Here is a 72,089-nt window from a genome sequence, read left to right on the forward strand (position 1 = left end):
CTTTCAAAATATCACACTAACAAGTACAACACGTTTATTTAAAAAAAATGAATGTTCATCCAAACATTATTGGCACAATAATAATCATAAATGAAATAATGAAATTACTATTTTCTATACATGTTCTTAAGAACCTTAAAAATTGCATTCCACATTGTATTTAAATAAAGTAAAAAAGAGAAAAAGATTAAAAAACTTGAAAATTTACAGTAAAATTGTTACACAAAAGAAAGAAACTTACACTTTACAGAAATGTTATTGATGGCACAGTTTCACCAAAGCTCTATACATTTACTGATTAATTTACATATTGTCTTGGTGGAAAAGTATTCTATACACTTTCCTTATGCTAATATAGATACAATTCTAGAGGTGTTTATTTAGGTGTTATAAAATTGAAGGCAGGCACAGGACCAGATCAAATAGAGTCAAAGATGTTTCCATGACTTCAAGAAATGATTTGAAAACAAACAGCAAAACACGTATTGGGTCATATGATGGCCCATGGAAACTGTGTCTTATCTCTGAGCACCAAAGAAAGGTCTATGGAAGTGTATTCAACTTACATTGTAACATTCAAAATGGATTGGATGACACTCTCCTCTCCTGCCCTGTATCCCCAACTTCTCTTAATCATCCAAATAAATGTCAGATATATATTGACTCAAGTCTTCATGGAACTTTTTTGTATTTTGATACTGGTTCATGTGATCATGAGCTTAAGTCTACTAACTCTGTGTAGAGGGGTGTTTTCTTTGTTTGACCTTCTTTCTTTTTCTTTGAAACTACCTTCTTCAAAAAATTGAGAAGCATGAAGCAGTACATCTCATAGATGAAGAACTTTCCTTAGAACATGAAGGAATGATAAAACTGGGTTATAAAATATGATGATCCTTTAAATATTTACATTAAATTATAATTAATGCAAAATATACAATACAATTTAATTCTATAATTTTCCAAAGATTTATTAAAAATGCAAGTAGATTCATACCATTGACTTATTTCACTTAGCATGTTATTCTCCAATTCCATCCATTTATCTGCAAATGCCATAATATATTCTTCTTTATGGCTGAATAATATTCCAGTGTGTATATATACCACAGTTTCTTTGTCCATTCATCTGTTGAAGGGCACCTAAGTTGGTTCCACAATCTAACTATTGTGAATTGAGCTGCTATAAACATTGATGTGGCTGATGAATCTACATCGTGCACAACCATAGAAATGAAATGATGTACCCCATTTGTGTATAATAAATCAAAATGCAGTCTGTAGAAATAAAAATAAATTAAAAAATTTTAAAAATGCATCTACATGTACTGCAGTAATATGGTATCTTCTCTCCAGTGCCTCTGTGATTACAGCTCCACTTCATTAAAAGTGACTTCAAAAGCCAACCCTTGCTGGGTTCAGTGGCATATGCCTGTAATCCCATCGCCTCAGGAGGATAAAGCAGGAGGATCCCAAGTTCAAGTCCACCTCAGCAACTTAGGGAAGCCCTAGGCAAGTCAGCAAGAACTTGTCTCTAAATAAAATATTTTTAAAAAATATTTTTAGTTGCAGATGGACACAATATCTTTATTTTGTTTGTTTAGTTTTATGTGGTGTTGGGAATCAAACCCAGTGCCTCACACATGCTAGGCAAATGCTCTACCACTGAGCCACGACCCCAGCCCCTAAATAAGATATTTTTTAAAAAAGCAGGGAGGGAAGCTGGAGATGTGGCTCAGTTGTTAAGCACCCCTGAGTTCAATACAGGGTACCAAAAAACAACAAAAAAAGTCAGCCCTTGAGGCTTTTCACAAATGTGAGGTTCAAGTCAGTGGGACCCACTGGCTTCCTTGATTAAATCCTCACATTCCATTTCTAACAATCTAAGATTTGGTGACAAAGACTGGATTCTTGATGTTTACCCTTCAAGTCTATATCAGATTTTCCATGAATGGTAAAAATTAAATGAACCAGTTGAAGCTGAGTCTAAGATGGGGAGAGTGAGGAAAGACAGACCTGAGGAAAGACAGACCTGAGGAAAGACAGACCTTTGTTTTTTAATGGATTAGCTCTTTCCTTGGAGATAAAACTGGTTGGGCAAACTCCAGGACATTAAGCAAGGTTAAAAATTTTAAAACAACAACACTAAAGCAGAAAAACAGTGGCCTAGTGTAGGGCAGTGGAGAAGGCAGCATCGAGCCTAAAATATGACAGTTGCGTCCTTAAGCATATGTGTCTGATCTCCACTTATTCCCACTATTCAGATTTTTGCTTTTAAACAAACTAGTAAACTGGTCATCCCCCATCCAGCGTCATACATCTGTCAACTGAAGATGATAGCTGAGAGCAGCAGCTACGTTGGTGGCTTTTTTTTTCCTGCTTCTCTATTTGATGTGGTTTTGTTTGTTTGTGTGTTTTATTTGTTGTGTTTTAGATATACATGACAGAAGGGTATATTTTGACATATTATACACACATGGAGAGTAACCCATTCCAATTAGGATCCCATTCTTGTGGTTGAACATGATGTGGAGTTACACTATTTGTGTATTCATATATGAGCATAAGAAAGTTATGTCTGATTCATTCTATTGTCTTTCCTATTCCCACCCTCCCTCCCTTCCCTTCATTCCCCTTTGTTTGATATTTTGAGACTCCCCACTAGTTAGACAAAATGTCCAGAACTGTGCCTTGAGCTTTGCAGCTTTTTTTTTCTCACTTCATGCAGAGGAAGCCTGAGTCTGCTGTTCCCTTTCTGCTGACCATTTAAATATTAACTAGTAGCCAAGTTCTCAAAGTGGGAACATTCTTCTCCAGCCATTTAATATTTTTGGTTATGGTTTCCAGGACAATTTGAAAAATATCCAGATGTGATCCTTGGACCATAAGAGATTCAAAGAATAGTTTCACCTGAAAAAATGTGCAAGAAAAAAATTACGGGCATGGTTCATAAAAATACTATTTCTTCAAAGGATTTCAAAACAGCTGGCAAATTATATGCACACAGGTGCAAGCATTTCTCTACTAAACTGTAAAAGATTTTTTTTTTTTTGGCATAAATGTTATTTTTCTTCATCTTCAAACAATAAAGGCAAGCAGAAATTATAGATGCTTATCTCACAAGGGAGCACACTGTGGGTAATGAAGTTAAGTGATTTATTCACAGAAGTCACAGAATAAATGGTGAGCTGGAATTTTAGTTCAGGAATTCTGAATTTGCTTAAAAGACACATTTAGTATTTCTTATGAAAAGAAGATATAAAACACTCAAGTGCTTTTGAAAAGGACAAAAGTAATAGTTTTGTTGAAAACATAAATAGGTACATTTCCACATTGCAATATGCACTCCTCATCATCATACAACACTGATGAAATAATACAAAGAACTCATCTGTCAAATGAATTTTCATTTCAAATGCTATGAACACATATTTCTTAAAATATGTCAGGTTTGCATTGCATCCCTCCCATTTGCTTGTGATGTAGCATTGGAAAAACAACTTTTTTAAATAAAATGAGAACTTTAATCATATTGCACTTAAATTTATTTTCAATCCTACAATCTGCACATTTGTTGTTAGTAGTAGAAAGTCACAAACCTCACCTCTTGAAATTCATCCTTGGAAGAAAAGAGAGATGCTGTACTAGAAATGATGGTTCTCATGGCAAATGAACCCAACTCAAATCTGAAAAAGAAAGGAACCTCACATGTATAAGTAATGGATACACTGAACTTATGTTTATTATATCATATGTTATATATAAATTATGAAATATTAACAACTGTGTAAGTTTGTGTATTACAGTAAATACTATTAATTACTATAAAAATAACTCATATTCATTTGGTACAAGCCTGAAACTAAGAAATTGACAAAATTCAACATAAAATGAAAATGTTGATCTGGCATCTTTGCCAAATATGGTTAGATTTTTCAGAAATGCTTATGTTTAAATTTATGTTTATATTTAAAGCAATCTTCTCTTTATTTTTGGTTTAAGTACCCCACCAGTAAAAATTTTTGAACAAGAACTTACATATACGTATACAGATATGTATATATAAATGTATTTATATATATTTATATATATATTTTTTTCAGTGCTGAGGATCAATCCTAGGGCTTGCACATTTAGGCAAGTGCTCTACCACTGAGCTATACTCCCAGCCCCCAACATACATATTTTTATTTATGAATTATATGTTTATATTATGGTATGGTTAAAATATTTAAAATCATGTTATAAGAAACAATATAAAATATCTTTATGTAATTTATATTATATATAACTTAATATATAATTTATAAATTTAATTTATATTATATAGTTTAACAGGTTATAATAAATGACAAACTATTTAAAATATGAGATAAGAAACAATATATGTAGTGATATTTTCTTTTTGCAGTATATTCTTTTGCATACTTCCCCATTCCATTTTGGATACCATTGTATTTAAATATTATATTTATTTGGGCAAATGTTTTTTGTTTGAATTCTCATTTACAGTCACAGACTGCATTCTTCATCTCAGTTTTGTTTAGAGACTTGTACAGGTTAAAGTGATTCATGCTGAGAAAGCCCAGCACAGACAATGGCTCCAAGCCTAGGCTCTACATGTGGTCGAACAGGAGCACAATCTCCAGTTACAAAGGAAATCCACGGCATTGCAGAAAATGTCTGATCATTTTAGAGGAAGATTGACAATCAGAGAAACCCAATGGTTCATGCAGAGTCTTTAAGGAAATCTTTTTTTTTTTTTTTTTTTTTTAAAAATAGTTTCTGTTTGGAATCATGAGGACCAGTGTCTACACTCTGAAGGTCCAGGGGAGGAGTGCAAATGGGGTTTGGGTTACACAAAGCTGTCTTTGAGGACTCTGAATCTTTCATCTCTAAAAAGTAAGAGAGAAGAGGACACTGGAAAAGCTACATTAGAGATACTGATACTAAAATAAACAAAGCAAGTGACACAGCTCTCTGATTCAGGATATTTTCTATATAGCTCACAAGTGGCATTTTGGATTAGGATGGGAGGGCTGAATGCTCTAGAAGAAGGTGTGTGTGTGTGTGTGTGTGAGATGGGGAGAGAGAGAGAGAGAGAGAGAAGGAGAGAGGGGCCATCCTGTACATTATAATGAAATCTAAATTGTTCTTTCTGAGAGATAATATTTAAGCCCAGGAACAAAGTCATAAGCTCTAGTGTTCCCAAAAGTTGTGAAACTTCATAAAAAACTCAGAACCAGCATTGGAGAGGACTCCAGTTTTGGAGGGGGCCAGGGTAGATGGGTAGATGACTAGATTTAACTCAACTTATACTTGCTCCCAGCAACTCTTTGCCTGGGATGAATGAGTGAAGTGTGTTTCTTGTTCTCTTACTCTCATTTCTCTCCTTTACACCTGTACAGGATAATTGGAGTGAGTGAATTTTAAAGCCAGTAGATTTCATTGAAAAATTTGAGTGGAGATGATATGTTTTATATACTTTTATATACACTTGATTACACATGGTTTTAAGTAACAGAGACATCTTCATGAAAGAACATACATTGGACTTATACAAATACTAACTTTTTAAGGAGATCAGTCCAATTTGCTCTTACAAAATTCCAGGCTAACTGCTGACCCATTGGATTTCTGGCAATTGCATGAAGGAGAGCTGCCAAGTCCTGTGTCTTAATAACCTTTCCTTCCATTCCAAGTTCAATTAACCTAAAGAAATAAAAATCATTTGTTTTTTTCATAGTAGATAATATGTACATAGACGTTAACTTAGGCTACCAATACAATTAAAACAATAGAACAGAAAGAGGCATGATAAAACTACAATTTCCCAAAAATGATAATGAATTTTCTCCTGAATAATCATTTTAAAATTCCAATTAAACATTTACTTTTTAACAGCAGTAACTTTATTTGGTAATTATTTCAAAGATTTTTATTAGTATCTTGTATACATCTTATATGTAAGAATGTATTTTTACAATATTTTTCCTCCAAAGTGCTAAAAGTAAAGCATGCAATTTATCTAGTATCATGATTAGTAACAGAAGAATGTCTGTTTACTATTCACATTTTATCAATATATATTTTTGAAAAGTAAAGTTAGAACCATTCAAATTTGAATTCAATGATTTCTATACCTTTAAAATTGGTGGCTGCAATTTTAGTGACTTCACTGAATTTGTGTCAGCTTACTTTTAATGGTTTAGTTGATGAACTTACTTCACCAGTTTTTCCTGATGCCTGCTCGTTGATAACGCATACAGAATTTTGTTTTTCTCAGCACTTGACACTGACAGTTCATATTGCTCCAAAAGATAATTCCATCCTGCTGTCTTCTGAGCACCCACAGAATATACTATCTTTAAAACATCTGTTGGAATACTGTAATATTAAGCAAAAAAGTAAAAAAGAGTTTTATGAAATAAAAAACTTAATTTTACAATTTTAAGTTACCATAACAGATTCACTCCTGAATTATTTCCAGTACTTGGAGTATTAAAACATTTTTCTGCCAAGTTCTATGAAAACATTTTATGTAATTTTACTTTGCATATTATTATGTTTTATCTCCTACCATCAACAAAATGTTCTCAAGCAGAATAAGCATAAATTTTAACCTACTCTGAGATAAAGTAGAAGATATAAATTTGGTGTAAAATAATATAAACAAAAAGGAATAAAAAAATGAAAAAAATTAAAAAAGAAAGTCGTGAAATCAATAAATAAAAAATTTCTGATATATGAAAACACTGATTTATGCAAATTAAATCAAATCATATTAACCTTTATTGGTGCTATATGACTTTTTAAAAAATGACTACTTTATACTTTAATTTTACATTAAAAGTACTTTTTGATATCTGAGGGTTGTTTGTCAGCTCTAGGTTTAGAGAATTGTAATTTAGCATAATTGATTAGGGCCTCGTCATTTTGCAGTCTAAAATTTATAAGATGAAATGATTATTTTCTGTCCTCCTAAAGAAGACACATAATTTGGTTTTTTATTGCTTTGAAGGGTATTAACCTGTTTTAATCTAAATCGTTATATAATTTTCCACCCCAAATATAAATAGATCAACAGTAACTGGTAAATAGATGGTTCAGAAAAACTACAATACAGAGCAGTGGGGAGGGGCAGGAAATTTGTATTTGTCATGAATCAACCTTTTGGTAGGGATAGCACTATTTTCCTTATAACTTATTTAACTGTCAAAACTACCCAGTGAGAGAGGTCTTACCCTGAAATTTTAAAAGTGGAAATAATTCTTGGAAAGTTTAGAAAAATGTACACAAGGTGACATAACTATTTTGGAGACTGGATTGAAATATTACTTATACCAGTTTCTACTGTACCATGTGTACTTAAATATCCCAAGTGCCATTTGAATCATCAAATACAGATTTAAATTATAATCCACATTGCTTTGATTTTAGTGTATTTTAACTGCATACATTTTTGAAAATTAGTAGAAAACACATTATAAGTTCCTTGAAAATAGGGTAACTGGTTTTGTCACAACTTGTAATCCTTAGCTCCTACAGCAGTGCCTAGCTGGCACATAGGAGATATGCAAATAATTATACTTTGAATTCACAGACAAACAATCAATTAATCTTTGTAACAAAATTCTTCACTAAGATTTATACTAGCAGTCAAGAAGTTTAGGAAAAAACCTACAATATTTAATTATGTATTTTTTTATTATAAGCATAATAAACTTTACTCAGAATATTTTCACAGTTATGGTCAACATGTGGACAACTCATATCTACTGTGGTTGAGTTAGTTAGGATCATGGCTCTCATAACCAGCAGAAAGATGGAATAATAATATTCAATTGGTGACATTTACATTTTTCTCTCATTCATAGAACACATTCAAACAAGAACAAAAAGAAGAAAATTACAAATCAAAAAGATATTTTTAGATTTTAGACTTGAATCCAAATAAGCATAAAAGTCCAAAATGAAGAAAACATCAATTACTTTTCCTGAAAGAATTCAAGAAAGGATTTCAAGAAGCTGGCTGAGATTTAGTTTTGGGGAAAGAAATTATAATAGCATATCACAGCAATTTGGTACAGAAATTAAAAAAAAATAATATAGATTGTGTTGGACAGAATTCAAAACTCACATCAAAAAAGTATGTGGGGTCTGATAGTACCTATGAGAGTGAACACATTCTTATAAAAAAAGCACCTCCCTCTGTTTTTGAGGTTCATCAAATGATTCCTGGTTTTAATTACATGTATATCTCTCATTGTTCCTTCTAACATCTTCTCATCTTTAAACACATCACTTTTTGAGCAGGGCTCTCTCTATTTCTATTCCCTGGTTACCTTTTAGTCACCATGCCAATGTATGTTACTTCTCCCCCACAAGGAGAGAAACTTCCTTCTCACAATATCTATTGAGCACTATACTATGTGGGAGCAGGAAACAGGGTGTGTAATTCCCAGCATGTTTTTATTTTCTTTCTGTCCTAAGAGATTTTATATCTAATGTCTTCCTTGATCAAAGACTTTTACATCAAAGTGAGAAGAACAAAGAGTAGGAATGGGAAGTCTGGATCTACTTTAACTTTCCACTGGATTCCATCCACTGAGAGAAGAGCTCAGTGGCCTTCTGGATGCAGGGAGCATGGCCCAGGTCACAGGCCAGCTTCAGGAGCAGTGAACGAAGCATTCTGTCCCAGGCTGAGCCCTCGTCGCTCCAGCTTTGTGTGTCAATCATTCGCTTAAAATACCAGAGAAGGTAACGCTGCAGAAAACACGAAATGGTTTACAGAGAGGCTAAATTTAGTTGTTACCACAGCTCTTTCTCACCCACCTAAAATGTTCAACTCTGAATTTTCTGAAAAACACAGAGCTACTTATCTTCATATTTTGCTTATCTTTTTCTTACTCCCGCCTACTACACCAAAGAAACTAATTTTGGGCATTAGAAATATGGCATTTCCTATCTGAGAGGGGACCATCAATTGATCTAAAAGGGGACCATAAATTAATATAAAATCACCTTTAGTAGCAATACTTTGCCCATAGAATTGGCTCTAAGAAAGAAAAGAGGGACATCATTGGGTGCTGGGATTTGACTGCACTAGCAGCCAGTGTCCTCAGTTTCACCCTAACTTAACTCCAAGGAGGTCACACAAAATACACTGAGCCTTTTTGATCCTCCATATACCATGTATTTACTTAATACATTTTTGGAAAATAACACAAACCTTGAGGTTTTCAGAGACATCTGAAATATTCCTTCTGTCCATCATATGGTATAATGATTCTAAATAACTCAGACCTTTATGAAGTATAGGGCTGCTTGTTTCATGTTGAAGATAGCGAGTCAGGTCAAGGGCTTTGTCCAGGGTCAACCTTCCTGCACTGAGGTATAAAGCAAATGTGGGTGATTTGTCCAGATCTCAGAGTTCTTAATATTTTTAATTATTGCAGCAATGTGAAAAAGAAAGCAATTATCAGAAGTCATTTACCATAACCAGACCATTAAATTTAAATTCTAGCTCTGATATTAACTAGCTATGTGATATTGGACAAATTACCTAACTCTCTGATCTAAGCTTCCTCCCTTGTATGAAGAGAAATAATAACAGTATCTTCCTCATACATTTATTTTGAGGATTGAATTCATATTTGGAAAAAAATACTTACAATGGTGCCTAGTCCATAGCAAGAAGATAACAAATAAAATACATATATGTTAACATTAATATTTAGTACCAAATAATGACATTTTTACATATTTGTCATTTTGTAATTGTTTCATTTGTGTTTCACTTGTTCCTTTAAGCAAATTGGGAGCTTTCAGGATGTCTTTTTCTTTTTTTAATATTTGTTTTTAAGAAAATGAGAGAAAACCTGAATATATTCTCTAGCTTCACTTATCTTTAGTTACTTATTTTTAGTTGACTTTAAAAATCACTAATTTCTGAGGTCAGGCAGCTGAATAATAAATAATTACTCTCCCACTAGCTTTGCAGTAGATAACATCTCAGATATAAGGGTTTTGATGATAATGGATGCCCTGGTTACTTTTCAGGACTTGAAAACCTTTTTGTTAAAATGTCTCACTTGGGCCTGCAGCAGATGTTCTGTGGGTGACCTTTTGATGTCAAGAGGTTGAAAATTCAGCCCTCAGATCATGCTAACACTGCCATTTTCTGTACATTTGTCCCATGAAGAACGATGAAGACTGACAACACACATGGATACCACGAATTGCTCTACCTCCAAGCACCTCTCCCTACACTGAAGTACATGCTGCACTTTTATCCCATCAATATCTATAAAGGTTATCCTTGGAGAAAGGGATTTGAGACTTGGGTCTCTCACATCCACAGTTGGCCACCTTGCAAACGAACTTTCTTTGCAAAAACTCGTTTCAGTGATTTGCAGTGGGCAAAATGGTATGGGCTTGATAACAAGTCTACCAGAAAAGTAGTGATCATTGTGAACAGGACAAATAAGTGTTTTTGTCTTACTTAGTTTCTAAAGTTACGTGTCTTTTTACATTTTCTTGCAATAGAAGAACAAGCAACTGAGATGTGTTCTGCAAAGGAAATAAACCATTACATCCTCTGTCTTGGAAAGTGATTCTCACGTGTGTTTCTGTGACGCTGTGATTTACACAGGGTCCTTAAGCCGTTCTTGAGAACATTGAACTCCCAGACTAAGCACCATCATATGATGTGGAACATTCCAGAACAAAGGATGTCTCTGTTGCATATTTTATTAACATAATGCCCTACATCCTTTGACTTTGGAAATTTAAACCCATTTAAAAAGAGAGAACAGAAACTAGAAAGAAGTAAAAATAAAAAGAGCCAAGTTCTGTTGTGGCCTTATTCTTCTTAATCATAATGACATACACCTTTAAAACACATTTATGGAATTTCTTCCAAAAATTTCATCTGAAGACAGAATGCTGAACCATATGCTCTATGATTTTGAGATCTGCTGTATTTTATAAGAAACACAACCACAAAATTTCACTACTCCTTGCCACATATGTGGGTATCATCAGATATGGAGCAGCTGATACCTTAGCACCAGCAATAGAAGGAAATGGCATTCTAGGGTTGCAATTTAATGTTTGACACATTAAAAACTAGTTTGTATGTTGCTTTATTTGTTGTTGTTTTGTTTTTTTCTTTTAAGTCTACCTAATTGATTTCTTACTGAAATTAACGCCATTACTAGAACTCTTCACTTTTTTATTTGCCTACTTTTATTTATTTTAATGTTAAAATATATTTATAATAGATCACTTTATATAGTTACTGAACAAAAATCCAGGTCTTTACCTGCCCCATCCTTCAATCAATTCACAGAATGTTATCTAAATGCTAGTTTAGCTTAAGGAATATACAGTTATCTAAGCACACATTTCAATCCAACAGGAAATATCTGCATTTATTTATTTGTATTCAATTGCAGTTAGATGTGAAATGGTACCATATAGCTGAAGAGTCAATTCAGGATTTCTTTTTAAGATGGAGGATTAAAGGAAACAAATACAACTTTTTTTGTAAGAAAATAAAGTTGCGGTTTAAACAATTCCACTCTATTCGGACAAGGTACATTTCAGCAGAGCAAAAATCTAATTCAGAAAAATATCCATTTCTGGGCTAAATTCTCAAAAGTAAACATGGTCGCTGTTTATTTCTTTTACCTCTAAAATTGAAGCTTCATGAAGCAGGGAGGGCAGAAGTATATATTACAGAGAGGGAATAGCAAGTAAAAATATTTAAGATCCATTATGAGAGTTTTTAATTCTTTCCTTATAGAGTTGGCTCTCCATATCTCTGGATTTCACATCCATGTATTCAACTGTGTATTTAGAATATTTGGGGAAAACTGCTGACCATAGACTTTTTGTTACTATTCCTAAACAATACAGTGTAGCAAATTTTTACACTGATTAGATATTATAAGTAATAGGTAATTTAAAGTGTACAGGAGGATAGGCATAGGTTATATGCAGTATTTGCAAATAAAAAGGGCCTTGAGCAATTGCAAATTTTGGTATCCAGGGGGGATCCAGAAACCAGTTTTCCACAATACAGAAGGTTGACTGTACTGTCATTGTAAAAGTAATATAACAAATATAAACATATCACAAAGCAATTGGAAATTAGAAATGGGGGTAGGGGGAGACCCATAATTTCATTACCCTGTACATTCACTAATAGCATTTTATAATAATTTCTTCGGTTTTATTTTCTCCATTGACTTTTTTCTATGTATTTGCAAATAATAATACACAAATTTACATTCTGCTTTTTTCCAACTCATATTTATGTTGTCAATTTCTCTCCTATTCAACACATGATGTTTTAAACAATTCCTATTCGACAACCTCAATAATGTTAACAGCTGACATTTACTGAGCATGTACTTAATGTTTTATCTGTACTTAATGTTTTATCTAATGCAATGTACTTAATGTTTTATCTAATGCAATCCTCAAAACCATCATGTATGTTAGGCATTATTATTACTGGAGTTTTAAAATCTACAAAATTTAGGCTAAAAAGGGTAAATAATTTGCTCAAGCTGAGTTAACTAATAAGTGAAAATGTAGTAGTTATTTAACTCTTCTGTTTTATTCCAAAACTTGGACTCTTGATTTCACTAATTTGTCTACCTAATGAAGAAAACATTATTGTTTTTCCACCAATGTGTCAATAACTGTAGATCTCTCCCTGCTAAGTTTAGACTACCAATAAGTTTTTAGGTTAGAAACAGCAAAAGGAAGTTTCTCACTACTTGAAAGATGGGATTTCATTTGTAGAGTTGTCAATATTCTTCTTTTTTCCTAGTTTTAAATTTTTAATCTATCTTTTCTGCAATCTGCTCAGAGCTTCTCTAAGCAGACAAAACTCCTTCAACTAGCAATAATCTACTTCTTAGCTAGCCTATCTGCACCTGCTCTTACACATCATGGTATTTTTCCTCATCTTGGTCTCCAATGTGCGGTGCCATTATGATGTTCCTGGGACCCTTAGGGCTCAGAATTAAACCTCACATAACTGGGGAAATCTGTTATACTGAGAAGCTTCACAGAAGAGATTCCTGCTAGTTACTTTCACTAAATTTGATGTAAATAAGCATATAAGGAAATAATAAATCACACTGAATAAAATGAGGATACTACAGTAATTCTTAGAACAGGAATACTCCACCTGATCCTCATTTTTTTTCCCCCAACTAGAGATCTTGTAACCTGACTTATTCCAAATACGATTTTGTTGATGATAAATTGAAAAGGACAGAAAAAAATTTGCCTTTCCAGGATAATCTAAAGAGGAATAAATGTAAACAGCCAATTCATCTTTCATTTCCTTATCAATCTCATATTGATTTCCAGACTGTAAGTAGAAAACTGAATGAATTGTGCCCTATGCTAACTATTCATTTACAATTATAAAGGTTAATACCATATTTATACATTTTCATTTTAAAAGATTATATGGGTATTTTGTGTAACAGCTATTACCATAAACAAATTTGAGGTCAAACGTTCAAGAGATTTGAAGGTCTATCATATCTGAGGGAAAATAGCCCACCATGTGCTATTTGACACTTTGGTGCATGTGATACCACAGGTATGGCCTAAAGGTAGATCATCCATTGCAGGCTCCTTTATGATTGTTCTGTGGGAATGAAGGTCCACAGTTGCCAACTCTCATATTTAAAAGAGATTCTAGAAGTCATAATTTTTTATATAAAATTCTCCACATTTAAATATGTTGGATTAAATTTATAAGCACTTGTTGGCTAAAATCCATTTTCAGTGGGTGGACCTTGGCTAGTGGCCAGTGTTTCACCTCCATTGAATTCCATATCATATGAATGATCAATATTGAACATTTCATTCTGAAATCTAGCATATCTGATTATAGGACAATTATTTCCTGTGAAATCAGATGAAATTTGGCATTACCTAACCAGCTGAAAGGCATCATGAATCAGACCTATTCTGTCCTTAGGTCTGAGAAGCGTGTGGTTCTTATTCAGTTGAGTAATCAGTTGGTCCCATCCATGCCCCTCATAGTGAACGAGGTAGTACCCATTTGAATCCACATTGAATTTTACCCAATTGGTTTTTTCAGTTAAGTCCAGAGTATCTAAGAGGAAGAAATTGTCATAGGCATTTCATTATCAACATAGATATCAGAGACCTCTCCAAAACTATTACTTTAATACTAACACCAATAAATCAATGAGAAGACAAAGCTTTGGAAGAAACATGATGTTCATTTTTATAATCCACTGAATGGTTCATTTGGGGAAGTGACCTTATTAAATAAAAAAAAGTTAATTCACTGGAATAGTACTACTGAATTTGTTCTGGAAAATAGTCTATACAGGTCTTACAGCATGTAAGAGCCCAGTGAACCAGATGAGGACCATAATTGAAATCTATATATAATCTATAGCTTCATTTATTGGTACCTTGTCTAAAGGGTTAGTTACTGGTCATTGAAATATGTATGTAGATGTAAATTGGTGATCCATTTGTTTAATTTTTATTATGATAATAAAAGGTCTCAAGTTGAACATGATGTTATAATGGAAAAACTAAATTTTTATTGGCATTGAGAGATGAAATTAAAATTATATCATATTTTTTAATATGGCATACATTATTCTAGGTAGTAAAATTGCATTATAGGCCTTTCAACAAGTGTGTGTGGTCTAGTCCTCATTCAAAATTAGATGAGAAAATTAGAACTCAGGAGGAGTTAAGTTTCTGAAGGTCACACATCTAATAAGTGACAGAGTGAGGATCTGAATCTATGACCAACCCCAGAACAAATGCTTTTTCCTACTAAACAGCCTTGCTTCATGCGTCATCCACAAAATTGATTAGTAGGTATTAAGGAACATAAGATAGGAGTCCTCATTTCTTGATATAAATTCAAACTAACTCTAATGTTAAAAGCACAAGAGAGCTTACCACTGCATGAAAAAATCCAGCCTATCTGAAGAGTAACTTTAATGAGAATGTATCAATAAATGAGAACTTCCCTCAAACATAAATCTTTCAATATTAGACTTATTTATAATATCTTTCCTCCACAAAAACATGTATATTTTTAGCACTGAGATACCTCTTTGGCTAGTAAGTTCATTACCTGTCTTTGATTTTAGAATGTGTCTATGAATCATGTTCGAGGAACTGGTGGAGTAGGACAGTGGGATGTGCCACAGGAACCTGTATTGAAAAGTAGAGGGTCACAGAGTAAATGAACGTTCATTACAGTTTTCACGTGGTCAGACTCCAAAGAGAGTAAAAAGCACTGAAGCACCCACCCCTCACCCCTATCAGTGGCCTTGTGAAATGTTCTGGCTGTGACTAGTGTATTCTTGGGTACACAAAAATTTCTTTCATGATGATTATGTAGGAGCAGCAATATATAACTAGCTGAACTCTGCCAAAAGTACCTGTGTCATTTGCTGTCCAAATCTCACACGATAACAAAGGTTATTTTGTGCGAAGAAAAAATTACCAATCTTCTTTTTATATTTCCAAAACCTCTACAGCCTGATGTTGATTCAAATAACGAAACCAAAGCTCTAGGAAATCCTTAAGAGGTAAAGAACTCACTTAAATCTGATTTTTCACTTATCTTCTTAATCACTTCTCTAACTGCTGAGTGGCTGCAAGTCTGTGACGACCAGTTCAGAAAAGCTAAGCTCAGAGAACAGAAAAGCAGAATGGATTGGAGGTCAAGGCCTGTTACTTTTCAGTGGCCTTACCATAATAAATCACAGAAATTGACTATTTTCTAGACTAATTTTTTAGCAGCTTCTAGAATTCATTTCCTTTCTTAGATCAAGACAGCTTTAGTAATCCTACCCATGTAAAATCATGCGCTTGATAACACCAGCAGGTATAAAACAGGAAGCAATACACTAATGGGAACAAAATCTACCAAACTATGCTATGTCCATGCGTGAATATGCCAAAGTGAATCCAGCTTATATGTTTATAATGCACTACATAAAGTAATAATAATTATAGAAGGGAGATAGGTGGAGTTGAGCAAATGAATGGGGAGAGGAAGAAGGGGAAGGAAAGGGAAGAGGGCAGGTACTGGGGAATGAGATCGATCAGCTTATGTGTATGTATGAATGTGGCATAATGAATACTAGTATTATATATAACTAAAATGCACCATTAAAAAATTAAAAATAATAAACACCATGTAAAATATAAATGTATACTAGCTCTATCTAGTAAAGATTCAGAAGAAACGGCCTACATGTTAACACAGAGTACAGATGTTTAACAAACAAACCTGCCATCTTTACCTAGAAAGGTAAAATGGACAGATGAATTGCCAAGAATTAACTGATTGGGATTTGTGGATAGGTTTTGGGCATGGAGAAAGAATAGTACCTCTTGAGTTTGGATAACCATGAATCAGAGGGTAATAATTTTATAAGAATCATTTAAATATTGTTCCAGATGGAGGGAAAATACAAATCATATGTGTGTGCAGAAATATGCAGATATATACATATATATTTGTTATTCTGGGTAATCTGCGGTTTTCAACTCTCTCATGATATTTTGAAAATTTACAAAATTGTGACTCCTGCTTTCCCAACATTGAATCAGACATTAAATTTCCCAGACTGTTACTAAGTTTTAAGTTGCCTAAGCTCTGAGGTTCATACTTGAGAAGAACACACAGAAAAGGGGAAAGATAGGGGTGGGGGGAAAGGAAAAAATAACAGAATGAATCAAACAACATTACCCTATGTAAATTTATGATTACACAAATGGTATGCCTTTACACCATGTACAGAGAAATAACATGTATCCCATTTGTTTACAATAAAAAAAACCTAAAATAAATCTTGATGAAGTGAAAAATAAAAAAAGAAAAGAAAAGGGGAAAGATGTGCACACAGAGAAGCCATATGAGAATAGTTGTTGGATTGGCAATATGTAACTGATGGAACAAAAAAGAAAAATAACACATATTTTTATGTGTTATAGACCTCCCTTTTCTTCTTACACTCAGAAAAATTCTAAAATTGATTATTATACAGCTATATCCTGAGCAAAAGATAAAATAATTAGAAAAGCCAGCACAGGTTAATGTAGATTATTTCATTTTAAATTAACCTCATTAATCTTAAAGATAGGACTAATAGATCAGAGAAATGTGGATGGTATTGATGTCACTTGATTTCAGTGAAACCTTTAACAAGTTTTTGCAGGAAAGGCTGGTGAACAAGATGATAGTGTGGTTAATTGAATTTGCCTTCAGTATTATCACAAATATCATATGTTTTCAGAATACATTCATAGACTATTGCTGAAAAATAAAAGTCAACAGGAGGCTTACATCTAATTTATCACATAGGAATATCCTTTCTCTAATGATAGGAAGCTTAGCTGTCATAATTCTTAGGTGTTGGCCAGTCACTCCCAGAAGTCAGTGTAACATTATAGAAACATAACCAACTACTCTGCATCAGAACTTAGGCTCTGAAAGCAGCATGGAATTTCTAAGAATGGAACTGTCGAACAAAGCCATCTGGGCCACCTGAAGCTCTTTAAATTTGTTATCAAGGCTCATTTGGGCCTGATTTCTATAAAGAAATTGTATCCTGCAGAGCTGTCAGAGAAATTGGGAGAAAGTGAACAGAATAATGAGCAAACAGAGATGAAATAAACTAGACCCAAAGAAGAAAAGTAGCCACCTTTCCTGCAGGGCCTTCCATTCAGGGTCCTCTTTGAAAACTCCCTTCAGAAAGCGCTCCTGTTGTAGGCTGAGTGAACACCCATCTTGTTTAACCACCACCAGGGGGATTCCTTTCTGGAGAGTCCATGTAGTCATCATCTCTTTGACCTCCTTCTTTTCCTCCAGAAAGGCAAGCTGAAATGACAAGAGACTTCGGTAACTCAAGAAGAAGGGGAGATTCCAAAGGGAGATCGGAAGTTTCCATCTCCTTGAATGTCAGAAGCAAGGCTCAGGGAGGGAGACCAGTGGAGGACTCATGCCGGTATCTCAGTGTAGGCAATCCTGGTCACTGGATTGGGACAGGCCACCCCAGGGCCACCCTCTGCAGGTTTCCTGAGTGGGGGATATGCAGGGGAGTTTGCAGGATTAACTGGAAAAGCCAGCAAGGAAGCAGCTGAGACTGGAGCTTCTCTCTTGCTCCCTTTTATAAAAACAAAAAGCAAAAGGTCCCTCTCTGTTGTAATAACTGGAATGCCTGCAGAGAGGCTTAGAAGGGAAATGTCTGTCTTTAGGGGAGCTTCAAATATTCCAATAGAGGTGTACTGAATGCAGAGTGAAACCTTCAATTTCTGTGCTTCTTATATGGATTTCTGATCACTGGATGATGCTGAATCTTTCTTTAGAAACCATGACTTAGATTACCATGATTCTTAAAAGAAATAAAGAAAAGGAAAAAAAAGTTTGCTTTTCCTCCACAATGAGTTTTTCTCCCTTCTGCAGTACTTTTGTAGCATCCAAAGGTAACAAACAAATAAGATCTCAAGATAGACAGGCAGACACTATTTCCAAACCTAGTGACTTACTTGTTTTGGCATTTTTTTAGAGCCTAAGGCATGCCAGCACAGTAACAACCACTCAAAAGAATTTTGAGCTATTTTTAGTGAGCAATGTGGCTGTGGGAAAGCTGAATTAAAACAACAGAAATATAGTAATAATAGCATCAATGCCCTAAAAGGCCTGACCATTCCTTCTCCAGTAAGCTTTGTTTCCAGGAAAATTGTGGAGTCTGTCTTCCTCTCCAGTTATTTAAAGGGACAGGTGGGCCGTTCTACATGACCTACTCATTCCAGGTCAGGTGATGGATCAGCTCTTTTTTCCTCTGTACTTACTGTGTCACTTTTCACCTGGAAATCAGAATAACAAATTCCACCAGATGTAAAATCACCTTCTAAACAACTCTAGAATACAAGAAAAGAAGCACTGTCATTTTAGGAGTTGATCATTGGCTGCAAATGTGTAATAGACATGAGCAGATATTTATTAGCAAGCTATGTGAAAATAGAATGCATCTAGACATCTTGATGAACATGAAAAATTAAAACTAGGTATCTTTGTAGTGATCAAAGAATAAAAATGCACAAAAGTTATTATTTTGTGTTGTGTGTGTAATTTCCCAAAAAGTTCAATGTGGTCAATAACCATTTTAAGAAAGAATAAATTTGTTGAACTTTCCTTTGTTTTTTTTTCCATTTCCCCTGGGAAGGTATTATTTTATTTTTTCATTGTGCATTTTACTCATGCACCCATTAAGGAGGCAGTGCTGTGTAAGACTAACTTTCCCTACAATACTGCAGGTTCTTTAAGAGTGGGAGAAACATCTGCTCACTTGGATGTTTCTATGATGACTACCACAGTAGCATTCAGTGGGTGATAGTAAATTTTGAGCTGAATGAGATTGAAATGAGATTCAAGGAAATCATGAATTTGGCAAGTGACCTTTGAATATCCAGTGGTCAGTGCTCTAAGGGGAAGGGCAAATGAAAAAAATGAAATAAATAATAAGGTTCTCAAGAGCTATTAAATACACTTATGAAAAAATAACACCAAAATTCTGATTCTCAAGTTTCCAATGACATGCATTGGATTTGACTTTATGTAACACATGGTAAGATATTTTCAGAAATTTATTGTTTTCAAACCAGAATGCTATTTGGCATCAGAAGTTAGAATCTAGGACCCTTAGGAGAAAGTTGATGGTGAACTTTTCTGACAACTAAGAAGTCCCTGCGATGTAAATGAAAGAATGAATATTGAACTTCAGTCAGAAGACAAATTTTAAGTACTGACTCATGACTTCGTGACCATGGTCAGGAATTTCTTCTTTAATATTAGTATTCCCATCTCTAAAAGTGGGGTAAGTATGCCTACTTTATTTTTTAAGAAGGTTACAAGCATGAAGTGTCAAAAATTAACAAAGGAGTGTTCACAGCTGACCCAAAATAATCCTGTAATTGCTGCACAGATTTCTCCTTCAACCCCCCCATCCTTCAGGACGCACACCAAATGACAGATTCTTTTTTGCCAGAGAGAGGCTAGGCTGATTTCTACACTTGCACATACATGGCAAAAGAGGAAAAAGAGAGTGATGGGAAAGAAAAGCAACATGGTATTGACACGTTTAAGAGGAATCCTGGAGAAAGAGCATCTGGATCATTGGCAGGAAGTGATGCAACTGGATACTAAAGAACATTTTTTTAAGTATTATCAAGGACTGTGGATTTCAATACATTTCATCATTTTCAGGAAATGCAAATAAAAGGATTTCAGTTACTTCGAAAGAATTTGTGGGATTTGTTTCTTTGACCACAAAATGACATATAAATTATGATCATTTGGGATCTCTATATGGCACACACACACACCACACACACACACAATAAAGGAGAATGCACATGAAAGTGTTTTTAAACTATGAAATGCTGTGGAAAATTTCTAGCAACTTTGTTACTTCCTTAGAATGCAAATGCTTATAAAAATGAGAAGACTTCTGCGAACATGGCTTAGGTTCTTCTACCTATAGGCACAAGTTCTCCCAGTCCAATTATTCCATAATTTTTTTCTTTGCAGTAGAAAATGTAAAAAATACTTTTAAAAGTATTAGAATCATCTGAGCTGTGTTCTGCTTTGCCTTTTCTATGAGTCCCAAAGACAAAGAGATCATGAGTTATTTAATCCATTATTAACTTTATTAATCACTTTTGTATCAACAATATTCTAGGTGCCATAGTGTTGAAAAAATAGGCATTATTCATGTTCTTAAGCAAATTACTATTACTCTTTCTATATCCATATACACCAATAACAGAGAGTATTGTTGTGTGAAACAGCTCATAAATGTGTTCAACAGAGAGGCAAACCAATGAGGGCTGGAGTAATCCATAGAAGGAGGCAAATTCTCAGCTGGGTCTTGAAAGTTGCATAGCATTTAAATTGTTGTAAAAGGGAAAGTGTATTTGAGGTAGCAAGGGCACTAGAAACAAAGGTACAACAATGCAGGAATGGAGCAGGAGTTCATCAGCAGGAGAATATTAGTTTCATGCAACAAAAAACGCTTGTTGGGGAATAAAGTAGATAGGTAGAATTAAAACTTAAAAGTTGGCCAAGAAAAGTAGGTGTTACATGGCAGGGATTGTAAAGTCACCAAATATTTTGGAAGAACAGGAGATAAAAGTGTAGGGAGGAAAACCAACCACAGCAAGGTCAAAGAGAGAACCCATCTCAGGGTGGCATCCTGGTCTAGTGTGCTGCCATAGAAATTAGAAAGGAGCTGCCTACTAGAGATGCTGACAGCCTGCCAAGTAGGAAAAATGTTGTTGATTGACAACACAGCTACTTATAAACCTTTGAGATTATCCTATAACTTTTTAGATTTTACAATCTACTATAATTCAGCATAGGACTTACATTTGACAGACTGCTCCACAAGTCATCATTCTTAGCATTTTTATAGCTGAACTTCTTTAAGTAGTGAATTACACCTTCCTGGAATTTCTCCTCACCCAGAAAATCCTTGAGCATATTCAAAATGCAAGCTCCCTTTAAAAAGAAAAAAGCAGAAAGAAAAGAGATAAAGAAAAAGGTAGTATGATATGCTTTTAAAGCAAACTTAAATTTTATGGAACATGCGATGTTCAAAAATGAATAGAAAATAAAAAATTAAACAGGTAGCAGTAACCAAGCATTAATGGTTTAAATGTTGACTTTACAGTTACTTTATTTCTTCTGAAAGCAGAACTTCTACCTGCATATGACATTTTCTACCTTGTTATAAGAAACTGCATCAAACATTTCCTGTATTTGAGTAGGAGTTTCTGCTGGTTTGGAGATGGGACGGGATGAATTCAGTGAATCTCTTGTGATTACTTCATAACACACATCAAAAAAGTAGTCATCCTAAATAGGAGAGAAAACTTTTAGTTTCTAGTTGGCACTCTAATAGCAATATAAAAACACACTCAGTAAGAAGTTCTTAGAGATAAAAATTTGATCAAAATTTCTTGTAAGATGTTTCTTTCTCTTTATTTATATTCCCCTTTTGCCAATTCTCTACTTTAAAATGGTACAAATCCAACATTCCCTCAGACATTGCCTGAATGTTTACCATGTACCAAGCCCTTGAGTACAGAAATAAAAATAATGCTTTCTATTTAGTGTATACTTGTTGTGTGCTAGGACCATTATCTGCAATCCTTTCAACACTCCTGCAAGGTAAATAGAGGCATTATATGCATTTTACTAGTGAGAATGTGTGAAGTTTTGGGATTAAACTACTGATTCAGCATGTAGGAAATAACAAGAAGACCCTGACTTTGAATCCATATGTACAGGGCTAAATGTCTATCCAAAGAACCATTACTAACCCCACCTCAAGATGTGGATTTGAAAAATGATCATGTCACTACATACATTAAAAAAAAAAAAAAAAAAAGACATGCTTGCTGGATACTGTGGTGCCCACCTGTAATCCCCGCAACTCAAGAGGATCAAAAGTTCAAGACCAGCCTTTGCAATTTAATGAGACCCTGTCTCAATATTAAAATTTAAAATGTTTGAGGGTGTAAAACAAAAATAAAACAAAACCCTGCACTGCATGTTCCTCTGCACTGCAAAAAAATAAAAAAACAAAAAAACAAACAAAAAAAAAAAAACAAGTCCTTTTCTTCAAAGGACTCAAAGATAGTCCTTTGCACATTTTGGGGAAGCCCACAGGCCCTTTGGAAATGTTAGAGGAGTATGCCCCGAATCGTGTCCACTTCTGGTGATGTATCAAGAACTCTACACAGTACCCAGTAGCCATGGCAGTGCTGTTGAAGTATATGGACAGTGATATTTTCCTATATATGTTTGTGGTAGTTTGCTTTATGTTTGTTCTAGTTTGTTCTCTCTGTACTCTCCATTTGGGAGGAGGTGTTTATGCTAATTGTTTTCAACAACATTCAATGTTTCATCCAGATCTGTGATCTGTTTCACATATCAAAAACCCTGTGTTCATAAAATACATTGCTATGTAGTTTTCTCTTTAATATTCACTAAAAATTTTAATCCTAAGTCCATTATTCTTTAGGGTATATGACATGACACACAAAATTATGAACTTACAAATTGCAGTTCTGGATATGTAGCATTAACAGAGATAAGTTCCATGTATTTTGCAAAACCCTCATTAAGCCAAATATCATTCCACCATTCCATTGTAACCAGGTTGCCAAACCACTAGGAAGTAAAGATTCAATGTTATTAGAATTTAAACAATTTGAAAAAATTTAACGGTAGCAAAAAATATTATAGCTACTAACTTTTAAGAATTATTACTAATAATAATTATTACTACTACTACTAATAATAATTATTACTAATTAAGGCCTCTCCCTTATCTTTGCCACTGTTTTTTCTCTGCACAATTTCCTTCTACTGATTTCCCTGAGTTTTTCTTCTCACCACCATGTTTTTGCTTGTTTACTCTTTCTTAATTTTGTATCCTTCTTGCCCCTAATGCTCCAGTTTCCATTCTATCCATCTAACATTTCTTAGCTCTGATATAATATTGAGAAAGAGAAGGAAACATTTTTTTAGGAGTTTTTCTTTCTTGAACAATAAGAATAATCTCATCTTGTCTTTAAGATAGTGGCCACAGAAGAAATATGAGACAAAATGTCCTTGGCGAGGTCATCCTTTCATATTAAGTAGTAGGTACTTAAGAAATCATAAGAATTCATTTAGAATTCTCAGATTATTATAAAAATATTACTGATGATCAAATGTAGTCATTAACTTCTGACCTTGACTTCTACGGATTAATTTGGCCACCCAAAAGAATTTAGTTCTAAGATTTAAGATGTATATTTAAATAAAAGTGAATGATAAAATAATCTAAATAGAGATTTACTCTTGACCAATATTTCATCTGAATCATGCATTTTAAATATTTGTGTTCTTTCACATTTCATCATATTTTTATGTATTTAGCCTGTATGCACAAAACTGTGCTTCTCATATATGTATTTTAGGATTGAAATCTCCAGAAAAACCAGAAGCTTAAACAATAAGATTCTAAGACTTAGAAATGCCTTGTTACAGTTATGGTACAGAAAATGCTAGGTCTTTAGCCTCTAGAAATCTTCAGCTCTACTCCTTTTGTGACAACTCTCAGATAATTTTTCAAGTGGACATCAACCTTTCTAAGGTCATTTGTAGGAAAGGACAGGAAGTTTTCCTCAATTTGAGAATTGCTGAATATGGGGAAGCACAGATAGAAATGATTCTGATCACTTCACCAGCAAAAGTATTTTATTCATTCATTCAATAAATACCTACTGAGAATCTATTATGTTTCAGAAATACAGAGTATATACAATGCAGACACTGCCTTAATACAAATAATGGAGGTCAACCAGTAGACAAATAAATGCAGCAAAGTATTATTGGTGCTAAGATCTATGGCTTTGCTAGGGGCAGAAAAGATTACAGGATGAAATAGCCAGTTCTTTGGGGAGAACATGTAGGACACTTAGAAAATGAGTTATTTCCTGAGCTTTGCAAGTAGACCTTAGGTATGTTGGTATAAAAAAATGCAGGAGCAAAGGTGTAAGGGAGTATTCAGGAAATAATAGGTAGTCTAGGATGGCTAAAACTTTGGGTGTAGATAAGAGATGAAGCTGGAGAACTGGAGAGAGTCTGTTTCGTGGAGGCCTTGCATGTCATGCTAGGGACCCAATTGGCTTTAGGGAATCCTTTGCCATGGTTATACACAAAGGATGACATGGACATCATTGGGGAGACAAAATAATCAAGGCAAAAATCCCAGTGCCATCTGCTGCTTTAGCCCTAGATCTCTATCTCTGTGAAAGAGAAGCTGTTAAAGGATGGCCCAGAGGGAGGAGTAAGCCTCAGAAGTAGAGCTCTCAGACCATTTCCCCACAATCATTGAACAGCATTAGAAATCTCCAGACTCAGTTAAGTGCTTTAGAACTCCCAATGACTTATTATTGAAACACCTAAAATGGTCAGTGGGGAGATTCTGAACCAGAGGAAGCAGCTTACATGTTCTCAAAGTACAGCGCTCAGAGCATGGATCCCTGTGTAATGGCGATTGAGTACTTAGTTCAGTTACTCAATACCTTGTTATTATTTTGATGATCAAGGATGAAATTTAAAAGTTTTAGATAAGAGATTTTACCAGCTTCTACAATAAAATGATATCTGCCCATATGGCAACTTCCAATACCATTAATAATTTACTATATTACTTAGAGATTTTAGAAATAAAATAGAGTGGAAATGATCTCTGGTAACTATAGACCTAGTTGTACAGTTCCATACCGGTTGTAATACTTATTTTTCAGAGGTAGTAGTAATTGTCATTGTCTTTATTAATGACACATTGAGTGCTTAACGATATGATGGGCACAGACACCTTCTTTATGTATGACATTCACAAGGGTGTTATGAAGCAGGAACTATGATTAACTTCATTTCATACATCAGCTCTTGATGCAACTTCATATATACTTGAGCAACTTTATTATGGCCAAACAACCACAGGATCTAACTGAAGGGAGATTATTTGGCCCTAGGTTGCAATGCCAGGGAACCAGGAGAGATATTTTGAAAGAAGTCTTTATAAAGTTACTAATTCTGTGCTTTTTGTGTCTGCATGATTCACACCTTTTTCCCCAAAGGGTTTTTGAGGGCTTTTCCTTGAAGAGTTTAGAAGATAAATTTAGTGGTCACTCTTGTGATAAAACTTTAGTATGAGTCCCACATTCTAAAAGCTGAGTCCTCTGCTACTTGCCATATTACATTGATAATCTCCAAGTTCCCCTCTAGAGGGAAAATGCTGATTTTATGTTGTTTCAGGAATATTGGTGGTGGCCTGAATGATGCTCTTTTTGGTCTGATACAAAAAAATGTCATGAGTGTGACATACCTGGTGTGCTAGTTCATGGGCTATGACTCTCGTTACCCACAGCTTATCAGAAACAGAAGAGGTCTTGGGATCAAAAAGCAATGACGTCTCTCTATATGTAATAAGGCCCCAATTTTCCATGGCTCCAGGCTCAAAGTCAGGAATAGCAACTAAATCTAGAACATAATAATAACAATACTTGATTATTACATTTTCCTTCCTGGAAATTGATTCCTGCCCATGCATGTCATGATATTTCACTAAGTATATACAATTTTCTGAAAATATCAAAAAATATCTTAACATTGATTTGGTGTTTTGTAGTTGCACTGAAAATAATCAGTGTTCATTATCAAGTAGAATAAACTCTACCCATACATTTTTGTAGCTAAAGTAACTCGTTGACCATTGACCATTTTTTTCTGAAAGTGTTGAACTCTGAAAAAAATTTAGGTGCATTACTACCAAAAAATAATTCACTTAAAAAATGCTTATATTGTATTTTATATTAGCACAATTTAAAATTTTAAAAATAAAAGGCATCAGCTCAGCACAATGGAGTGTGCCTATAATCCCAGTGGCTTGGGAAGCTGTTGGCAGGAAGATTGCAAGTTCAAAGGCAGCCTCCGCAACTTAGCAAGACCCTAAGCAACTCAGGGAGACCCTGTCTCTAAATAAAATATTTTTTATTTGTTCTAATTAGTTATACATGATAGGAGAATGCATTTCAACTCATAGTACACAAATGGGACACAACTTTTCATTTCTCTGGTTGTACATGACACAGACTCACACCATTTGTGCAATCATACTTATAAATAGGGTAATAATGTCTGCCTCATTCCGCCATCTTTCCCATACCCTACCCCACCCCTCCTCTCACTACCCTCTGCCCAATCCAAAGTTCTTTCATTCTCCCTTACCCCCTGCCACATATGGATCAGCATCCACTTATCAGTGAAAACAGTTAGCCTTTCATATTTTGGGATTGGCTTACTTTGCTTAGCATGATATTCTCTAGTTCCATCCATTTACCTACAAATGCCATAATTTCATTTTTCTTTAAGACTGAGTAATATTCCATTGTAAATATATACACCACAGATTCTTTATCCATTCATATATGGAAGGGCATCTAGGTTGGTTCCACAGTTTAGCTATTGTGAATTGAGCTGCTATAAACATTGATGTGGCTGTATCATTGTAATATGCTGATTTTAAGTCCTTTGGGTATAGATCGAGGAGTGGGATAACTGGGGCAAATGGTGGTTCCATTCCAAGTTTTCTAAGGAATCTCCATACTGCTTTCCAGAGTGGTTGCACCAATTTGCATTCCCACCAGCAATGTACAAGTTTACCTTTTCCCCCACATCCCCACCAACATTTATTGTTGCTACTATTCTTGATAATTCCCATTCTGCCTAGAGTAAGATGAAATCTTAGTTTTGATTTGTATTTCTCTAATTGCTAGAGATGTTGAATGTTTTTTCATATATTTGTTGATCAATTGTATATCTTCTTCTGTGAAGTGTCTGCTAAGTTCCTCAGACCATTTATTGATTGGATTATTTGTGGTTTTTTGGTGTTAAGGTTTTTGAGTTCTTTATATATCCTGGAGATTAGTGCTCTATCTGATGTGTGTGTGGTAAAGATTTTCTACCATTCTGTAGGCTCTCTTTTCAAGTTATTGTTTCCTTTGCTGAGAAGAAATTTTTTAGTTTGAACCCATCCCATTTATTGATTCTTGATTTTATTTCTTGTGCTTCAGGAGTTTTGTTAAGAAAGTCAGTTTAAATAAAATGTTTTTTAAAAGGTTTGGGGATGTTGCTCAGTAGTTAAGCAGCTCTAGGTTCAATCCCCAGTGCCAAAAATAAATAAATAAATAAATGTCATCAAATAATTTCTAGTCATGTTTCAGATTCACCAAAAGATATAATGAACTATTTCTTAAAAAAAAAAAAAAAGAGTATTTTAGTTCCAGGAAAACACGTTTTAGAAACAATCTCTGTAATCAATATTTCAGTTAATACTTCAAACACATAAGGCCTCTATTATGAGCAAGTGTCCTTCAAAGGCAGCAGAAAAAGCTGTGGACATTGATTCTTGCTGACCTCAATTTTCCCTTCAACATTAATATTTCCTCTACCTCTTAAGAAAGTCTCAGGAGTGGATGGAGAAGTGAAATCTAATCTTTAAGCAACTCATGTAAGATTTACATTAACCTACATTATATGCATCCATGTTTACGTGTATATGTATATCCTTTGCCAATGACTTCAGGTAAGTTAAGAAATTTTTGGCTAACATTTAATCTTAATATCTGCTAGGTCATGTTGAAGAAATACTGGTTGACTGAAAAGGAAGAAAATTTTTTTTAAAAGTTTGGACTAAATCAAGTCAGTTGGCTTATAATTACATTGTCTGGAGATAATACTGGTTAATTCTAGTGGATAAAAAACAAGTGTTTGTAACCCATTTAAAAACTAAATAAGCACTAATAAAGATCAATATGCATTAGCACTTCAAATGTGAGAACAACTCCTTTTCTACATTGTACTGATGATTTTATATCAGTTGGATTATTTCCCATAGCCATTAGAAGGGTTTGTGTCAGCTTCCCCTTCTTAAGTTGTGTGCTTCTGTCAGTTTTAATAGATGTTTCATGTGATCTCAAGGTTGTGTGTTTAGCATAAGATTGTCAATGGCTGTTATTAGTCCTTCCTGATTTTTACCTAAAAGATAGTGGTGGGCTATGAGTAAATTGAATTTAGTATTGCTGTAATAAGGGTAGCTAGAACCAGCACCATAACAATACAGTGAGACTCTGGAACCATACAAGTAAGTGCCCAGAGATGTCTTTAATGGTGAATTTTAACTTCTCTAAAGAAAGTTTCATTGGAGTTATCAGGGGAGAAGGTAGAAGAGATATGATGAGGAGTATGTCCTCGTGTCCAAAAGGAAAAAAAAAAAATGTTTTACCACTGTCAGAAACTATAAAAATTAATCTACATAAATTATGGTGAAACTTAATTCACATTTTTTTCTTTCTCTTTTGGTACCAGGGATTGAACCCAGAGGTAGTCAACCACTGAGCCACATCCCCAAGCCCTTTTCATTTTTTATTTTGAAACAGGTCTCTTTAAGTTTCTGAGGACCTCACTAAGTTGCTGAGGTTGGCTTTAAACTTGTGATCCTCCCATCTTCCTGCCTCAGCCTCCCAAGCAACTGGTATTACAGGAGTGCACTACTGCACCTAGCTAATTCACAGTTTTTATGTGCTTTGCATATTATAAAAATGTATATTTATTTATGTTTATTTTATTTATTCATTTATTTTTGGTATTAGAAATCGAACCCAAGGTGCTCTACCACTGAGCTATATCCATAGACCTTTTTTTTTGTTTTTTTTTTACTTTGAACCTGGGTCTTGCTAAGTTGCTGAGGCTAGCCTTGAATTTATAATCCTCCTGTCTTTTGAGCTGCTGTGATTATTGCCATGCGTCTGGCTGCAATTTTTATTTTTTAAGATAGGAAATTAAAACCAAGGTATATTATAAGTATTATCCCATGTAAAGACCTACTAATACACCCAAATTAAATTTTCTGTTCTTCCCAATTTTTAAAAATCTTTGCCATAGTCTTATCTTCTAATTTCAATGATCAAATGGATAATATTTGGAAGGGCAATTTTTAGTTCTTTGGTTACATAAAATGACTTTTAGAAAAGATTGCTGATCTTATACAAATATAGTATAGATAATATTCCAGAAAAATCATGCAATTCTAATATTCAATGAACATTGACCTTAAACCTGATGAAGTAAAATAAAAATGATCCATTCTACTTGGGTTCTCATAAGTACTATAATTTCTCTTTTCTTCTTCTATTTTTTACTTTTTGAATGTTTTCTTTCTTTCTTTTTCCTCTAATACATTGGTGCATTAAAGTTATACCTAATAGTGGGATTTGTTGTTACCTATGTGTACATGCAAATAACAAAATTTGGTCAATTTCATTTCCCAGTACTGCATTTCCCATTCTCAAGGAACATCTCTGTAGAACACAATTTATCCTTCCTGGACTAACTGAATCTTCAATGTTCATTTAGATCACATATAAACAGGGATGAAATCAAAGCAAGTCCTATGAACAAATATGAGGGCAATGATGTAGACTATGACATACCCAGTTTGGGGAGTGGATAGTTGATATCAAAGTACTTTTCATAAAAATCAAGTAGCTTCAGTGATGCTTGCAAAGCATAATGCATTTGATTCCATTTGTCCGGGGATGCATAGATGGACACCTGGGAAATGTTAATCAGAAGTGGTCTTTTAGTCACAGCTCTTGGGCACAACTCCATTCCTGACAACTTTTACCCACAGAAAGACAAACTGAATTTTTCAGGAAAGTATTGAGACACCTTTAGCATGTTATCAATAAGATAATGCTCAGTGGTCGAGTGTCACTGAGTTCAATCCTTGGTACCCACCCCTGGCCAAAAAAGATATAAGATGTTCTATGAAGTATTAAAACAAAAAGCAAAAGTCAGTTTTGAAAATTATAAACAACCCTGCATTTTCTGATACAATCAACTCCCTGAGTGTTGATCTATAAATTACAAGCTATATTAACCCATTATGAGAACCCACTTGAGTATATCATATCAGTAATGATATACTCTGGCACTTGAAACCAGTATTCCAAAATTATAGTTATAAATAGAATTTAATTAAAACATAGATCCCATTCCTATGTGGGAAAACCTTCAAGAACTCAAAGATTACACCCGTATCCCTTGTCTAGCTTATTTTAAACCCAAAAATGTCTAAGTATATTCAATAACTCCCCCAAAGTAACTAACAGTTAAGTAGAAAAAACAAAATTAGATTCCAATTTTCTTAGCTTCCAAGTATAGGGCTATTAGGGCTATTTTCATTTCATGACCTGCTTTTGTGCTCTAAATTAACTGAAGTCCCTCAGAACTTTCATGCAGGGGATATGCAAATAGTTACTTTTTTTGTTTTTTGATGATGATTTGCCAGGTACTGTGCTAAATCTAAGTTTTACATGTAAAATCTAATTTAATACTCACACACCCCTCCTGTGAAGTAATGTTATTATCTTTATTTTACAGATGAAACAAAGGAAACAAAATACATGGAGGTTAAATACCATGTTCCAAATCACGCAGGTAGAAAGTTGTACATCTAGGCTGTGAATCCAAGAAAGCTGACAGAAACAGGTCCCTCTAAAGTGAAGTGCCACTGGGTACAGTGGCTCACGCCGATAATTCCAGCCACTCAGGAGGCTGAGGCAGGAGGATGGCAAGTTCAAAGTCAGCCTCAGCAAAAGTGAGGTGCTAAGCAACTCAGTGAGACCCTGTCTCTAAATAAAACACAAAATAGGACTGGCATGTGACTCAGTGGTCAAGTGCCCCTGAGTTCAATCCCCAGTACCAATAAAACAACAACAACAACAACAAAAAAAAAAACCTAAATAAAATGAAGTGCCACCTGAGCCCCCAATACCCACATCTATACACATATACATCTATGTTCAGAGGTACTTTGATGTGTATGCAGACACGTAACTCATCATACATATCTACATAAGAATATATGTATGAAAGTTATAATAGCCATTTTGGACCCATTTTTCATAAGCATTATTTTAGAGTGCTTTGAAGATGTTTTCATGTCTATAATTTGTTTCCTCATGGGAAGTTCTTCTTTATTTCTATTGTGTCTCTACTGAGATTAGCAAAAATGTAACTACAAGATAATCATTACGGGCTGGGGAATATAGCTCAGTTGGCAGAGTGCTTGCCTCTCAGCACAAGGCCCTGAGTTCGATCCCCAGCACCCAAAAAAAAAAAAAAAAAAAAGATAATCATTGGGCATTCTGGTAAATTTATGCAAGTATTTAGGATTAAAAATTATGAAGATCTCTTTTCATTGAGAAAAAAGTTATAGAAACCAATTAAGAACAATAGGAATGTTCTAAAACAAGATGCTGATTTTTAAAAATCTTCATGCAATTGTTAATACACTATTTTAGAAAAATATTTAATGGATTTTAATTTCTATGTTATAGTTTGGTGAAAATTCAGTAAAAGACAGCCATAATATATTATTTTACAAAAGTATATGTATTTGAAAAAATAAGCGTACACAAATATATACAGTATGTAGTGTTACTATGTACACCCATATGTACTTAATACATACAGAGAATATTTGGAAAGCTTGAATTATGATTATGAGTAGCTACATCTTGGAGATAGGATTAAATATTATTTTTTATTTAATTTTTTAACCTATACTATTATGTAAGAAAAGAATAATACTTTAATAATAAGGAAAAATACTAAAGAAAATAATTAAAAGCTCATTGTTTTCAGGATATTATTATGCACTGGGTATGAAATTAGAAGTTAGTCTCACCTTGACCCCTGATGAGGTTGTGCCACTCACGGAGTTGAAATCGCAAATTATGTAGGCTACAAGGTATGTACTCATTCTCACAGTAGCTGCAAAGTGGTCTTCCAAGAGGCCTCCTTCAAGTTCAATTGTCTTAACCTACAGGAAGGGAAAGGAATCAATATTTGAGAACTGAGTATTTCATGACCATGCATGACTTATGGCAGGAGAGTTAGAGGGAAAAGTGACCTTCTGAAGGACAGTCTGTGCTCTTCTAGGAGATCAATGGCCTCTTATAACTTTCTGTGGCCTCTCTTAGCTATATTTCTTTTTATCCTCTTGAAAACACAATGCACTGCTTTTGGGATCACAAAATGATACTTCTCATATTTTGTTGTAAGATGCATCTACATTCTTAAAATAGAATAACCTCCAACATTGGCATCAATTCAAGTTCTGGGATTCTAAGCACAAGTGCCAGAGAATGGCCCCTTTTCCTTTGTTGCACAATAAATAAACCTTGGCAGTGCAAGGAAATGGGAAGCAAAACTGTGCTAGATACTTTGCATTATCTTTTAATCCTCTTATGTGGGTGTGAGGTAAGTGTTATTTCATAGGTGAGGAAGCAGAGGCTCAGAAATGTTAACTGAATTGCCCAAGATCACACGACTAGTTTCACAGCAAGACCAAAATATGGATGTGACTGTGTGACTCCAAAGATGTTGCTCATTCTTTCTTATGCTGCATGACAGCTTGAATCATAGTCTTATTTTATCTTTGCTTCATTGATTCAGCAATGAAAGCAGTAAGGCCAAGAAGGTCATTAGTAATTTAAGCTTCTACCCATCTACTGAGGAAGCAGAAGGCTTTCAGCCTGTAGACTGGTCAGCTACATCCATTAAATTCACTGAGAAATTACTGAGTTCTACCTTTGTTTAGTCTGAGTAACTTGTGCCAGAGACAGTCTCCACCATTGTATGCATGCTGCTCCTAAATACTGAATGGATACAGATCTAATCATCTGAAAAGTCCACTTTCTTCAAATTTGTCAAAATGCTAACGTTTTCCTGCTCCACCTATCCCTTTTTAAGAAGACAGACTGGTAACAGCACTGACCATGGTTTTATTAAGCATATTTTTTTTTTGTGGGATAAGATTACAGTCTGCTTCAACCAGAGAACGTAGCTTGAACCATTACCACGAACTGTTTAGCTACTCCAATGGCAAATGTTTGTGTTATTAAAATGTTCAGAGTTCTATTTTAAAAAATCTGTTTCTGAGTTCTAGTAAACAGAAGATACTGATCAAATACTCTAAGAAAGGTAGAAGTTTATTTGGGCTGTAATTTTTAACTCTATGCAGCCAATTAATTTTGCCCCAAAACAATCTCTTTTAGGAATCTGATTCAGTTAGAGTTCTGTGGATCCCCAGCAAAGGAACTGTCTTAAGTGGAGGGAAGGGGGCAGGTAGGATTGTGGCCTTCTGCGAACTCAGTGGTAAGACCATTAAGCCAAATGTTTGAAGGAGTTGGGAGAAGAGGTGGTGAACCTATGGGACTATGAAAAAATGAGTCTGGGCCCTTGAAAACTGGTGGCTGAGATGATCAGGAGGCAGATATGCATTTGCCCTGATTTCTACCCCCAGAGAAACGCAGTCCATGGAGGCTGAGTTTTGCTTGGAAGCCTGGAGTGACCCATACAGATTAGCATTTCCTTAAATAGAAGTGCATGGGGTATTCACATAAGTTCTTCCAGAAAGGTGATGTAAGCTCCAATTATAAAGCACTCATTGCTGGAGAAGAATTTAGCTATTTTCTCAATGCCAGAAGAACTATATTTGCATAGTAAATATCACAGCAGGTATATGTTTCCTCAAGGGGGAAAGGAGGCAAGAAAATGCCCCCAAAATATGTTGCCAAGCTAGTGGGTGGGTGGCCCCCTACTTCCCTTAAATTTTGTATTCTCAGTTAAACAAATTGAGAATTTCATGTGTGTTGCTTCAACCCATCAGACCATAACCCATCTTATTTGTTGCAACTATTATCCAGAGAGTATGAAAAGCTGGACTGGGCAACAGAAAAACAAGTTATAGGAGTATTCACTGGAAAGCATGAATCGGAGCTGCTCCAGTCATCTAAGGCAATGCAGAAATTCAAGGATTGTATGAGATATTTTCACAGTGTTGGCTGATTTTTTTTTTTTTTTCTTTGTACCAGGTAATGAACCCAGGGGCACTTAACCACTGAAAACATCCCCAGTCTGTTTTTTGTTTTATTTAGAGACGGGGTCTCATTGACTTGCTTAGGACCTCTCCAAGTTGCTGATGCTGGCTTTGAACTCTCGAGTCTCCTGCCTCAGTCTCAAGAGCCACTGGGATTACAGGCGTGTACCACTGTACCTGGCTGATTTTTCTTAAACAAGAGAAGCTACTTGAGGTTTCTAAAGATATTCAACATTCTAATATAATAACAGAAGTGTCAATTTTTGTTTGCATAATATTTTAATGAACAGTCCTGTTTTACCCTCCACATGAAAAATTATATTAATAAAAAGCTTCCAGGAAATGTACTGAATGACATATTGCCTTTAAATGAACATGCTGTTGGAAAGAAGCCTCAGAGCTAAGGTAGCAGATCATCAATACTGAAAATGAAAGAGCAAATTAAACTTCTGTCTGTCTGATCATGGAAAAATTGAGGTGAATGTGTCACCTGCAGCATTTCCACATTTTCCCTTGGTCTGCCATGCTAATATTTCAGAGAAAATGTGTTTTCCAGCATTAAACAGAAATCTGAGGAAATGCTGTGTCAGAGTACAGTCTCTTTTCTCTCCTGCATCTGCGAAGGCCAGTTCCTCTGTAGAGCAGAGTGGAAAATGACCCTAGTGCCATTTAATGGCTGCTGGTGACCCCAGCTGTTTTTTGTGCAGTCTACCCTTTGCAAGCACCACTGAGAGGGCCTCTTTTTATCCTACCTTCCAAGTGGTGATGGAGAAATATTTTATCTTTTGTTCAATAGCACAAATGGCAAGCACATCATTAATGACGAAATATCAAATGAGGCTCAGGGACTGTTTTGTCCTTCAGGATCTCTGTATTCTGAATACTAATTCAACTGCTCCCTCCCCAGAAAAAAGTATCCAATGTTCTTTCAATTAAAAACTTCAAAAAATAGCTTTCATAAATAATTTTAAGAACTACTTACAAAACTTAAATAAAAAAGGGTAAGGGATTTTAAATGTCCTTACAGACTACCAGGTCAGTCTTTTCCAGAATGAGGCCTGAAAAGGTCCTCCAGGCCCTTGCCAGCAGCAGTGGCAAAGCTGGGAGCTTGTTAGAAAAGCAGAATTTTGAGCCTCACCCCAAGGTCTACTGAATCTGAATCTGTGTTTTAACAAGGTATTTGAAAAATTCACGTTAACACTGAAGTCTCAGGAGTGCTGTTCTAGGTGATTCTAAATTTTGTCACTGATTTAGGAGAACACTTTCCACAAGAACTCAAATGAGATATAAATCCCTTTGGCGGGGGGGAAGATTTTTGCGTAGGACTACCACAATCAAAATGATGTTAAAGTCCAGAGGGGTTGGGATAATTGTAAAATATGTAGATGGATAAAAACAAACTAATGGCTTATATCCTGAAAACAAAGGGAAAATTTTTTAAGCAAAGACAGAGATACAATCGAGAACAATCTCAAAAATTTCTGAATATGGCAATACCTTTGGCATGTTGGATAGTGCAATGTGTCTGCTCTCTCTTCTTATCTTGATTGAAAAGCTGGCTTTGAACAGTGGTTCATCAAAGCAAGGGAAAGCCATACGTGCCTGGGTTGGCTGAAAATCTGTTACTGCAATTATTCTGTGAAAAGACCCACCTCCAGTCAGAATACACAAGTAAAACAAAACAAAACAAACAAACAAACAAACAAAAAAAGTTTGTACCTGCAGCAACAGCTGTATTTGATTTCTCAAACTATTATCTTAGTGAAACCAAACTCTCACTCTTTGAAGAAAATGAAGGTAAAATCTTATTCAGAGGCTGTCAATCATTGGGCACTCTATATTATTTCCTTCATACTCATATCAGACGAGGATATTGAGGCTCACAGAATTCGAATAAATATACCAGGATCCTTAGTAAATTAGGCTCATGCCTAGTTAAGCTGGCCTCAAAATTGAATAGGAAATTAGTAGTTCAGTACTGTCTTGAAGTCTGAGAAGGCCTCAATAAAATGTGTTAATAATTGTGTATATGAGTGATGTTAGGTTGTGCTCCCAGGAAAGGGGATCCCAAATTACTAAGAATATGCTGTCAAGAGGAGGAAGTAAGAGAAGAGGAAAAGGCTGGCAAGATGTGGTATCAGGCAAAGTCCCAGTCTCAGTTCTTTTCCCAGGGAACACTGGGATAGAAAGCAAATCTTTGAATTGCCCCACTGAAGGCAAGGACCTGGGCTCTCATATTCTTGTATCAACATTGGCTAAGGGTATCCATGTGACACCAAAGTCCCCAGACATTTCTGCTGGCCAGCAAAGCTCCAGTCTTCAAATTGTGATAAGTCACATACACTCTAACATACCCTGTATTCCAACATGTATGAAATCCTCTGAAACTGTGAGCCAAAATCAATCTTTACTCCTCTAAGTTGCTCTTGTCAGGAATTTTTGTCATAGTAACAAAACATTGACAACATATACTCCCATCATAACATTCGATCTTCATAAAGCACAAACCAGATCAGAACCTTCCAATGACTTTCTACTGTGCCCGAGGCTCTAAAACTCTACATGACCTGGTTTCTGTTTCCCTGTCAGTCTCCCCAACTCACACTGTCCTCCTCTCCATCAGCTTTACCTGACAGACTTTGCTCTTGCCCCAAGATGTTCTCAAGATTCCCTCTCCTCACTCTTTCAATTCAAGTCTCAGTTCAAATGCATCTCTCAATAAAGACTTCCCTGCCAACTCATCTAAATCCATCTTACCCCCTAGATATGCTTTCTCTCTAATGCAGTTCTTTGTCTTATTTCCTTCATGATGGCTATCATTTACCTTGCCCCTTTCATTTATCTTCTTGTCCTCATTGTCTCTTTCACTATCTCTCACTACTGTACATTCCAGGTCCATAGCAGTGTCTGGCATACAACATGTGTTCTATGAATGTGAGCTGACCAAGTAGACTCTATTTCTCAGTTCTCCAAACAGACTTCTTCTTTGCCACTGCCTCCTGGGTTTGAGTGACACCACTCCCTGCTAATGTACACTTTCTCACTTCCTCTTTTCCAACCCAAACCTCACATTTCCTTCTGGTGTTGACTCACCTTCTTTGGGAAGCCACACCTATTTCAGCCCTCTCTGTGGGGTCCATCCTTTCCCCTAGCATATAAACACATCTGTCTTTTCAGCCACATACTGTCCTCTCCTCAAATTGCCTTATTCTCCCTCCAGCTGTTTATGCTTCTGTATCCTGTCTTCCCATCCCCACTGTGCTTAAGAAATAGTTGAATTTCTCCCTCTTCCAAGTTCCCCACAGTGTATTGGGTTTCTTATAAATGATTGTTGAAGCACACTACTGACAAATAGATGTAAGCCACAAAGAAAATATGACAAGAGACTGTAATGACTGATTAAGGCCTTACCTTGTTTCACCACCAAGAGTTCTGTATGTGCTTTTATAAAACCCTTCAAAGCCATCAGCTAACTTGCCCTGAAAGTCAATAGTTACATAGTATCTCAGGTCAGCCACAAGTTTCTCTGGAACCAGCAGTGCGATTTGTTCATGAGCAGGATAACTCAAAACACGCAGTTTTTTCCCTGGTTTCTTATCTCTTAAATCTTCCTCTGACTGAAGGGTGGCATTCATGATTTCAAGATCTTTGCAGTGCAAGATGATAAATTGGGTAGTATCTTTGACCAAAATCTCAATCCTCTCAGATGCAACAAAGTCCAGAGAGGTGAGATTTGGGTGGACAAAAAGGTCATAGTGGAGAGGAATGACCATTTTGGGGAGCCTCAGCTGATACCAAGGAAATGGTTCCCCATTGGTGGCTACTGTGAAAGCCCCAGGGTCCTCACTGAACTGATAATCAGATGGTACTGAGAACTGAGAACAAATGCATAACCTGGGCAGGATGACTTCTAGGCAGAAAAATCCAATGTAAATATTAAATAACAGTTTTCTCTGCGAATTAATCATTGCAGAAGAGGGAATATTAACTCTATTCTATGGAATACAAGCTAATATTCAGGCTAAATCTCATAGTTCTTCATCACACTTGGCTCCAGTTATATCATCCAAGATCCAAACAATGTTTCAATGGATAGATTTAATCTAGAAGGAAAAAAAGACACTTAAAGCATAAAGAAAAAAATTTCAATTAAAAAATAAAAGCTTAAAATTATAAAAGATATGCAAAAATGTGAAAGACCACTCTCTATCAGAATCAAGCCAAATATCCATTAAATAAAGTAGAACTTAAGCAATCATCTGGTTATTATAAACTAAAGTCCTTTAGGCTCAAATAAAAGGACCCTTCCTTAAAATGGTATGTATTGGATACCCTCTGCATTCCTGAGCAACGAGCAGAGGACAGGTGTGTAAATTCATTGTATGTTTTTGCTAATAACATTTGGTTACATCATTTTAAGAGTATGCCTGAATGCCTGACAATAAACTGAGTAGGATGCCTCTAACTTGCCTTAATAAGTCACAAAGAATTCTCTATATTTTTTCATCTCAGATATTAATTTTTTTATTAATGATATTGAACTTATTCTCTTTTGATAAACAACATCATCTCAATGGTTTTATTCTATGGCTACTGGTATAAAGGGTGCAATAACTTTGGTCCTCCACCTTCCATTACTTTTAAATATGCAAATTAAACTGAATTCATTGCTTCTGTAAATAGAACTAAAGCATTCTCTTCCTATCAGAAAACAAAATTAGAATAATGTTTAGGTGGTTCATCTCTGCTTCCTTACCCGCCACTTGCCTCGATTTACCTTTTTCTTGCTCCAACTTATTCCAATAAATTGTTTTCTTTTCTTTGATTAATCATTAACAAGTTCTTCAGAATTAATTGTCCAAACAATTACTTCAATTTTCCAACTTTCAATGTTAATACAGATCAAAAGGTATCATTAAAGGAAAAAAAGAGAATAAAAAATAATGGATAAATATGATACTTCTCATTAAGAAAAGCTTTGACTTATAGCTACCAAGCTCCTCTGATAAATAAAATCTTATTGGTTTATTATCTTGCATTTCTGAGAATTTTACAAAATGGCTCATTAGTTATACTGGGTTTTGAAATCACAGTACTCAGATTCCAACAGGAGCTTCACCAATGCTATTGTATGGTCTTTGGTAGATGTTCTGATTTTTCAATTATTCATTTCCTCATCTATCAGAGTGCGATAATTATACTCCCCCTATGTTAGGAGAATTAAATGAAATAATTCATGTGAAAAATTTGGCATAGCACAGCAGCTAGCATATAGGGAATATGCCTGAAAGCCAGATATTAAATTACCGCTGTGGTTATTGTAATTTGCATTTACTGACCTGCATTAAGGAGTAGCTCTGCCTCTCTTTAGCACACCCTGCCAGAGAACTGCCCCCGCCCCCAAACAAGAGTGAATAGAAAGGCCGTGACATTTTCTCAGCTAGTCTCTAACTTTAATCTGGCAAGGATTGTAAAGGCCAGATAGTACAAGTCCTTAATGTCCAGATAAAGAAACTCAGGGTAAGTGACTCCCAAAAATCACACAAGTTTGAGGCTGGTTTAGGACTAAATATACCTTTTTGAGCCTTGGTATTGTGGACTTTGCATTACACTGTCCTGTACTTTGAGTGGCATTGCAACAAACAAAATATTCAGGGATTGAAACTGTAAGAATTGCAAGCACCACATGGGAAATGCTAAGAAATCCCTGAAAGAGAGTGAATCAGTGCAGCAGAAAGTCTTAGATCAAGTTCCATCAGCAATGGCACACTTTCCAGTACAGCAGTGCCAGATTCACTCTCTCTCACCAGTCTCAGCTCAGATGACAAACCCCCCTCAATGCGACAGATTTCTATCTTCAGGTTAGGTCACTATTCTCACTGAAAAATTGTGATTTAAAGAAAAACCCAAGAACAATGCTGATAAATTACCTTAATCCACGCTGCTGCAGATTGAAATGGAGGATCATTTTTTCTTGCTTTCACTTTCCCTTCTAAGATTCAAAACTTTGCATACTTCCTGATTACAGGGCTAACTAGTTCATTATCTATTGTGTAGGTATGAATGAAGCATAAGGCAAAAAGTTCATTCCATAAAGCACAAAAACTTTCTGCAGACTGTACCAACTTCAGAGTGCAAGCCAGGTGGTAAGATAGGATCTAATTCCAGTATCTCCAGTGGCTGTTGCTCCTGCAATTTTGCCTCTCCCATATTCTTATTTCCAAATGTGATTACTTCATGGTTTTTAGTAGTAAGTTACTTTAAGCTAAGATCTTCAATTCCTTACTGTACTCTGTACCCTGGTGATGTGAAATATTTCCTTGGTCCATCTACCCGCCAACAAAGTTAACTCCAAGGTTGCCATTGAGATCGTCATCATGGATGACTATCCTTGGCTTTTCTATGTCTAACCTCCTGTGTTTTGGGCACTGAGATCTCTTGGATCCCTTTTTCTTAGCCAGGTGGAGCTGGGCCTCTACTTCCTTATCACCCTGAATGTGGGCTTTCCACAAAGATGACATCTTTACCATGTTCTCTCTCTTTACACTTTCCAGTGAAGACTTAGCACTTCTTCTCGCTCATCCCACATTTCTCCTCCTCTGATCTCTTCTTCAAGGGTTCTCCTGCTATAGTTTCAAGAGACTGATGCTCTGGCACAAGGTTGTTCTGCCAACAACTCAATGTTTTCTTTCCCCAGATCAGCACCCTTTCCTATTACCTGCTCAAAGTCTTCCTCCATTATCTGTGATTGGAACATATAGTTATTTTGATTCTGCTGCTCTCCAATTTGTTACCGAATTTTGTGGATTCTTCCCTTTTAGTATTTTTCTATCCAACATCTAAAAATTTCTCACAGCTATTAAAGCAGCCCATGTCCTCATCACTCCTCACGATGGCCTCCAAACAGATCTCTTTAAAATTTTTTATTAATTTGTTTAATTTTTAAAATTTTTAATCCAATTTATTTATTTTTTATTATTATTTATTTGCAGTTATACATAGTAGTTGGGTTCATCCCAATGTACTCATACCTGAGTGGAAATGAATTTCAGATCGTAATCCCTCCTTTTCCCTCCCTCCCCTCTCCCATTCTTCTAGACTCTACTAGACTTCCTTTCACACATCTATTAATTTGTATTCCATTAGTTCTTTATGTTATCCTATCCTTCCCTCTCTATTTCCTTTATTTTCCTCTAGTTTCCAAGTATGAGAGAACATTCAACCTTTGAGTATCTGAGTTTGGCTAATTTCACTTAGTATGATATTCCACATTGCTATCCATTTATTGGTAAATGTCATAATTTCATATTTCATTCTTTTTATGGCTGAGTAGAACTCCACTGTGTGTGTGTGTGTGAAATATATACATATGACAATTTCTTAACATATATATATTTCTTAATCCATTCATCTATTGATGGGTATCTGGGTTGATTCCATAATTTAGGTATTGTGAATTGTGCTGCTATAAACATTGATATGGCTGTCCTGCTATACTACACTGATTTTAGATCTTTTGGGGAAATACCAAGGAGTGGGATAGCTGGGTCATATGAGGGTTTCATCCCTAGTTTTTTGAGGAATCTCTATACTGCTTTCCAGAGAGGTCATACTAACCTACAGTCCCAGCAACAATGTACAAGTTTTCCTTTCTCCCCACAATCTCACCAGCATTTATTTATATTCTTGATCATTGCCATTCTGACAGAAGTGAGATGAAATTTGGTATAGTTTTGATTTGCATTACTCTGAATGCTAGAGATGGTGAACATTTTTTTTCATATATTGTTGACCATTTGTGTTTCTTCTTTTGAGAAGTTTCTGTTTAGTTCTTTTGCCCATTTGCTGATTAGGTTATTTGTTTTTTGGTGTTAAGTTTTTTGAGTTCAGAGCAGTAACTGGTCAAGATTTTCTCCTATTTCTCTAGACTCTTTCACAATGCTCAAACAGGTTTTTCTGGCTTCTCAATGCAGGCTAGTTGTACAGTGTCACCAAATTATTCTTTCAACTGCTGATTGCTGACGCCTCCCTGCTCAAGATGTTTACCCTGTTTATAAAGAGAGGCAGGACCTAATGTGGAGACCATGGGTGGCTAGTAGACAAACTACGGTACAACCTATGTTTATTTTGTTTAGATTCCAAAGCATTAGAAGGCAATGCACCCTGCATGTGTTATTTTCCAGTAAATATAGCAAACTGAGCTTTCACTCCCTTGCAGAGCTCATCATGCACTGGTTTTGCATGCTTTGTCCTCCTGTGCATCTGTGCTTGCAATATTGCTGTTTGGCTCAAGATCACATGTTGCCAAGATTATATGCTAATTAACTCTCAGGCCTATTTTCCTCCCTCTCATAATATTTTCTTATTTCAACCTGAATGTTATGGTTTGGATGTGAGGTGTCTCCCAAAAGTTCACGTGTGAGACAATGCAAGAAGGTTCAGAGGAGAAAAGATTGGGTTTTAAGATTCTTAACCCAATCAGTGAATTAATCCCCTGATTGGGATTCACTGAGTGGTAGGGTATGACTGGAGGAGGTGGGAATTGGGGGCATGGCTTTGGGGCATATATTTGTATCTGGCAAGTAGAGATCTCTTTCTCTTCTTTCTGATCATCATGTGAATTGGTTCCCTCTGCCAGGGTATTCTGCCATGATGTTCTGCCTCACCTTGGGTCCTGAGGAATGGAGCTGGCCTTCTATGGACTAAGACCTCTGAAACCGTGAGCTTTTCTTCCCCTAAAATTTTTCTGGTCAGATCTTTTCGTCACAGCAGTGAAAAAGCTGACTAAAACACTGAATGAACAATTTGATAAAGTAGAGAGGCAAAAATCAAGGAGGTAACTAATCTAGGGCCAGGGACACAAGGCTGAAAAGAGTTCTCAAAAAGTGGCATTTCATATAAAAGGGTTAGAAGGGTATCAAGGAGTGGGGCAGGGGAATGGCTGGAAATAGTGAGTGAGAAAAGGAGACAAAGAGAAAGAGGCTCCAGGGGCTTGTTCACAGAAAGTGGATTCTGCAGGATGAGAGATGTTCCCCTGCCCATTGGAACACAGATGGTGGTGGAGAATGAGAAAACTGGGAGATCCAATTGAGCTATGGAATCTTAGAAGAGAAAGTTGAGTAAAATCCAAATACTTCATAGTGTACTTAAGACGATTTCTCATCAAAAGGGTTTCCTGGTGCTTTTTTTTTTTTTTCTTGATAATAGAATAAGCTTTGGGACATTTGTTGTTTAGAGAAGTCAGATGTCTCACTTTTTACTTCCTCTTGGTCTCATACTTGGAAGAGTCCTTCCTAGCCGTTCTAAAAAGTAATGGTCCCAACTTCATCCATTTACCAGCAAATGCCATAATTTTACTATTCTTTATTGCTAAGTAATATTCCACTGTGTATATATATCACACTCGCTTTATCCATTCATGTATTGAAGGGCATATAGGTTGGTTCCACAATCTAGCTATTGTGAATTGAGCTGTCATGAACATTGATGTGGCTGCATCACTGTAGTATGCTGATTAAGTCCTTTGGATATAAACCGAGGAGTGGGGTAACTGGGTCAAATGGTGGGTCCATTCCAAGCTTTCTAAATAGGCCAAAAAACCAAAGGCCGAATGTTTTCTCTGATAAGTGCATGACAATATATAATGATGGGGAGTGGCAGGGGGAAGAGAAGAATGAAGGAACTTTGGATGGTGTAGAGGAAAAAGGGGTGGGAGGGGGTGGAAATGGAAAAACAGTAGGATGAAACATTATTACCCTATATATATATATGATTACATGAATGGTGTGAATATACATTGTGTACAGCCATGGAAATGAAAAGCTGTACCCCATTTGTGTACAATGAATCAAAATGTGTCTGTAAAAATAAAAAATATTTTAATAAAATAAAATTAACCCTTATGGTTTTCAAATAGAAAAAAAAAAGTAACATCCCTAAATCAACACTAAATCTATACTGCCACAAGCCAGGTCCATCCCCTAAGTCTGCTTTCTTTTTCTCCTCAGTATTTATCCACACCAGATAACACATAGGTGTACTCACACACACGTGTGCGCACACATGTACTTAATATGTCTGCATATTTGCTCATTTGTCTCTTCACTAGAACCCAAGCTATTTGCAGGGACTTTGTCTGCTTGCTCACTGCCGAATTCTGTACCCTAGAGCAGAGCCCAGTGTAGAATAGGCCCTCAATAAGCTGCTGAATGCAAGAATGCACTTTAAACGATTTTAGTTTTTCTTTACATATTGCCCAACACTTGTTCCATACTTCAGGGTACTTTCCATTTCTAGTTGGGCCCAGTGTTTCCTCATGTTTACTAAAGCTCTGCTTCGTACAACATAGATTACCTATATGGCTTTTTCAGTGTTCCTCTGAAAGCTACTTATCACAAGGTAAATACTACTATCAAGAAACCACCTTGGAAGTGACACATGCTTTCTTTCCACTTCCTAACTAGGCCCGTTTGTTTGGTCAAGTCTACTGGTTGTTACCATGGACTAATACGTTTGTGCTTCATATTTTCCCCTAAATGATCAATTCCTCATGGCTGGGACAAACACTACTATGTTGCTCTTTGCAGTTCCTGTCAGAGTGTTGTGCATATCACAAACCCTCAATAAACAGTAAGAATGAATAAGTTGAAGTAAATTTACCAAAGACATGAGATTTACTTATTTGTCAAAATGTTTTAAAGACTTGATTATTTTTAATGAATATTTTCTCAAATATATTACAAGTATTTCCATTGTCTTTTAGTGTTCTTAACAGATTTAAATCATAATGACTCAAGCTATTTATTACAAACTAGACCTAGTATGAAGAGAATTGGGTTTGAGTTAACTTATTAAAGTTACTCGCTCATCTCCAAATTAGAATACTTTCTTAAATGATAATACTTTCCTTAATTCTTACAGAGGTATAGTGTCAATCTCAGAATCAATTTGAGGCAACATGTAAACAACAGCTTATTAATGTTTTACATACTTTAATTTTTTACATGCACCAGTGACTTTTATAATAATACTCAGTGATTATGTTATGTGGTAATAAATTGCCATCCTTTTGAGGCAAATGAGAGGTAATGAGATTCCATGTTGCTATCCTTTTGAATTCTTGTTGGTACTATAGAAAGTTAATTCTGCCTCTTCCATTTTTACCAAATTTTATTTACCCTCTGCTTTCTCCTTCAGTTACTCTCAGTCTCTGCTCTAGACCTGTTTCAAGGTTGTTCCTTCTAATGTGCTGTGACTTAAAAATTAGCAAGTAGAGCTAGCTGGAGGCACTCAGATGCCTTAACATTTTCTTTCTTAATGCCACCCATTTATGGATAAGAGAAATGACAAATGGTCTCCTTACAAATGAAGTGTTACTGAATCTCCTACTTTCTTCTGCAAGCAAGGCTGTTGAATTTTCTCCCCTAACTTAGTTGTTCGAAGCTTGGCCTTTGTCAATGCTGGATGCTTGTCACTGTCAAAACAACCCACTCACAGTTTTAAAAAGTGCTTCCTTCTCTTTGCCTTTCACTTCATTTCAAAAGAATCTATAAAAATCTGTTACAAGTACTTCACAGAATTATTGCAATGCCTCTGTTCATTTTCATATAAAATAGTGGCAAGGACTATAATATGATTTTTAAATTTTTTGATTTAAAGGAAAAAAATGAAAGTTTTGTTAGAGCAAAGATCCAGCCCTTATGCAAAATACCAGGGATGGGGGTGAGGGGGTTCATCTTGTAGATACCTTCTGTGGCTTCTTTTAAACTTACTCAGTTTTGGCAGAAAATTAAAACATTACAATCCAAGAATTTTAAATCAGTACTGACAGGAAGATAGTTTTTCAAAAACTGACATTTTCAGTATGTCTTCCATAAAGAATTTCCTAAAAACAAAACCAGAAAAACACAATAAAAATCTTACATTGTTAAAGTAGAACAGAAAGAGAAATAAGGCTGACATTAGACAACTGAAATTGTACCTCATTAAAAATTCTTTTAAGAGCCAAAAGAAGAATTCTAGAGTTTTTATCATTCTCCTGTTAAAGATAACCTAAATAACTGATGGTGCATTTTCAGACAAAACAAATGGTTAAAATAAACCAGAGTGATTCTGAACTTTGTAAATATTTTGAAAGTAAATTTCTATGTTTTGAACTAATTGATAAAAGTCAACTGATGAAGCCAAATCAGTGTTGTGTTGGCATCTTATTACTTAAGGATTTAACTTTTAAAAAAATCTGTAATAACCTCTACCTCCAATCAAGGTAGAATAGGGTCTCTGATACATTCTTTTGCTTGAAACAACCAAAAACAACAATTGGAGAAACGATAGTCTATGTCTTTTAGTCTATGTGTTTTGTAAGCCAATAAATATCAGCAACCAGTGATCCCTGAAGAAAAGGAAACAAATATGGAAAGCCCTGCAGTATTCCCAGTCTCCTGACTTGAGAGAGATCCAGGCTTGCTTCCTAGGGAGGAAGAATCCTTCCAATTGAGGAGTTAGAGTCTGAGAAAGCAAAAGAACTGAAGTGCATAGGATCAATACCAAAGAGAAGAGAACTGGAGATGGGCAGACTTTGGAAGCCCATTGAGGGTTCCCCTTGAGTATTCACCTGATCAATGATCAACACACGCATGTAAAAGCTACGGGAACCAGAGACTGAACTACCAGAAAAGATTAGAGGTAGCAGGGTATGGTGCTCACACAGATGGAAATAATGCTTGTGCCCACCAGCCAGACTGGAAAATCTCAAGACGAACCAACTAGAGGGTAGAGTGTACCAAGTACTCTACAGTACTGGGATGTAATTAGCTGTAGATTAAGCTCTGCTCCAGTCCACCCAACAAACCAGAAAAACAAGATATAATATAATCAGACTATTTCCAAGGAATTTAAATGTGTCTCTGAAAGAAGCTGAATGATATTTACAGTAATTAAAAAGCCTACCACCCAATTAGGTATAAAGATGAGTAGTAATGTTTTCATAAGTGGGGCTCATCATTCACTGCAACGAGGGAGAGAACACACACCATGGGGAACCATGTGGCGTCTCAGCAAAAGAGGGTCAGAAAAGGCATCTCATAAGTGTTGTGGGAGAGTTAAATGAAGTAAGGCTTGATTTTTGGTTTAGATGTTCTCAGGAAGTGGGAGTAATTCTATCAGTGGGAATCTTAATAAGGAGGGAAGATCAGACCAAGGCTAAGGTTATTACTGGTAAAGAAACTGTCATTTGTGTGGCCTAGACAATGTCCATACTTGCCTGTATTCAAATATAATTATGGAGTTGTCTTGTGTTTGTCCTTCGGAGTCAGAAAGTGGTTTTGTGTGAAGCTACTCCTCTGTGAAATTGCTTGCCTTCAAAACGAGGCCTGGCTGTGACAGCCTGCCCAGCTCTTGGCTATCAGGAGCTGCTTTTCTTTTACTCTCAGCAGATCTTAGACTCAGATTTTATACCTGCTGTCAAAGGGTTAGTTTGGGGCTGGGTATGTGGCTCAGTGGTACAGTGTTTGCCTAGGATGGCCCTAGGTTTGGTCCTTAGCACCACGAAAGAAAGAAAGAGAGAGAGAGAGAGAGAGAGAGAGAGAGAGAGAGAGAGAGAGAGAGAGAGAGAGGGAGGGAGGGAGGGAGGGAGGGAGGGAGGGAGGGAGGGAGGAAGGAAGGAAGGAAGGAAGGAAGGAAGGAAGGAAGGAAGGAAGGAAGGAAGGTTAGTTTACCTCTCATTTTCTTCCTGCAGATCGTCAAATACCCAAATACCCTTGTGGCATCTTGGAATCCATGTTCACTGCTTAGTGGAAATCATCCTTTCTAAAATATTGGCTCAGTAGTTCTTCACTGTTCTTTATAGACTTTGTGACTATAAAGAAATGTTTTTAATGTTTATCAGTGTTTACAGTTGTGGGAAGATTGATAATTGCCAAGTGTACTATTACTGCCATGGAAGCACCTTTCCCTTGTCTCTGTCCAACTGTAGAATTGCCTAAGCCTCCAATAAGGGTTGTCTGCACCTGTTGCCTGGCCTCTCATCCTCGTTTCAATCAGGCTAGAAGTCGGATAACTTTACAATAGCCCTGCAGAGGTGATGATCACACTAGTGAGCATTTTCACCACACTTAAGCTTAGCCTCCCTAAAACAGCACTTCTTCAGCTTTCAGACAGCAATTTTCTATCTAGATACAGCTACAAAACAGGCCTCTCAGACGGCTACTCCTTTCAGCCAGATTGCTGCTCCTACTACACTCTTTTATAGAAATTCTGGATCCATCTGTTATCCTCTAACAAATATGTAAATTAAATAAACATGGGTGGGCTCATGGTTTATGCTTCTGAAAATGTTGAATAAGCTAATTCCCAACTTTGATACAGAAGGAAATAGAGGCTTTCTGTTTCCTGTGATATCCTCTCTTTTTCCCTGAAAGTATAAAACTAGTTAGTACAGATTAGGGAGAGATGGGTATATGTTTTGAAATAAATAATTATCAAGTACTGAAATCATGGTCTTAGCCTTGAGGCCAGTTATATTCACTTTGAGACCTAATTTTCTGAATTCTATTGAAATTAAAAAGATAAGATTAGTTACCTTATTCCCAGAGTAAAACAACTATGAGTAAGCTTCATCTAGTGGTAGCAACTGTAACTGCGGAGGATCCCATAGAGCCAACACTGAAAACACGTCCTGTGGTGAATCGCACAGTCTATAAAGGAATTGCATATGTTTATCTAGTGCACAGGCTAGACCTAAGATGATGAAATATATAGGTAAGCTTGGTCTTCTGCTCTGCGGAGCTGAGGATGGGGTGGTGGTGGTAGTCAGAATTCATAGGATTCTGTTAACAAGTCTAATTTGGATTCTTGAGTAATTTGCCTTAGAAGTAGATTCTAGGGCAGTGGCTTTCAGGTGTGAGTCTCCCCCACAGCATCAACAGCACATGAGCATTTGTTAGAAGTGCAAACTCTCAGTCCATCTCCAACCTAGTTAATCAGAAACTCTGGGGGTGGTGCCCAGAAATCTGTATTTAGATAAGCCTTCCAAATGATTTTGATACATAAGAAAATTTGAGAGCCACTAACTTAAGATAGGAGTTTAGGATTTTAAATAAAATAATCTTTCTTTATAGCCAAGCTCAGTTTCTGAAATGACTGGGGGAACTTCAACAGCATGCAGCAGAAGTGCCATTGTGTTTCACAACTAGGGTACAGAAAAGAGACGGCTTCTGCACTTGTAGAGTGCCAGGGTTAATGTAGAAGTGAGAACTGAATGTGTGTGTCTCTTTCCAACCTTCCTCAGAGACTTCAAATGATGGCCTGAAATTGGCCACAGGAAGTGGTAACACCAGAGAAGTCAACAAAAAATACAAAATATAATGAATAAACATTTTGTGGAACTACTACTTTTGCTTGGTCGCTCTCTCTCTCTCTCTCTCTCTCTCTCTCTCTCTCTCTCTCTCTCTCACTGTCACGTGCACGCGCACGCGGGCAATCCCCTGGTCCTTGGAATGTTGGAACTCAAACACAATGTTCTGAGATCAGCCAAGAAGAATAAACCACATGACGTTCACAATCTGGCACTTGTGCCCTGTGCCTCCGGGTGACAGCAGGGATCCACCACCCAGAAAGTGCATGAACAAGAGTCAGATAATCCCAGTCTACCTTTCAAGAGTTCCACTGAGACTAGACATTGTAGAGAGAAGACAACTCATCTCCACCGTCCCTGTATAAGTCCCTAACATACAGAGGACATGAAAAACAATCAATGAGTATTATTGTTTTAAGCCACTAGTTTGTGTTAATTTATTGTGCATCAAAGGTACTGAAATAGGAGGTATAATTTCAGGGAAACAGAAGAAGGAAAGGAGGTGAGGCAGGGAAGGAGGGAGACAAGTCAACTGATGTGCTGATGAATTGGTCGCGACTTAAGAAAAAGCAGCTTGGTCCTGTGGGAAATCCCTAGAGAGGTCATATGAATCCACTGGGTCTCAAAATGGTGTATTCATGAGTGGTGGGTGGTGAAATCATTCACTTGCTGACTCTTTCTTGTCTCCTCTCTGTAGTCAGTTCTACAGTGCATTAACTCCCAGTACTTCCTGGTGGTGTTTGGGATACCTGCTGAGCTTCTAGGATGGCTAGTATGCAGATTAAAGTTCTCTCTGCTGTAGAAGAGCCATGTGTTGGGTCTTAAGTTTTGCTGTGGCAGCAACTAGGATTTTGGCAATTACTAAGGCAACTTCATCAAAGCAAACGAGGTCTGAAGACTGGTGGGGCACATAGACTGGGTTGGGTATGGTATAAATACTTTAAATAAATGTTGGTCCTAATTATTACTATCATACCACACGTTATAAATACTGATGCCTTTTCATTTTTTTCCCCATACAGGTGTGCTCTTAATACTGAAATTAATAAGAATATTGAAGGATACAGGTATTCAATTAAAAGTTAGCTCTTCTGGGAAAAAGCCACAACCAAAATAAGGGTCCTGTTGTATAAATAAATTATGCACAGATTAATCACAGAGTTCAGGTTATGCTAACCCTTAGGAGAGGGGAGAGAATTTAGACAATATGATCACTTGACTGAAGAAGGAAGTATGCCCTTGGCATAATGAGAGGATAGAGGCTAGGGGTGGAGGTTAAGCCATATTGATAGCATTCTTACGCTTTATTAGTATTCTAAGCTGATAACTATACAGGATCTAATTTGCTAGTGTAAGCATTTGTAAATATACAGAAAAGTAAGCTTACAAATAACATTACTAATTACTTTGGGTATGCATATTTCATAGCTTGAATATGGAAAAGTAGTTTTGTGTGGTGCACACAGAATATATATACACAATTAAATTTTTATCATTCTGGGTTCAATGTATGTGAGAAAGAAAAGTTCTTGGCAAAGCCTGCTAAAAGCAATAGAGTTTGGAAGACAGTATTCCAATCCATGTATGAACCACATGTTATATGCTTGTTATGGTTTGGATCTGGAATGTCCCCCAAAGACTCATGTGTTGAAGGCTTGGTTCCTAAATGTAGCAGTGATCAAAGGTGGGACTCTTAGAAAGTGATTGGATCATGAAGACTCTGATCTCGTAAGTAGATTAATCCATTGGTGGATTAATAATTAGATGACATTATTGAAAGGGTGAAAACTGTAGGAGATGGGACCAAGCTGGAGGAAGTAGTTCACTGAGGCATACCCTGAAAGGATATATCTTGTCCCTTTCCCCTTCCTTGCTCTCTTTCTCTCTGCTTCCTGGCTGCCATAAGTTGAGTACCTTTCCTTCACTATACCCTTCCACCATGATGCTCTGTCCTGCCTCAGGTCCAAAGCAATGGAGCCAGATGGCCATGGCCTGAAGTTTCTGAAACCATGAACCAAAATAATCTTTCCTCCTCTCAGCTGATTCTCAGATATTTGTCACAGGGACAAAAAGCTGACTAATACAATAGGGATCACTCATCCATTCAAAAATCATGTGTTGCATATGCTCTGGAACTAGATTAAGACATGTGGGTGGTTATGGAATTAAATTTTAGAAAAAGGAATTTTGGAATATTGGTGTGGCACAACTAAAGCTTGAAGTAAAAGATATACATATACATATATATGTGTATATATAATACTGTTATATATACTATTATATTTTTGAGTATATATACATATATACTCTCTCTATATATATATTTAAAAGCATATATGTGTATATACTCAAAAGTAGGCTAGTTTTACCTTGCTTTGTTTCAGTAGATTAAAAACATTTGAAGAGCATCTGAAAACTTTACTTAATTCCCACAACTGATTACCAATACAGAAAACAAAACCTCAGATATATTCCTTGTAAAGAATAAATAATTATTTACCAAATATTCTCTCTCTCTCTCTTTTTGGTTTTTTTTTTGTTTTTGTTTTTTTTTTTTTTTTTTTTTGGTACTGGGATTGAACTCAGGGGCACTTGACCACTTAACCACCTCCCAGTCCTATTTTGTATTTTATTTAGAGACAGGGTCTCACTGAGTTGCTTAGTCCCTTGAAGTTGCTGAGGCTGGCTTTGAACTAGTGATTCTCCTGCCTCAGCCTCCTGAGTCACTGGGATTACAGGTGAGTGCCAGCCTGTATATTCTTATCTGGTTATTTTTTACACATTTCGGTAATGGGCCTACTTGAAGCAAATCTTGTATTGCCTAGTTCATTTGGTACTAGTTTGCACTTAGGAAAGAAGTAAGACTTTCATTTGCATTTACAATGAGAACAAGAACAAAAGCAAACAGGTTTCATAATACCAATGGGGACATTAAACACACAGGAAATGGACCTCCCTCCAAGATAGACATGATTGAGTACTTCAATTGCAATTTTAAATAGAAATTTTCTATAAGATGCAAGTCTTTCATGATTTTCCTGTGTCTGCAAGAATATTCAGAGACCTTTCTCATGATTTGGATCAGAATTTAACTCATTTAGAAGATATAAGAGGAATTGAGGAGTTCATATATCATTTGGAGGGGAAACAATCCAGCATTCTGTCAGGGACCATATCCCATTCCCTTAGTTCAAATGCTAGCCTTTGTAATTATTGGTTAAAAGACCACAGAGAGAGTTCCAAAAAGAGGATATGAAAGACAAAGGACAAAAATTAAATATTAGCTTGAATCCAAAATTTGTTACTGGTGATTTAACTTTCTGCCAAATTCCAAAATGTCTTTCAAATTAGTGGCTTACATTTACATTCGTATACCAGTAAGATTATGATTGAATGCACACCTTTCTATACACTGAACCTCTGATGAAATGTTTTTACTATATATATATATATATATATATATATATATATATATATATATATAAATTTGAAAAATAAGGGTACTTCCTTATTTAACCTATTACATCTTTCCAATATTCCAAAGAAATTACCATAAACTTGTATCTTTGAAAGAACCAAATTCAAGCTATCTGATATGACACCACTGACTTAAAAACAGAATTCCTTTTCAAAGCATTGCATCCCTTCAAGGGATTATATAAGTCTCTTGAGTAAATAATTCACTCAACATTTGCTTTATGATTTTGTTTGTGAAACAAATCCTAAACTTTCTGCCACAAGTGAAATATGACTTCTGTTTATAACCGGATAGAATATTTCTGTGGCAATTTGTACTAACTTGGTGCATACAAAGGTGGTAAAGTAATTTTACTTTTGCACAGTTATCTTTTATGTACTGAGAAACATGTCATTTTGAATGTACATTCATTTTCTTTGAAGTACTAAGAACAGTGAGTGTTCGTTTTAAAGAATAAGGAAGCATCTGTTTGCCAGTCTAAGGGAAAACACAAAGACATATGGGCTTGACATATTTGACATAAGTTAAATAACTTTCAGCTCAGTTACTATGTTAATAAGGCAATCTTGTTGTTTTGGAATGTCACAGTGTCAAATCACTATTCAACTTTACTTAAATACAGGCAAGAGTAGCAACATTATTCATTCAACGGATTTTTAAAAATGTGTATGCATTATTGGTAAAGTGTTCTATTAGGTTCTGTCAGGGAGTCAACTATTCCCCTGCTTTGTAGCACATAGTGTGCATGTAAATGTGAACGTATGCACCTTTTAAAAATCACAATAAAATGTATGCATGTAGTAAAACTCAAAGAGTGGAGAAGTTAAATGAAAAATAACAGAACTTCTCCCTAACCTTCCTACTTTCAGTTACTCTTCTTTAAAATAACCATTTTCGGGGTTCCCTCCCGGATCCACAGTAGAAACACTGCCCTCTCCCTTCTTGACCCCTCGCCCTTTCTTTCCTCCCACCCTCCCTTCCACTGCCTTTGCTTCAGGCGCCACCGCTCCCCAAGGAACTCCTGCCACAGTGATGGGGTCTCGGGCCTCCACATTACTGCAGGACGAAGAGCTCGAGGAGATCAAGAAGGAGACCGGCTTTTCCCACAATCAGATCACTCGTCTCTACAGCCGGTTCACCAGCCTGGACAAAAGAGATAATGGGACTCTCAGCCAGGAAGATTTCCAGAGGATTCCAGAACTTGCCATCAACCCACTGGGGGACAGGATCATTAATGCCTTCTTTCCAGGGAGAGGACCAGGTAAACTTCCGTGGATGCATGAAGACTTAGGCTCATTTCCAACACATTGAAGACAATGAAAAGAGCAAAGATGTGAATGGACCAGAACCACTCAACAGCCGAAGCAACAAATTGCACTTTGCTTTTTGACTGTATGATTGGAAAAAGATGACATGATCTCCTGTGATGAGCTGTTACAGGTGCTGCGCATGATGGTTGAAGTGAATATCTCAGATGAGCAGCTGGGCAGCATTGCAGACAGGACCATCCAGGAGGCTGACCAGGATGGGGATAGTGCTATATCTTTCACAGAATTTGTGAAGGTTTTGGAGAAGGTGGATGTAGAACAGAAAATGAGCATCTGATTTCTTCACTAAAGGACAGACCAAACTATTCCTTGCTTTCTAGTATTTAAGAACTGGAACTTAAGAGTCCTCTTGTCCACCAACCCCACCTCCACCCCATTGTTCCCCTTCTCCAAAAATACTACTGCTGTTGCATGACAACCCCAGATATGTTCTGTCTACACAAACCTGCCTTTGGTGTATAAACAGGGCATTACAGAAAGGTACACCCAGTCTATTTTCTGTTCAGTATCCATTCATCGGTCCTCCATTTATAAATACCATGTGTCCCTGTTCTGCTGCTCAATGCCACACATTCATCCAGTTTGAGAAAGAGATGGAATCATGCCAAGAACCATCCAGCAAAGCTCTCGCTGGATGTAGGCTGTACCGTGCTGCCTTCCCTCCAGCGAGGCTTTAGCATGTTCCTGTTTCCTTCATATATGTCCTTTGCTTCTTACTTCCCTGTCACTCAGCTTACCTTAGCTTACCTTACTTAATCTTTCAGCCTCCCTGCTTTTTATTGAGCCTCAAAATTCCCTGTGTTCTATTTGACACCCCAAACTATGCCTGTTAAATGTATTTCTGACTTGGCGGGATAGTTTGGTGTTCTGGCAGTTTTCATCTACCTTCACTCTTAAATGGTTATCTTTCCAGGAGCTTTTTGGTGACCAACAGTTCTCTTGGAAGAATGTGACCCTCTCTTGGTCCTCTGTACTACTCTGTCATCAAAGGGCTTCTAGGTGGAGATATCCTTCTCGGAAGCTGGCCTTGGTGAAAAGTGTAGAGCCACCTGAGCTGGGTGGCTTGCCTGGATTGTTCTACCTCTGCCCTCTGAGTGTCATCTTATGTACCTACATGGCTTCTCCTGAGAGTGCAGTGTTGACTGTTCAGAAAATAGGTCTGTTTAGCTTTGGGACACTGTCACTACCAGAATAACTGTTCTGACAACATGCTTGTGGACCTTTTCATGACTTTTTGAACAAGATTGCTGTTTTGAAACCTGCCACATTTACACTCTGCAGCATGGTTTAAGCCTCGTTGTTAGTGCACTGGAATGTTTTTCATTTCACATTTCCAAGTAGAGAGACCAGTGTTATGGAAGTGCCTAACTTATCTCAGTCCAAAAGAATTAAAGACTGTCCTCAGTATCAGTTTTACACAAAATTATGAATTTTACACTTGGCAAATGTTGATGCTGGAAGCCATATTCAGCCCCTAATACAGATCCAGAGCATTGAATGTATAGTGTCATTAGATGCCTGGTTATAATATCTTCCTAGCTCCTTGTATAGGCCACTGCTAATCCCTTAGAAACAAGGGGTCTGGCACTGGTAAGACAATGTAAGGTGGCATTACAGACCCTTGAGTAAGCCAGAGCAATGGCTCTGCCAGAGTCAGCTTCATTAGAGTTCACTGAATCTGGCCATTACTATCCTATGTATGTCTGTGAGTCTTCATTTATTTGTTGCCCTTGGCTGATTTTTCTCTGACTCATTGCTTGCTTGCTTGTTTCCTTGCCTCAGAAGACAATCCAAGATGTGTGAACAAGTCTTTAGGAAGGGACTTGCTAAAAAATATCACTACAAAGGAATGGATAAAGGTGGAGAACAGGGGAGTGACCAGGCAGGATGGCTTAAGTATAAATGAATGAGAAATTCTTCATTAAGTATCAGTTTTTGTGATCAAGTGATGTAATATAGGAATTGTATAAAAGGAAAGAATTGTCTGATACTGATCTCTAGAGAGGTACTTCAGAGTCTCCTTGATGTGCGTTTTTAAAAAAGTTCCTAAGATTGTGGCTTCCCCCCTCCTTTGGCTGTATAGCGAACTTCTAATCCACAGTTGTGCCTTATTGTCCCATTACAGTTGTATTCTTTGATCCATCAATAAATACTTGTGGTTAAAACAAAAACAACAACAACAAAAAAAAAAAAACATTTTCTGACTTTTTTAGTGTTCTGATGGTTATTTCCCTAATTTAATGACTTGCCTAAAGTCACAGTGACAATGTGATTGTATAATATTTCAGACCGTTATATCCTAAGGTAGGTTTTATTGAGTCCCTGCTTTAAATTATGAAGATTTAGTTCATTTCTCTTCTCCTCAGTTCCCCCTCCTACACTTGACTTTTGATTGCTTTTAATTTAGTTTCTCCATTACCTTTATATTTTTACACAGTATATGTAAACCTTGGTTTTGAATCCTATCAACTTTAGACTGTATCTCTTCATCATAAAAAGTGTAAGGTAATTATGGCTAAAATTTATTGTATATTTGCCACATGCGGATAGTGTTTAAAGTGTTTGTATAAATTGTCTTATTTAATCTTTACAGCAACACCAAGAGACAGCATGCTAATTTATAGATGAGAAAGCCAAGGCATGGGCGATGGGGGAATGACTTGCCTAAAGTCACAGCGACAATGATATGAAAGGGATATTTAAGGCTACTCAATCTGAATCCAGACCCATGGAGCTCCATTTCCCGCCCCCACAACAGAAAGGTGTTGGTGTCCCTAAATATCTCTCTGCTCTTATCACTTTCACCTCTATATTTGGTCAACCATATCTTCACTTTTACAGGTTCAAGATAGCATTTATAATCCATTATATAATCATATTTAAATCTGCCTTTTTTCCTACAGGTCAGTCCTAAAAGTGGAAGATCAATAGTTGTATTTTTATATAACGACTGTGCAATATTCTCAGCAGAAGCAAGAGGTGCACCAAAGTATTTTCTTCTCTACCACCCAAAATACTTGACGTTCTTCCTTCATTAATTTCTTCCTTCATGTGCTCAAGAGCTATTTTTGAAAGTTCGCTAAGTGTTGGATATGAGATGTGTAGTCACTGCTGTTTAGCCCACAACCTCTGTCTGTATAAATTTGTAGTATAGAATTTTCATTGAAGCAGGGGTGACAGAAGATTTGAAGAGAATATAGAATACAAACTGGGTCTTACATGAGAACTCAAAAGGGGGAAAAGGCACATGGGAAATGACAAAAGTGACAGTGATGGAGTTGAGAGGAAGAAAGAGAGAGAGAGAGATATTTCTAAGTTTTCTGCTTAAAATTTGTGGTTTGCACTAGAAACAAGTGATAGAATGATTGTACGATCTTATCCAGCTTGGAGAACTGATAAGAATTTCCACACAGATATCAGGGAGTAGTTCACAGTAAGGGGCAGGGGATAGGGAAGAATAGAGTTACTGTAGATTAGGTAGAGGGGAGTGAAGGGAGGGGCAGGGTACGGAGCTAGGAAGGATAATAGAGTGAAGCAGACCTTGTTACCTTATGTACATATATGACGGAACGACTGATGTGATCCTACAACATGTACAATCGGAATAATGAGAAAATATACTCCATTTATGTATGATCTCTCAAAATGTATAAATGCATTCTACTGTCATGTACAACAAATTAGAACAAATAAAAAAATTTTTAAAAAGAAATCAGGGGACAGTTAGAAATGTGAACAGGAATTTATGAAAAAGATTGGAAATCACTTAAGAAGGCAATAAGGTCATGACTGTGGATGAGTTTACTAAGAGGAAACACAGAGCTGTAAGAGGAAGGGGCTGGAGTACCTTATATTTAGGGGAACAAGCAAAGGAAAAGAGAGCCAGAGAAGTTAGGGTAGGGTTCATAAGAGCATGACACAGAAGCCCCAGGAGGAGAGTTCTGCAAAAGAGGCTGTGGAGAGCTGCAAATGAAAGGTGAATGCGCATGATGCTGAGTCGCCTGTGCATCTGGTGGCTCAGATTACAGGAGACAGTTGAAATTCAGGAGAGGGTCAAGGCTGAATCCACACTGTAAAGAGCCAAGCTGGCTGGATAAAGTAGAGCTGGTGATGGGAATCTGTAGTGGTTGTGGGGACTCTGCAAGTGATAGAGGGTGGCCACGTGAGAGGTGTGGAGGATGAGACTGACAGAAGAAAGCCTTGGGGACCACCATGGTTAATTTCAGGTGTCAACTTGACTGGATTAAGGAATGCCTAGAGAATTGGCAATGCATTATGTCTGGGTGTGTCTGACATAGAGCTTCCAGAGAGATTTTGCCTATGAGTCAGAGGTCTGAGTGGGGAAGAAGTGCTATCATATTGATGGATAATATGTATTGTGATACTTTGTATTTTATCACAATCTGATGGTAAATCACAAAATGGATTGCCATTCTATGTCAAATAGCTGAACTAAACAAAAATAAATATTAAGCCCAGCGAGTTGCTTAGGGTACAGAGATGAATTAAAACATCTGCTGTGGGGCTCGTGTTATAGCTCAGGGGCAGTGGTAGAGGGCTTGCCTAGCATGTGTGAGGCACTGAGTTTGATCTTCAGCACCACATAAAAATAGGAGTATTGCATCCATCCCAACTAAAAAAACCCTCTGATGGGTGCTTGTGTATGTCAGGGGGTCTAATCTGACATGAGTTTCTCCTTTTCCTTCTAAATGTGTAACAACCAATACTGTGTTTTGAGGAGAGCTCTTCAGGGCCAGCCATCTTGAAACTTATTGGTTGCTGGTGCTGTTTGACTTGTGTTTGTTTATGAACCAAGGATAGAGAGAAGTTTAAAAATGATGAGAATACCTTGCTGTATTTCATACTGTTATTTTTCATCTTATTACCTCTATTCCTTTACTAGTCTTCTATTCTGGGCATGAAGTATTAGCTACTGATGATAATTAATCAATTTATGGGGTTCTCTGGGCCCCATTGAAGCAGCATGTGTAATAGGTGTGATGCTGGTGATGGGGGAGGCAGTGTCAGGCACCATAAAGTCAGTTAACTTTATTACTGAAGACCTAAAAATCTCTGAGAAGCACTCAGCATTCTTTGGCATAAATCCCCAAGTCGAATGGCTATCATTGATCATTAAATTATTATTTCAAGGTGATTAGGTGCAATTAAGTGATGTGACGTTGTGGCTGTCAGGATGGCCGAGTGGTCTAAGTGATGTGACGTTTACAGTTTTTAATAGTAACTCAGTGTTCACTGTAACCAAACCAATCAGATAAAAAATTAGACCCATTGTGGCTGATTAGCAAAAACGTGGTGGTAGAATCTACAGCTCAGTCTCTGTGTCTCCAACCTGCTGGATGTTGCTCTTGCTCTCTCAGATTCCCACCTCTGTCTTTTTGATGATCCATCTTGAATATATTTCGGGGACTTGATATAGGTATTATCCTTCAGACATGAGTTTTTTATATTATCCTTCGGATCTTAGTTATTTTCTTCTTTACTCTGTACCCTGGTCCCTAGGTCTTGCCATCTAGGCCTGGACATTAAATATGTATACTCAGGATTAAAATAGCCTGAATATAAAACAAGGCTTCTTACTCAATATGCGGCTTTAAATTTAGGCTTATTTTGAACTAAGGCAAATGATACTTTGCAATTGCTATGGTTCAATCCCTAACTCAGAAGCAGGAGGCATAGATAATAAAGTAATAATCATGCATATGTGCTTTGGAACGAACTGTTTAGATATGAAGCACATCTGTATTTGTTGACTATGTGAATTTCAGAAAGTTGTTGAATTTCTCTGTATTCAATTTCCTCATCTATAGAATGGGAATGATGATAATGTGCCTGCTTCTCAGAATTGCATTAGCCATATCATCAGTTTTTATTGTATTGCTTCATTTTATCATACAAAAATTTATTGAGAGTTTTCTAAGTGCCAGTCATTGTGGTAGATGCTAAAGACAAATTATCACAAGATAAAGTTTCTTTACTCAAGGAGCTCATTTATAGTAGGGAAACAGTAGCCCAGTGTGGTAAGTGACTGTTAGGAGTAAGATGAGAAGCTTTGAGAGCAATGGTAAGTCAACTAAGCTAGCCCTGGGGAAAGGGTGTGATGCTGAGTCTTGAAAGATGAGGAGGAATCAGCCAGCAACTAGTGCAGATCACACACTAAGCAAAGAGAATGGCAGGTGTAGAGGACAGAGACAGAAAAAAACGATAGGTCATATTTGGGGAAATATCAAAGCAAGTAGTTCAGAGGAACAATTATGGTGGGGTGTGAACTCTAAAAGTTTATAAAGATGGAGGCTGTGAGATAAGACCCCCAACTGAGAGCATCAGGATGCAGAAAGGTCAGAGGGACACCAGGATATCTAAAGAAAGGGAGAAGGGGAGGAACTAATGGTTGGTTTCCACAGGTCCAACAAGAAATGAAATCAGCAGAGCTGGAGAGGCCAGGTAGGCAGAAGTAGTAGCAAAGATGATATGAATTGTTATTTAGAGCAGTGAATGAGCTCCTTAAACATCCTTAAGGACAGGACAGGTGCCAGAATATGAGATAGAGTCTGAAATTACTGGAAGTATGGTAGAGGTAAAGCTTCAGCATATTAACAAATTTTCCCATCATGTGACATTTCTAGGGAGGTTTTAGCTAGGAATGATATTAAAAATATTTAGCAATTCATATTGCATATATACCACTGTTTAGTCAACTTTTTATCACTTTGATCAAAATCCCTGACATAAACAACTGAAAGGAGGATTGATTTATTTTGGCTTGTAGTTTCAGTCCAGGGTCAGTCAGTTCCATTGCTTTGCACTTGTGGCAAATTAAAACATGGAAGAAGGGCATGTGAAGGAAGCTGCTTGGGTCATGGCAGCTGGGAAGCAGAGAGAAAGAATGAGAAGAAAGAACATGTGGATAAATTGAATCCCCAGAGGCGTGCTCCCAAGGACCCACTCCTTTCAATTAGGCTCTATTTCCTACACTTTCTACCCCTTCCCCATAGTCCATTTAAATTATGAATCCATGCTGGATGCAATGGCACACATCTGTAATTCCAGAGATTGGAGAGGCTGAGGCATAAAGAGCAGCAATTTCAAGGCGAGTCTCAACAACTTAGTAAGAGTTTGTGTTTAAATAAAAATAATAATAATAATAAAAGTGAGAATGTCTGGGGATGTTGCTCAGTGGTAAAGCACCCTGGATTCAATGCCAATATAAGAGAACTAAAATACATATGAATCCATCAATGGATTAATCCACTGATGAAATCAGAGCCCACATAATTGAATCACTTCCCAAGTGCCCCACCTCTGTATTGCTGTTTTGGGGACCAAGTCTGCCACACAAAAACCTTCAGGAGACATTCCAGATCCAAACTATAATAACTACAGAGCAATCAGAATGGTTGCTGCCTTGGTGCAGAGCAAAGCCCAGACCCCCAGCTGGGCCAGTCATTAAAACTTTTCTTTCCCCCTCGTTGGTAAAGCCCAGAGAATGACAAGGTTAGGTGGAAGTCCAAGGGGAGGAACTAAGGAGACCAAAATGATGGTCTAAGCACTGGTGGGACTCAGAAAAATCAATATGGAAATATTTCAACTTTTTAGCAATTGAAACAACTGCACTAGTGCACAAGTTTAAAGCATCTGCTTTAGTTTTGAGATGCATCAGGATTGGTGGTGTGGGAAGTGAAAGCTCTCTTATTTTTCACATACATATGTATAGTGGGCAAGTGTGCACATTATCAGAAAACTGAAAATTTCCCTTCCCTACCTCTTTCTATTCCCTTTTACCCACAAGATGAGGAAAGAGATTCTTGGGACTCTGATTCACTTGACAGGGAAAGTAGATCCAAGTGTTGCTCAATCTGTCAAGGAAGTGGGAGAGAAGTGAAAATGATCCATTGTTGGCCAATGTTATGCTGCAATTGCCTCTGGGGCAAACCATAGTTTTAAAAATGTCACTCCCCCTTCTTTTTCCTTTGGAGCAAAGTGCCTGGTTTCTGTGTGTGATGGAAAGGAGCAGACAATCTTTACCCTAAAATCACAGATCTCTATGCAATCAATAGGGGAGGATTGATCTGGTTAGTCTTGGGCTGATTTTTCCTCCAAAGCCTTTCTGTGTTCCAGGTGTGAGAGATACAATGATCATTGGAAGGTAGTCTTGACAGAAACATTGTTTACACTCTTACTGGTCAATTTTATTGGATATTTATTCAGCATTGCAATTTATTCTTTTGGAACAGTCCTTATCATTGATTGAGAGTAGTTTTTCCACAGGCAATGGGGCTCAATGACCAGTATCATAATTACATTTGTTGTCATAGCAACGATGATGCAAACATACAGCCTGTTCTCCCACAATGTGTGTTCAATACTAATTAGCTCATATGAGATTGGTAAATAGGAGATGAAGTCAGTGTAAGTCAAGTTGTTTCATGCAGTTTTCCCCAGCCTGTTAATGTTTTGAGGCCAATATGGCTGAGCTTTCTCATAGATAAAGAAAAAGCTTCACAGTGTATTAAGTCTTTAAGATAAAAGCTAGATATATCCTGAAGAAATGTCTGTCTTTTGTGTAATATGTGGCTTGTTTAGTGGTTTTAAGAACTGCTGTATTGTTCAACTCTTTAAGGAACTTCAAGTAGAGAGAAAGATGCCTGAAAATGTTTCTCTTATGTTAAAAGAAAATTTAATGTTAAAGAAGGATATGCTTGGATCATATTTTTAAATTTTACTTAAATGGATACTTGACTGTCTTTAAGAACATTCATTTCAAATGACTCCATGCTAAAGGAACACAAAGGTTGGAATGACTGAGATACTATAGGAAATATCCATGGAAATTTAACCATATGAGTATAATTTTTATTAGGGTTTTGACTGGTTGTGTTAGATTGCTGTTTTCAAAGTTATATTGATTTTTAGTATCTACCCTTAATATTATTTTCCCCTCAGACCTTATTATTTTTAGTGAGCAATTTTTGCAAAATGTGAAGTATTCCAGGAACACACATATATAGGGTTATAAAAGATGCCTGTATTTGACATTTTAACAAAGAAAATGAAAATTAAAACCAAGAGTGCTCAGGGTTCTTTTATCATATTGACCTTCCTTCAATAATCTAATTTTATAGATCTGTTCAATGTGACTCATTTACAAATTCATGCTAAATTGTGGAATACAATCCATTCCATCAACATGTTCACATACCTAAAGTGTTTATGGAATCACAACAAGTACTGATTCACAGCAATGACTTCAATCTCACATTAGCCTGTACTGTCTTTCAGACAGACATGGTACTAAGTGAATCACATGAGCATCACATGTGATTCTCACAACAGAATTGGAGATAGATACCATTGCTCCCATTTTGCAGATGAGAAAAGTAATACTAAAGAGGGTTAAATAAGAGGGCTGGGGCTCAGTGGTAGAGTGCTTGCCTAGCATGTGTGAGGCACTGGGTTCAATTCCCAGCACCACATATACAGAAATAAATTAAAGGCCCACCAACAACTAAAAAAATTTTTTTAAAAAGAATATTAAATAATTAGCTCAGAGTTGTGCATGTGTGTGCGCATGGGAACCCTAGGAAGACACGGGGTTAGGGTAAGATTATTGGACTCAGAATAGAGTCCAAAATGGCTAATTACAGATCTCCTCTAGGGAGATGATGTTCTTCAAAACCCATCTTTTACTTGTCCTTTGTAAGCAAACGTTTTCTTCATTGTGGGTGCAAATGTAGTTGCTTCCACTACTGAAGACCTGTACTATTTTGCTTGTCTTTCTAAAGTACAGGAAACTCACCATATTTTCTTTTTAGAAGTTTGAAATACTTTGAGTTTGGTTGATCTTTAGATGTGTCACGCTGTCTCCTATAATGTTTGGAACTCTACTCACCAAACAGATTTTAAAATACTGCATGGGGAGGATAATCTTTCTAAGGCCATATTTTCCTGAGTTCCACATTTCTGTTTACCCAGGTTTGTATGAGAAAGGAGCTTTGTTTCCCCAAGTTTGTTTCCTAGTGTTTACTGTGAATAAATACATCTCATATTATGCAAGCCTTTGCTGGGGGAAGGTGGGTTCACTGCACCAAATTAAGTTGATCATATCTGTCCCCCTGACCTAAGAGGTGGTCTTGTATTCCCAGTTCTTGAAGTGTGTCCATTGGTACATACTTTTAACTAAAGATATACCAGGTATTAATACTGACTTTTAGAATAATTCTTTATGAACTCTCTAGTGTACATATTGTTCATAGGTCTAAAGCTAAAGCAAGTTTATCCTCTCAGGACCTCATGTAATCAGATTTACCAGCAGACTTCTAATCTATTTCTACTACATCTAGATCCTTTTCTCTCCTACCTTCTGCCCACAGGTTGTTTCAAACTAGAGTGGAGAGCAAGTAACCTCTCCCCTGGGAATAGTGGCCACAGTCCTGTCCTTGGCCCTTTCTTTCTCAATGTCTGCCCAGACCTGAACCACGATTTGCTCCTTGTTTTCACAGAGTCTGCAGCTTTGACTATCTGCTTGATTGTGCATCCATTGAATGAATGAATGAACAAGTACACACACTACCAACTTGGTATAGTCCCTGACCCCACCCCTGAAGTGAATAAGGGGCATGATTGTTAGCCACCAGGAGAAATATTTTAATAAAATATCTTTAGAAAATCAAATCAAAAGTCATCTTCAGTCTACTACATGTCATTTCAACTTACTGTAAGTAGAACATATTCATTTTTCATGGTGGATGAATCATCAGTTAAGATAATTTAAAGCAGTTTAGCCATGAAAATTCCTGCAGCTCTAAGATTGAATTTAAGGCAGTAATAATTCCCTATCAGGAGAAGATGAATATACTCATCAAAGTACTTCATTTGAAAAGTAATTGAGTCACCATTTCCATTCACATTACCATCTGAACATTGTAAGCCTAAATTAAAAACTATAGGATTATAAGATGTTGTTTTGAAAAGTCTCCTTTTAATTGTCAGACTTGAATATGAAGCTTTGCATCTAAAATAAGTTTTTCTTTCAAAAGTAAGAAAGCATTAGATTCATGAAAATATGATACTATTCTCATTGCTGTTGAATAGTGTTACTTTATCCTGCACTTAAATTTTAATGAAAAAATTTAGGAAATGGAACTTTTTTTTTTCCCAACATTTCTTTCAATCCAAACCTAAGAATATAACTTTCCTGGACAACAAACCTAGATATGTGAAAATTGTATTTTAAATTTTTTTCTATAACTGACTTTCAAATCTACCCAGTGATAAGAGACTTATTTTTAGAAACTGAGAAAAGTTTCAGTCATAATAGGGTTTTGTTAGTTCTGGGATTCGACCTTTCTCTACAGTGCTTATGTACTATCTAGTGGTTATGAGAAGGCTTTATTGCAGACGGTTGCGGGAAGGTGGAGACAGGGATCGGATCCGCAATCAACGTTCATTCTTCCTGGCATTTTTTCTCATGAAAACAAGAATAACCATCTGTGTTTTCTGCCAGATTTCATGTTCCCAGTACATAAAAGCAGAGAATTCTGGTGACTTTATCCTTGTTGCAGCAGATCAGGGAATCTAGTTGTCTTGACCTGTTGCGATAGACTTGGGAGTGTGGCCAGTTGAGGCTTTTCCCACAGAGAGAACTCAATCATCGTTGAATGAATGAGTGTGTGAGGAAGCAAATGCCTTGTTGCTACACTTGCAAAGGCACTTCTGACTTCTCTCCACGTGAGAGAACTGCTCTAAGTTTATCTGTCCCTGTCCTCTTCTCAGCAGAGTCCTGCAGTGTGCTTTCCACACCACTGGCCTAGCTGATTGCCTTGCAATCAGTCTTCTTTCCTCTCCTAGGTCTTTTCATGTTTTGTGCTTCCTCTGGCTCTTCTCCCTTTTCCTATGTGTCTCATCTTTCCTTTATTGCCATTTTCAGCCAGAGCAATGATCTGCTACTACTGTCCCAGCATAGGGCACATGACTGTGTTCTATGCCTTATCTAGACTATGCATATGTTACCTCAATACTTGAGTGATCTCTCATAGTAATTTCCCCAGATCCAGGGCTCAAGATGCAGATTGCAAGAAAACAGAGTGTACTCACTGTCATGCATTGAACACAGAGCAAAACCATTATCTCTGATAGGCTTACTGTGTTATGCTTTTAGGTTGTTTGGTAATAAGCTTATAGGACCAAGTTTGAAAAGAATGAAAACAAAGAAAAGCAGCACCAAAAGAATGTGTCAGTTGAGAAGTCCAGTCTAACTATAAAAGTAAACTATGTTAACTACAATGGGTTTCCTACGTTTGCAAGGGGTTCTAGATTTTTATTTCCCTCAGAGTTAATATTAAAATCTGAGTATTTGTGGACTCTGATGTCTCTGTTCACTCTTTTTTTTTTTTAAAGATTTTTAAGTTTGTTCTAATAAGTTATATATGACAGTAGGTTGCATTTTGACACATACATAAATGGACTATAACTTCTCATTCTTCTGGTTGTACATAATGTAGAATCACACCAGTCAAATAATCATATATGCAAATAGGGTAATAATGTCTGATTCATTCTACTGTCCTTCTTACCCCCATATTCCCTTCCTCCCTTCACTCCCCTCTACCTAATCAAAAATATCTCTATTTTTCCCTAGTTACCCCCATTGTGAATTAGCATCTGCAAATCAGAGAAAACATTTGGTCTTTTGTTTAGGGGATTGGTTTATTTTTTTTTAGCATAATATTCTCCAGCTCTATCCATTTACCAGAAAATGCCATAATTTCATTCTTCTTTAAGGCTGAGTAATATTCTATTGTACATGTGTGTGTGTGTGTGTGTGTGTATCACAGTTTCTTTATCTACTCATTTGTTGAAGGACACCTAGGTTGTTTCCATAGTTTGGCTACTGTGAATTGAGCTGCTATAAACATTGGTGTGGCTGCATCACAGTAGTATACTGATTTTAAGTCCTTTGGATACAGATCAAGGAGTGAGATAGCTGGGTCAAATGGATGACCCAAGTTTTCTGAGGAAACTCCATACTGCTTTCCACAATGGTTGTACCATTTGCAATCCCACCAGAATGTATGAGTGTACCTTTTTCTTCACATCCTCACCAACATTTATTGTTGCTTGTATTCTTGATAATTGCCATTCTAACTGGAATGAGATGGAATCTCAGTTTAGTCTTGATTTGCATTTCTCTAATTGCTAGAGATATTGAACATTTTTCATATATTTGTGGATCAACTGTATTTCTTCTTCTGTGAAGTGTCTTTTCAGTACCTTAGCCTATTTATTAATTAGGTTATTTGTTCTTTTGGTGTTGAGTTTTTTGAGTTCTTTATATATCCTGGAGACTGATAGCTCTATCTGAGGTGCAGGTGGCAAAGATTTTCTCCCATTTTCTAGGCTCTCTCTTCATGTTATTGATTGTTTCCTTTGCTGTGAAGAAACTTTTTTTTTTTTTAATTTCATCCCATTTACTGATTCTTGATTTTATTTCTTGTGCCGTAGGAGTCTTGTTAAGGACGTCAGTTCCTAAGCCAACATGGTGAAGATTTGGGTCAACTTTTTCTTCTATTAGGTGCAGGGACTCTGTTCCAGTGCCTATGTCTTCATCTCCTTTGAGTCGAGTTTTGTGCAGGGTAAGAAATAGGGATTTAATTTCATTTTGTTAAATATGGATTTCCAATTTTCCCAGTACCACTTGTTGAAGAGACTATCTTTTCTCCAATGTTTTTGGCACCTTGTCTAGTATGAGCTAACTATATTTATGTGGATTCCTCTCTGTCTTCTATTTTGTACCATTGGTCTACATGTCTGATCTGGTGCCAATACCATGCTATTTTTATTACTATGGCTCTGTGGTATAGTTTAAGGTCTGGGATTGCCTTTGGCTTTGTTTTTCATGCTAAAGATTGCTTTGACTATTCTGGGTCTCTTATTTTTTCAAATGAATTTCATGATTGCTTTTTCTGTTTTTGTGAAGAATGCCATTGGGAATTTAATAGGAATTACATTAAATCTGTATAGGGCTGTTGGTAGTATGGCCATTTTGACAATGTTAATTCTGCCTATCCAGGAGCATGGGAGAACCTTACATCTTCTAAGGTCTTCTTCAATTTCTTTTTTTAGTGTTCTGTAGTTTTCATTATAGAGTTCTTTCACTTCTTTTGTTATATTGGTTCCCAAGTGTTCTATTTCATTTTATTTTTTGAGGCTACTGTGAATGGGGTAGTTTTCCTAATTTCTCTTTTTGTTTTCTCTGTTCACTCTTCAACAGTGAAAGGAGATGAACAGCATAGTGTAGTTTGAGGAAACCAAGTTTACTCAAACTGACAGGGAAGAATCATTGGTTAGAAAATAGCTTGTAGACAATCAGCTCCTGAAGTCATGCCTTAAATTAGAAGAAAAGTTCCTTTAATTACTAAAAAGAACTAATTAGATACAGGCTATAATTTAATTATCCTGGGTTTTTAATTACCCCAAACTCTTTCTTATCAGAAATAATTTTCATGGATGCTATTTATATTTTCAAATAGATCTTTTTGAGGGAGCAGAAAGTAGAGTGAAAAAAACTGTGCACACCAAACTATTTTCTCACTCCTTCAACCTCTAACTTTAAGTCTGAAGCTCTAGAGCAGCATTTTACACAAGGTGTGCCCTGGAGTGTGGTGGGGAGAACCAGGAAAATTTCTGCAGAGTAGTAGGTTGGGCCTAGATAGGATTGAGCACTCTTATTTTTATATTCTGCAAGAGACTTTAATAATAGAGCCTTTTATAACATGATAATATGCAATATAAACCTCCAAGAGTAAGATTTGAGCTGGGGAGATAGCTCAGTTGGTAGAGTGCTTGCCTCTCAAGCACAAGGCCCTGAGTTTGATCCCCAGCACCGCAAAAAAAAAAAAAAAAAAAAAAAAAAAAAAGATTTGAATACAGCATTTCCCGATGTTATTTGAACAAAATGGTCCTAGTGTTCTAAGGAACACACTCTGGGAGTTCCACACTCTATAATTAACAAGAGTAATTATCAGGACCCGTTTCAATCTGGTGTTTACATTAAAATGAAAGCTAAAAATGGGTAACAGAGGAACAGAAGAGCACAAAGAGCTGTACTGATCAATTACACTTGGAAAACTTCTCCAGGATTCGTTTACATATTTATGAGCCTTACCAGTGTTTTTAGGTTGATGAACTAAATATACAAAGTTCAAGTGCACATTTAGCAGAATATTAAATGAGTGATTTATAAATAAAATTTAATGAAAATCGATGTCATTTAGTTTCTTATTACTGTTCAGTCAGTAAAGGTTTATTTAACCTTCGGAGGGAACGTATATTTCAGTGTTGCAGAACGCTATGGTTTGAATATGACTTCTTCCATCAAAACTCAGGTTGAAGCCTAATTTCTCAGTGTTGGGAGGTAGGGCCTAGTGGGAGGTGGCTGGATTTGGAGCTGGAGCCCTCATGAGTAGATTATGCCCTCTCACAGCAGTGAGTTCTCCCCTTCATGGGGCTGAATTAGTTACTGTGAGAATGTGTTGTTGCAAAGCAGATTCTGTTTCCTGAGCTTCTCTCACCACATGGTCTTTTCTGTACAAGCTGGCTTGCCCTTCTGCCATGAAACCTTCCCAGGAGCTGAATGGATGCAGGCACTACCCTCCAGTGCCCTGAACAAGACAGTCCTCTTTTACCTATAAATTATCTCAGATATTCTGTTTGAGCAACAGAAAATGGACTAAGTTCCAATATATAGTAAGTATGAAATTAAAGAATTCAGAGGGCTCATCTCCCAAAATTTGAATTCTTAATTATATTAGGAAGGTTTCATCAGGTAAGTTCTCATGATCAGGATGTTAACATTTATTTGTTTTTATCAACTATTCTTATGTACAAATATTGACTCTCAAGGTATTTTTGTTCATCTTTTATAGCTCCATTGGTCTCATTTAGACTTAACTTATAAGTAGCTTTTTCTTAGAAACTACATACACTGCTCTGAAGATCAACTGATTGTAGCATTGAAATAGAAACTTGAGTTCACCATGGGTTTCGGTTTAAGTTGTTAGGTTTTTTTTTTTCTTTTTTTGTTTGTTTTACATTATCAGCAACATTCTTTAAATCAACCACTCATTCTTTATTATGGATTCACTATCTCTGAATTCACACTTTTGATGTATGGGGGAGGAAATACTGGGGGTTGGGAAAGCTCCTGGGTTCTTGTTAGAAATGCAGAATCTCATACTGCATTCCAGACCTACTGATCATAGTCTGAACCTTATCAAGATTCCCAGAAAATACATGTGAACATCAGAACTTAAGAATCACAGGTAAAGGATGCTAGTTCTCAAATTGGGTGGCATGATGGACATCCTGATGCCTGGCTTCTCCTTCCCAAGATTCTAATTAAATTGGTATGGAATATGACCTGGGCATCTGGATTTTTAAGGGCTCTCTTGGTTATTCTAATGTGCAGAAAACTTTAAGAAACACTAACCAAGCAGAGGGAAAGGATAAATAGATCGGAATGGTGTTTTCCTAACTTTGGTATGTATCACTACAAAATAAAGCAACATGAAGAATGAAGTTGTAGAGTAAAACAGATCCTGAGTCATGTACCAAGTTCTCCAGCTGATTCTGAAATACACCAAGATCAAAGAACCAAAGCACTAGGAAAATGCAATTGCCAGGCAGCTGTAGGGATGTAGAGGTCTTTGGAGATGTGCTGTGGGTTTTCCTTTATATGACTGGGTTAGCACCTGTGGTTAGTTACCCTTCTGTTACCTTCCTATTTTATCCAGTGTCAAGATCTGGTTTTTAGAGGGATTAAATTATGGCTTGATTACATGCTAGGCTAGTACTATCAAAAACGTTTTTTTCATAGGAGATGATATTTTTAAAGTTGGAGATTTAAAACCATACATTTGTATAATTTCTCTTCCTCTTTTCTCAGAATATGGGTGAAAATTTGCATGCACAATTATTTTTGGATTTACAGAACTGTTAATACTTGAAAAGATTTTAGAAATAATCTAATTGTCTTTTTCAGTTGATGAGAGGGAGGACCAGAAGGAGGAAGTTACTACCCTCATATAACAAGGAAAGGGTACAATCTGAACAAAAGTTGTGATGTTTTTTATTTTTGTCATTTCCTTCTTTTCCTTTATTATTTTCTAATTAATTAGTTTTTAATTATACATTCACAAATCACAGCTGTATATATTGATGGGTGTGAAATGATGGTGCTTCAATGAATAAAAGGTCTAATAATTAAATCAAGCCAATATATCTAGCACTTTAAATACTTATTT

At 36.4% G+C, this 72,089-nt stretch overlaps 1 protein-coding gene and 1 pseudogene across 3 annotated transcripts; one reads left to right on the forward strand and one right to left on the reverse strand.

Annotated features, from left to right (window-relative positions):
• Positions 1-1,199: 1,199 nt before the first annotated feature.
• Positions 1,200-40,696, reverse strand: ERAP2 (endoplasmic reticulum aminopeptidase 2). 2 transcript variants are annotated; one of them, XM_079145868.1, is made up of 20 exons: positions 40,544-40,696; positions 38,025-38,716; positions 36,111-36,249; positions 32,418-32,552; positions 30,157-30,277; positions 25,992-26,146; positions 23,165-23,278; positions 21,827-21,958; positions 21,470-21,601; positions 18,895-18,963; positions 17,745-17,920; positions 15,161-15,240; positions 13,966-14,149; positions 9,230-9,386; positions 8,579-8,763; positions 6,223-6,384; positions 5,569-5,709; positions 3,602-3,683; positions 2,046-2,907; positions 1,200-2,013 (listed from the first exon to the last, which is right to left on the reverse strand). In XM_079145868.1, the coding sequence occupies exons 2-19, from the start codon at positions 38,579-38,581 to the stop codon at positions 2,764-2,766; spliced, it is 2,865 nt and encodes a 954-aa protein (XP_079001994.1). In that variant the 5' UTR covers positions 38,582-38,716; positions 40,544-40,696; the 3' UTR covers positions 1,200-2,013; positions 2,046-2,763. The 2 variants fall into 2 exon arrangements, with proteins under 2 accessions (XP_079001994.1, XP_079001995.1); XM_079145869.1 differs by lacking the exon at positions 40,544-40,696 and adding an exon at positions 39,370-39,482.
• Positions 40,697-54,432: 13,736 nt separating this feature from the next.
• Positions 54,433-55,666, forward strand: LOC306664181 (calcineurin B homologous protein 1-like; annotated as a pseudogene). Its single transcript has one exon. The product of its transcript is annotated as a calcineurin B homologous protein 1-like (transcript).
• Positions 55,667-72,089: the final 16,423 nt, after the last annotated feature.

This window comes from Sciurus vulgaris, assembly GCF_902686455.1.
Source record: "Sciurus vulgaris genome assembly, chromosome: 6".
Lineage (NCBI taxonomy): Eukaryota > Metazoa > Chordata > Mammalia > Rodentia > Sciuridae > Sciurus > Sciurus vulgaris.

Bases quoted from the DNA above. Each gene is read 5' to 3' on its own strand.
- ERAP2 (XM_079145868.1), bottom strand. From the start codon at position 38,581: ATGATTAATTCGCAGAGAAAACTGTTATTTAATATTTACATTGGATTT. The intron at 26,147-30,156 runs GTATGTCATAGT...ATTATGTTCTAG, and splicing joins CTATCCACTCCCCAAACTGG to ATTTAGTTGCTATTCCTGAC. The intron at 21,959-23,164 runs GTAAGTTCATAA...TCTCCTATTTAG, and splicing joins CATATCCAGAACTGCAATTT to GATGACTACTTTTTTGATGT.